Genomic DNA, 71690 nt, shown 5'->3' on the forward strand with positions numbered 1-71690 from the left:
TAATAAACGACATCGACAACCTTGAAGTGAGAAACAATGAGCAATATCAATTATTAAATTTTCGACGATCTTAAATCCGGAAACAACGAACAATATCAATTTCAAAATTTTCGACTATCTTGAAGCCGAAAACAATGAACAATACCAAATTTAAAATTTTAGATGACCTTAAAGTCGGAAACAACAGAGAATTTTGAACTTTACGATTATCTTGAAGTCGGAAACAATGGACAATACCCATTTTACGACGACCTTGAAGTCGGAAATAATGGACAATATCGATTTTGAAATTTCCGACGACCTTGAAGTTGAAAATAATGAACAATACCCATTTTAAAATTTTTGACGAACTTGAAGTCGGAACCAATCAATTTTGTGCTTGGAGATGAGGAAGATAATAAATTAATCTTGGATGTCATTGATGAATGAGTTCTTGAAGTTTTTTGTTTGGGAGAAAGAAGAAGAAGAAAGAAAGAAAAAAAGAATAATTAAAAATGAATACAGAAAATAAAGAAATATTAAAAATAATTTTTTAATAAATAATTATGGTTTCACTCTCTTTTAAGAGAGTGAAACACACACACTCGCCGTGTTAACTTTCGGGGGTAATAATTTTACTTTAAAATAGTTCAAGGGGTTATAAGACCCCCGCAAAATATAGGTGTATAGTTGAAATTTGAGGTAAAAGTTAGAGGAGCATTTGATCATTTTCTCTATAATTAGTTGTTTCGTGCCTCATTATCATTGGCCGTAAGATAAAATTGGACGTTCCCTATGCTAAGTTTTCTCTCCTGTACGTGCATCGATAATTCAAATTGACTTCAATTTTAATTTGGAGCAACAACTATATATTCTAGAGAATTCTTCTCTTCATAAAAATCAGACATATATCTTATGGAATAATATTTTCATTCATCCATATTTGGAAAACAAACTCCACTATAGAAATTGAATAACACTTGTTAACATTCCCTGTGTAATAATTACACACCACAAAGTAACACAAGATATAAGAGACAAATATATAGAGATCACTCGTATATTACTCAATTTTAATTAGAACTGATATATCAATGAATTAAATTGACTTTCTATTTAAATAAAAAGAAGAGTTGTTGCAAGGAAGCAGTTTCAAGTTTTTTTAGAAGTTGCTTGCAGTATGTCTGCTTGAGCTACTTGCAACTTGTTGCAACTATCTGTTCGGTTGCAAGCCTTAGAAAGTTGTTGTATAACTTTTCAGAAGTTGCTTATGAGTTGCATGCTTGAACTATGTGCAACCTGTTTACTAATTAGAGCTTCTTGCAAGCTGTTGCTTCAAGGTTTTTCGATCACATGTCTGCTTAATTTCAAGCTTACCTAAAAAACTGTATAATGAATATTGACAATATGATGTATCCCTATGTCAAGTACAATCTTTTTCCCCTATTTCCTTTCTCTAAAATTAAAGAAAAAGATATATAGAGAAACTGCAGTGAACAGAAACCACATATATGCATTAGATATACAATCAATTTTCTTGAAGATAACATGAGAGGATAAGGATCTTCCTTATTAGTTAGGCTCATCATCATATCATTTTCCATTCTACTTTACCAACATTACTTTACTTTAGTTTACCCTCAACCACTACATACCACTAATCATCACCTTCTGTTTTTACTTTGGTGTCACTATTTTTGCTTTGACACCATTAATTTTATCTTTTAATTTGTTCCTTGCCTTTAATAATTACTTCCTGAGATTAGTACGTAATTGATTGAAGATTGAACCTTATAAGCTTTGCTTGGAATTAATTACTTTATTGCCGTTTAGTTTAGCCACTAATTAGAAAATGGTTTTATGTGTAAAAATAAAAAACAATAAAACGTTACTAAAAAGAATGTGCAATTAATGATGTACTAAATCAATTCTCCCACTTTGGGTCATCTCTCAAAACCACTTTGTATTTTTAGCTTTTTGATTTTATGGATAAGCATGCCATACAGTGGATCTATTGAGCTTTTTGGCGTCAAATTAAGCCAACAAAAGGAAAGAACGACATAACATGTACATTAGGCCAGCAAAAAGTAGGAATGGCCCATGTAAAATGGTGTGAAAATGAATAATTGTGAAAAAAAAAAAAAAAAGTGTTACATGCAATGGCTTTATTCATGTATTAGGAAAAGACAAGAGTAGAATATTTAAATTATGTGCTAGACTAAATAGAAGAAGATTCTTAATAGTATAAAAGTTGGCTATATATGAAACTAAAGAAAAAATACTTTCCTTCACTTATTAATTTCAAAAGAGAAAATGGTTGGTTGAATGTTGAAAATGCACATCGATCGATGTTAGCAGAGAGAATTTGAAGTGAAACAAAACATACACAAGAAAAACACGCATTATTAGTCCAAGCAAAAAAGTAGGAATATATACAGCGTCAGAATAAATTTCATTCCAAATTAAATATTTATGCAATGTATCAATATTCATTTACGTATAAGAGATTGGTCCTGGGAATTATATATATTCCCTTTTATTTATATGAGATGTCTTTTCCTCCGTCTTAATTAAACTTATGTTGTTCAGAAAACAAACCAACTGAAAAAAGATGCATGCAATTCTTCTATACGTTGGATTTACAACATTCATATATATCTATATATTGTGGTTAATCTTAAATATAATTAATATGATGTACACATAATGATTCAAATCTTAAAGGATTAATTTAAAAACAGATCAGAACTCAGAAGGGAAAGACATAGTACAAAACAAGCTGGGAGGTATCACGAGAGGAAACAAAGTTGCTACATGAACAAAAAAACCAAAAACTCCAATGCAGAGAGAAAATAATGATAGGAAAAAAACAAAGTCCAAGTGGACTATTTAGCGACAAATTTAAGTAGGGTGACACTACTGATCGACGTGTGATGAAGTCAGAAATTTTAATATGAATATGCAATGATACTTTGAAGGTTTTATATAAAATATAATCGTTCATCTATATACAATATAATTCGCCGAAGGAGGTCTCAGTAGGGAGGGAACTGTACATGTGTATGTGTTGAACCAACTAGAGAGACTACACATATCTGATGAACAAGACTAATTTAATTCAAAAATGGTCTTTCTTGACCAACCTCATATCAAATCATATATACATATGGATGAGAACAATTGCATTTCAATATATTTATAGGGTCCTGCCAAAATGTATGAAAATATTTTTCAATAATTGCAGAACATCAGGAATCTGTGCCCAATGCCCATGTGATTGATCAACTCTCTATTTATCTTTTCTGATCAATTAATTAGCTTATTCCCTTCCCATTTGCGTGACTTATTCTCTAATTACTACTTCCAAATTTGGACACCTAACTTTGCTTTTCTCTAATTAAATGTACTGCATCTTCCATAGTTAAAAACAAAATAATATTCTCCTCCCTCTCATTTTAATTATAACTTTTATCTTTTTTTTACGTTCATTAAGAATACAAAAATTTTTTAGTATCAAGAATATAATAGAAATAATTTTCACTTTTAGTCTTGAATTTTTAAAGTAACAATTATTTTAAAGTAAATTTCTTAAACGAAAATGACAATTAAGTTAGGACGGAGAGAATATCAATTAGTATTATATTGAAAACAAAGTATAGAGAATGTGCCTATTTGGTGTATAATTAGTTACTTATATCTTATATTTAAAATGATGCGTCTCTGTTTCCTAACTCGTGACTAATCAAACAAGGTACTATAATTAATATCTTATTCGAGCCTATAATTAGCTTTAATCTACTTATCTTTGACCTATGACTTCTATAATGTGAAATAACTTTAACTCCCAAAAGTTGGTTAGGAATTAGGATATTTGCGTTTTATTTTTGTAATGAAGGTGGTGTTTGGAATAATTTGCTATTATTATTTTAATTATTTTATGGGATACATGTCATTTGTTATCAGTATATAACTACATATGCATAATTTTGTTTATCAAAATTTGAACATACGTGGACAAATTACTTGATATTTTTGCCTGTGTTTATTTGAACCTAAAATTAAGTAAGGCCGATAAAATGAATAAAAAATCAAACATTTGTCCAATTAATCCATTTTTAAAATATTAATTTTTAATTAAAATCATGTCCATATAGTCCTCATATGGATCGGATAGTAGCCCGTCAAATCTCATTCGGGCAAAACTCTCGCTACTTATGATGTATTTTATTGGTCTCGATAATATGAAATATTGTTTGATGCTTTGCGTTTGTAATCTTTGAATTTTTATAATTCAATCGACTAAAAGACTTTATTACCACTATAAGTAAAATCATAATTCAAACGAGTCAAAGAAGTTGAATATGAATTTATAAATTTTCTTGAAATATCAGAAGAGAATGAATCATTAAATTGATGGAAAATATGTCATATGAAATAGTATTTTATTCGTTTATTTTTACTTGCCACATTTTAATTTAAAATATTCATTCAACTATTTTATTAATTGATGTTTAGTATTAATACATCATAAAAATAATTTAAAAAATCAATAATATTATTAAAAATAAAAAAGATTATCTTGCTTAATATATCAAAAATAATAAATAAAAATTCATTTTAGCAACTTATGAGTGAGAGGTTTTTTGCCGCCATACCGACCTTCCTCTCACTGACTTACTCTTATAAATTTCATAACCTTCTTAGAGAAGTGTACCCTTGAATTTAATGATACCATCATATTTACATTTCCCCATTCCAACACATTTAATTTACTCTTGTCTACACGTACCTTTCACTAAATCTCTTTCTCCATCTTAATTTTGCACAAATACACTTATCATCATCACCTTCCATACAAATTTCCTAGTCAGTCAGTCTTCAACAATAATCTGTGGACTAGCTATCTAGTAGTAGTAGTAGTAGTACTAGTTTGTTTGGTAGCTGTCTTCTTGAGGAACTATTTAATGGAGGAGAATGGAGTTGTTATAGACATAACAAGAAGAGCAGGTATGGAGGTGCAACAAGTTGTTCCTCCACCCCAAAGAAGCACTTTGTTGAAACTCAAAAACAGGCTTAAAGAAACTTTCTTCCCTGATGACCCTTTGCGCCAATTCAAAGGACAACCACTTAAACAGAAGCTTATTCTTGGTGTTCAGTATGTTTTTCCCATACTTGAATGGGGTCCTAATTACAACTTCAACTTGTTCAAATCTGATGTTGTATCTGGCCTCACCATTGCAAGTCTTGCAATTCCTCAGGTTTGTTTGTACGTATATAGTTTCGCTCAACTTGGTCGTATTTAGTTGACTCTCTTGTTTTGTTGCAGGGCATTAGCTATGCAAAACTGGCTAGCTTACCTCCAATTGTTGGTCTTTGTGAGTGTTACGTTGTTTTCATCATGCAATTTCTTTCATTAGTGTGTATGTTAGTATATAATTAAGTTTACTCATCAAGTGTAGTATATATTAATTTTAGATTCAAGCTTTGTACCACCTCTTGTGTATGCTGTTCTTGGAAGTTCAAGGGATCTTGCAGTAGGTCCAGTTTCAATTGCATCACTTGTTTTAGGATCCATGCTGAGAGAAGTGGTTTCCCCCAATAAAGATCCTATCTTGTTCCTTCAACTTGCTTTCTCTTCTACTTTCTTTGCTGGCCTTTTCCAAGCTTCTTTAGGCTTTTTAAGGTACTCTTCTACCTAGGTGTATTATGTATACATGTACACTACTAGCTAGTAGCTACTACTTTTAATTAATTAAAGTCATACTTAACTCCTTTTTATGAAATTGCAGACTTGGGTTTATTATTGATTTTCTTTCAAAAGCAACACTGATTGGGTTCATGGCTGGAGCTGCAATTATAGTGTCACTGCAGCAGCTAAAGGGTCTTCTTGGCATCACTCATTTTACCAAGCAAATGGCAATAGTCCCTGTACTAAGTTCTGTTTTCCACACAACTAATGAGGTTACTACTCTACACTAATAATAAGTACTACTTTCGTCTTTCTTGGGATTATACAAAACTATATTTGTGTTTAGTCTTCAGCTTTTTGGCACAATTTTTTAGAGAATTGTACTTGTGTGTGTCTTTTTCTTCATTTGGTCTTTAAGAATATTCACATGCTGGCTTGCTTTCAATGCAATCATGTGAAATCAACATTCTAAACTCAAGAAGCTTAATGTCTTCCCATTTGTTCAACAAAATTGTGCATAAGTACACGCCCTCCCGTTTAAGTGTTGTTAATTTGACTGGACATAAAATTTAAGAAATAAAGAAAAAAATTTAAATATTATGATTTTAAATAAAAAATATATGTATAGTTATTTGAATTTTGTGGTCTTAAACTTGTTATGTGGGACGTTGAAATTAATAAACTAACTATAAAAAAAAAAAATACTCTCTTTTTTTAAAATTAAATTAACTACTAATTGTGATGAAGGAAATAGTTTTTTCGTGAATATAAAATTACTATTTAATTACAAATTTGAAAATAATCAATTGAAGAAAAACAAGTAATAACAATCTTAAAAGATGGTACTAAACTAGAAAAAAAAGTTACACATGCTTATAGATCAACTATGATGTTATAAACTACTCCATGCTATAGAACTATGAAAAGCTTCTTTCCAAAACAACATATTCTTTATTAATCATTGAAATTTTATGAAAGACATGCCCCCCAAATACACACCATCTATTATTTAATTTGAGTTGACTGATTTTCAAGTCTAAGGGGGGGGGGGGGGGGGGGTTGACTCATGAGTCCAAAAAGGTTTTATAAAAAGGAAAAGATAGAAATTAAAGATAGTAGGTGCTTCACTTCACTTACATATTTATTTCTCCCTCAATTTCATTTTAGTTATACTCTTTTTAAAATTATTTATTTTAATTTAATTGTCTTATTTGTGAAATTATCTTGAGTCGGGGTCTATCAGAAATAGTCTCTCTACTTCTTCGGAGGTAGTGGTATGGAGTGCGTCATACATTTTACCCTCCCCAGACCCCACTTGGTGGGAATTCACTAGGTATGTTGTTGTTGTTGTTATTGTATTTATAAATTAAGAGAATTTTATTAGTATGTTCTTTTAATATTATCTCAATCATTAAATAAACCTTTAATAAATATTTAATAAGATTAATTTAGTAAAATAAACCTTTAATAAATATTTTCTATATAAGTGCCAACTATTTTGAATTGGAGATAGTAGTATGAGACTGATGCAATATTCTATATATGTGCAGTGGTCTTGGCAAACTATATTAATGGGATTTTGCTTCTTGGTGTTCCTCTTATTCACCAGACACATTGTAAGTTTTTTCTGTTCCAGCTTTATTTTTCCCTTCCATCCCTTTCACTTTTCAAATGAAGGAAAATAAATATATTCAAATTCCCCTCGACTGTCATTTCAAAGTTCTATTAATTACATATAATAGATAAATTTGAATTAGATGATGTCCAGTACTATACTACGGTGCCAAAAAAAAGTGTATCTTTTAAAGTTAATACCGCAAATAAATCATCAATAATATAGAAAAAAAAATTATAATTATTATTTGGAAAAGATGACTAACACAAAAAGTGATAATTATTATTCCACTTCTTTTTTTTTAATTTGTTTTTTTGGATGTACATATTGGGATGCTAAAACTTTTGGAAATAGGGGATGAGAAAGCCGAAGTTATTTTGGGTGTCAGCAGGAGCCCCTCTTCTTTCTGTCATTATCTCTACCCTTGTTGTCTTTGCAATCAAAGGTCAGAATCATGGCATCAGCATTGTAAGCTTCTCTAACACACAAACAAATTTATTGGTAATTTGATTAACTATACTATCTATATTTAATTAATCATATTCATTTATTGGTAGATTGGAAAATTACAAGAAGGATTAAACCCTCCATCATGGAACATGTTACATTTTAGTGGAAGCTACTTGGGACTTGTAATCAAAACTGGAATTGTCACTGGCATCCTTTCACTCACTGTAAGTTGAATGAATAATCATTCACATTATATGTCCCCAGAATAGAAAAGTGATAAACTTGATGTGTTTGTTAAAAACAAATAGGAAGGAATAGCAGTGGGGAGGACTTTTGCTGCTTTAAAGAACTACCAAGTCGACGGAAACAAAGAGATGATTGCTATTGGGCTCATGAACATTGTTGGTTCTTCCACTTCCTGTTATGTCACAACTGGTACATAACTGGCCTTTTTCATCAATTTGTAGTTAACGTTTTAATATAATTATGTATATCGTAACAAACAAACAAACTTGTGATCAGGTGCATTCTCGCGGTCAGCAGTGAATCACAATGCAGGAAGCAAAACAGCAGTGTCTAACATAGTAATGGCAGTAACTGTGATGGTGACACTCCTTTTCCTCATGCCCCTCTTCCAATACACTCCCAATGTTGTGCTCGGGGCCATCATCGTTACGGCTGTTATTGGCCTTATTGACATCCCTGCTGCTTTACAAATCTGGAAGATTGATAAGTTTGATTTCCTAGTCTTGCTATGTGCATTCTTCGGTGTCATCTTCATTTCTGTTCAAGATGGTCTTGCCATTGCAGTAAGTACTCTCTTTTTTTCTTTCATTACTTCTTTTAATATAAGTGTTTTCCTTATTATATTTTTTCCCTTTCAGATTGGAATATCAATTTTAAAGGTGTTATTGCAAATTACAAGGCCAAAGACAGTGATGTTAGGGAATATACCTGGTACTGGAATTTATAGAAATCTTGATCACTATAAGGAGGCTATGAGTGTGGATGGTTGTCTCATTTTAAGTATTGAAGCTCCAATCAACTTTGCCAATGCTACTTATCTTAAAGAAAGGTTAGTACAAGCTGCTGCAATATTGCATTTTTTCTTCCTTCCTTTTGTATTTATCGAGTTCATTTGTCAATAAAAGGATTTCAAGATGGATACAAGACTACGAGGCAGAGGGAGCCATGAAACAATCTGCGCTTAGATTTGTGGTCCTCGATTTGTCTGGTAAATTAAGTCCATCCATTCTTCTTTCGTAATACCAAGAAACTTTCTTCTTACAAGAAAACCTATCTGGCAGCTGTGAGTGCCATTGATACAAGTGGAGTCTCATTGTTCAAGGATTTGAGTATGGCACTGGAAAAGAAAGGCCTCGAGGCAAGTACACCAAATTTACCTTTTCACTTACCACATAAAATCAAAGTACTCTTTAACATCTTTCTTATTATATTCATTTGCAGTTTGTATTGGTGAATCCATTAGGAGAAGTACTGGAAAAACTACAGAGGGCAGATGAAACCAAAGATATGATGAGACCAGATTCCCTTTTCTTAACAGTTGAAGAAGCAGTAGCTTCACTTTCCTCAACAATAAAGTACCAGATACCAAACCATGTTTGATATAATATAATACTCTCTAAACATAAATTTTGTCCTAGCTTTGTAATTCTATTTGGTTGAGATCAACAACTCAATCAAAAACCAACTCTTAGATTCACTACAATCCTCGAATTGTACAAGCTAAACATTAGCTAAGAAAGAATTATCCACATCAATTATAGATTCATGTCATTTCCAATATAAATAATTTGTCGGCTTGGATAAATGATCGAGTGAAGTGATAGGCTGACATGTTAAACTAGTCAATTTATCATGTCTGTGGAATCGACATGATCCCAAGAATCTTAAAACATGTAGTAATATTTTTACATGGCTATGAGCACAAAAGCTTATTACTAAGTTAACATCCAAATGTGTCGTTTAAAAAATAGTTTTTTTTAATTTTAATGTATCCAAATCATACTGAAAAACGAAAGTTTAGTTCACAGATGGGACATTGATTAGATTTATCATCTTCATCAAATCCTTTTTCAACCTAATCTGAATAATGATATATAATCGTTACACATATTATTGCCGATACACTTCATATTTCACATTCCATCCTTGTCCACAGCCAATTTTTTGCAGTTATGTTTACATTTACTTGCAACAACATACCTAATGAAGTGGAACTACGAGAGAACTACATGGATGCGTCGAAAGAAAAATAAAAGTTCGGAAACTGCTATTCAACTGAGAAAAGTAACTTTACCCCTCAAAAGCTCTCCTATTTTTCTTTCTCTGAACAACCCAACAACCCAGCTTTTAAAATTACAAGAGTTAGCTGGAATCTACACCAAAACACATAAAAATATTTACTTTTGATTAGAAGACTTTTGCAAGGATGATTATTACTCTACGTATGACTTGAATTTGTTGAGCAGTTGCAGATTAATATTTACAGAGGTAGAGCCACAAATCATTACATTTAAAGGGTATTAAATCGGAACTCAGTTAGAAGTAGATCAGTCACGCAATAAAATGTGACGATCACAAAAAACTATTGTTCTTTTGTCAATGCCTATGGTTAATTTTCAAATGATCATGTCAGTGATGGTCAAGCATTAGCTTTGCTGAATCAAACTTTATAACATTTACTATTGCCTCTTCCTCTGGTAGAGAATTACTATTGTCTTTTCCTCTGGTAGAGAGAATAACCAACAAAAGCAGACATAAAAAATGTCCATATAACCTGTGAATGATATAATTTGAGTCAGAACTAAAAGTTTTACGGAAAACGAGGGAGTCAAATTTTAATAAGAGGTCTTAAAAATATGGCACATAACAAAAATATTATCAATAATGTAGAGTTATTTTTTTTATCCAGTCAAGTACGGCAGGGCCTCCCAATCCAAGAACCCAATCAGGAATTTTCGTTCCTCTTTTATGATAATGAATAGAACTGTTGTCCCGCGTAAGCCTTTGGAAGCAAACAATCGTAAAAAGGAATAAAGAAGTAGTCTAAGTAGAGCTAAGACAATCCCGTGTGTTTGATCTAGTGCTCTCACTTGCCCCCAAAAGAAGCATGATGGATCATTGCGACTGTGCATCAACTATCGCGCACTAAACAAGATAACTATGACGAAGAAATACCATATTCCCTTATCGTCGAGTTGTTCGATAGATTGGGGAAGGCCTAAGTTCTTCACGAAGGTAAATTTGCGCAAAGGATATTACCAAAAGCGCATAGCCGAGGGAGATGAGCCCAACACCATTCCAGAGGCACCATCGGATCTGAAAAAAAAATTACATGGTCGAGGCGCTACAGCAGCTTGGAATTGACGCCGGGCCCTTAATGAGGTTGTCGCCTAGGAAACCAAACCCTGACTGGATCGACCAAGTTCATCAGTTTCCAAAGGGGTATAAGGTGCCTGAGTTTGTTCTCTGGGACTCACACGACACAGCCTAAACTCAAGTTACGAGTGATAATTTAGTGACCGGTGCCAAATCTTTCCATGGATTGCTTCTTTCGCCTCTTTCTCCGTCGAAGTGCCTATGATACCAGTTCATATTTGGTTACTCGAAGCTAATGTAGAGGCAGCTACGGCAGGATCCGTCATCTTGGCATGAATTGCTTTAAAATTAGGAACCTACGGGTTTTTAAGATTTTCAATACCCATATTTTTTGTGATCGGAAATGATGACTTGAAGATTCATTCGACAGAGAAGGGTGTCTTGGTTGCCGATACCGAGGTTGAATGAATCATTCCACCTGGCAACGACAAAAGTGGAGTTTGGCACAGGTCAAAAGGGAAAACAAGGAGGAATTCTACTTTGGAAAGGAAAAGGGTAGTTCCAAACGAAGGACCGAAGTTGGCCTTAGGTGTAATAAGACTCCCAGTTACTGCGCGCGATCATATACTGAGGTGCTCCCGCTGGTTGTTGGAACGACACGAGCCGGTCGGGTCTCGATTCAAAAAGATGAAGGGCCCAAAAGTCTAAATAGGGGACAGATCGAAAGATGATCCGTCCTTTCTCCCCCTTTCGTCATAAGGCATGGTTCGACTCCGAGAAAGGAATTACCTGTGTTTAGGTCCCTACTAAGCTAAGTAGAATTCATGAACTATACAAAGGCTCTTTGAATACGTTTTCCAAAGTTTTTAGCAAAAACAATTCTCAACGCCCTTACGAGGTAGTGATGAGTCAAACTACTCGTGTTGGCATGGAAGTCAGCCCGGTAAACTGATTCCATTTTGCTACTAGGTTTCCAAACCTTCCCCTGAGTTCTAGAATCTATAAATACCTTTTCAACTCAAGAAATACTAAAACTATTTAGAGTTGGTATTTCTAACTAAGTTGGAAGGAGGGCTTTGGGCAAAGAGCAACTCGAAAGTACTTTACTTCAGTTCCAGTACTGAAAGACGTGACTTCAGGAGTGGATTTCGGAAGGAAAGACTTCGTTTACTTCCTTCAAATTGCTTATGTAAGAACTAGAACTTGTTGCAGGGGACAAAACTGTGGATGGCAAGGTTCTTTATCAATGATGCGGCATTACCGCAGTTGTATGTACTTGCATTTTTTTTCTGTTGTTAGCATGCTTTGATGGCATAGAATCAATAGTTGGCACGCACAAAACAGAATAGAAAGAAGGGCTCTTTGAACACTCTGCGTGTGTATGTGTGTGTGTGCGCAGTCAAGAAAACAAGGGAAAAAGAAATACCGTATTAATCATTTGCCATCGTTCAAGCCTTTTAATTCTGGACTGCATGTCTTCAATTACACCATCCAATGGGGAAATCTCTCTACTGGGTGAGGACTCCGAAGATGAACTGCTTCCCTGTTTGCAATATACAAAAACACTAATCAATAAGAGACTGACTGAACATTACACTTGATTTCCTGCAGTAAGCTCAACCTAGATGTTTTAACTGCATCGAAACATACCACAACCTCAAAGTAGTATGTGAGTGAGCTCAATCTACATACTATAACACTGTAGAAGCATCCATAATGTCAAACTAGTTAATGAGGGAAATACGTGGCGTATCACAAGAAGGCATATATGATTCACGAATTAATTGGAAGCACGTGAAAGAGCTTCTTTACTGGAATTGTCAGGCTGCATCATGTGGCTTTAGTTATTAAAACTTGGTACTCCTTCAGCAATTGTCTTAGGTGTTTTGTATGATGGAAAATTTGAAAATGACTTATTTTCTGGAAAATGTTTTTGGCTGTTCGGTTGGACAGCTGAAAACATTTCCAAAGAAAATTTTAGTGAAGAAAACAATAGATTTAGCAAATTGGATAATGTCTGGATGGAAACTTAGACCATTAAAGATTGATAATTATTGGTAGGAGCAGTGATACGAAATTAGAGGTTGGTATAGTTGTGAAGGAAAACGGCTTCTGCCCAAAGTGAGGAAGTCAATTTTCCATTTGTTGGAATGTTTTTCCGTCATACAGAACATAATTTTAAAATTCCCTTTATCTTTTTGGCAAGGTTTTTCTTTTCCCATGGTGAACAGGGGGAAAAGGGAAAAGACCAAAAGGAATATCGAATCTGACAAGGTGTATAAGTTTATACTTCTACTCAAACTGCATAATGCATTGAATTTTTGAAACACTATCATATGCTTTATCATGGACAACTCCGTGAATATACCTCAAGTGCAAAAAGGAAGCTATCAAATTTGCATTAGCTTATAAACTAAGAGAAAATTTTGGAAGTCAAAGTAAGTTTCATATACCTTCTGATATATTATCCGACCCAAACTACTTCGGGATTAAAGCATAGTTAATTGATTTTTGATTAAATGATAAATTTCTTATTTTAACCCTCATATATCTATAACAATAGATGATAAATTTAATTTAACCTGGTTGACAGTTCTGTGCAGTTTTCCTTCATTAACTACTACCTTTATCTGCTTCAGCCTTTACCTCTCATATCAAGTTAATCATCATTGATGCTAGAAAGTGCTAATTTGCATACTAAAAGAAGTGCACTAAGATAAAGTCCTTTTCCTTCATTTTTGTCCAGCTTTAAACTAAGGAAACATTTCCTAAATTTCAAAATGAAAATGAGAGTTTTGGTCACTCAAGGACCATACATTCTTTTGTGCTTTTGGACCTTGATTACTGTTTCAGTGTTTCTTGCAGTAATAGACAACAGCAACCGCAAGCTATGCCTCAGTCCCAAACAAGTTAAAAATTGATTATATGAGTTCCTCGCTGCCAAATATTATTAAAATTAAAAAAAAAATACTAAAAATTCTTTATATTTCTACTGGAATATTAAATCTCTGAAATGCTAAACTCCTAGAAAAGCATGACATAAAATAAAGAGAGATCTCCTACAAAAATCGTTTTTATAGAACAGGTAAACGTATTTTCATTCATAAACGTGGCCAAAAAGTTAGCTGTATACAAGGGTTATAACAAAAAGTAAAGAATCTACAATACTAAATGATTCTCTACAAATTCCACACAATCTCCTCCACAACTTGGAATTCTATGGGTGCACCAAAAGAAAATAAGGGACCAAAGGTTACTCCTCAATTGAGAAAAGGTTGATTTTACCCCCTCAAAAGCTCTCCTATTTCTCTCTCTCCATACCACCCACATCAACGCGAGTGGAACCATATTACATGCTCTGCGTCTTCTCCTCCTCCCGCTCTTCCAACTAAACATGTTCCTTCACCGTTCTTGGCATTGCCCATGAAGTACCAACCTACCTAAGAATATTCCACAATAACCTCAAGGAAAAATCACAATGAAGAAGAAAATGATCTGATATAAAGATCTTGTTCTTCCATTATACCTTACCTTTCGCTAAATTTGTGTGGATCCCAAGAATTCGAGTCAAACTTCATTTGAAATGATTTACCCCTACCTTGTCCACATTTAATACCCCTTCCCTTACCATGATCTTACATCTACATATCGGTGCATTTGGCGGTCATGCAAGCCATGACCATACCATCTCAAGCGACCTTTCATTTTATCCTTGATATGTACTACTCAAACCTCTCTCACAAATGTAACCATTTCTAATCTTGTATGACCGTACATCCATCTTAGCATCCACATCTCTAAGACACTCATCTTGTGGATATATTGGACTTTAGCCATCCAACACTCATCATATAACATTGTTGGTAGACATCTTTCAATATCAAACACCCCATGGTAGTGCTCAAGATTTACAACAGCATACCTAGTATATTCCCACAAAGTGGGATTTGGGAAGGTAGAATGTACGTAATCCATATCACTACCTCAAAGGTGAGGTAGAGAGGACAAAGCTCAAGATTTAAAGCATAAAAAACCTCATGGTCGAAGGCCAAAAATGTTAATTTCCATATTAAAAGAAAAAGTTAACCAAGAAGGAGTTTTATATAGTTTGAAGGAAAAGAGAAATAATAAAACACAACAAAACAAGCTTGGAGGAAGACAGAACTATTAGCAGGATTTCTAGTGCAAACCAATTTCAGCAACCATTATTTAACTGAGAAAACCAATTCCAACAACCATGTCCAGACTATTGTCAAAGTCAACCAGTGGGCCTACCATTATTAATCCAATAGCCCAATCAAGTTTTCAGGTTAACAGTTAAGTCATATCTTGCAAGATGTTGACAAAATCCTATATCTGTATCAAATACTAACTTGAGCCGATTTCCATTATATGTTGTAAGAGTGGAAAATAACACTAACAGCATAGTTGAAGACAAAAAATTCTCAGTAATGCATGAACAATGAGAAACACAGAAACAAGTAATCGAAGTAAATATTAGCCTCAACCACTTCCAAGTTATTAAACCATGAAAGGGAAGAGCATAGATTATCATGTATATAAGCCTCAGTACTTCTGAAGCTCCCTTCTACATTCATCTCACATCAATATATCAATCAAGAGAAACCACAAAATTTGAGGTATGCCAGCCCACCAAATAAGATTACCTGAGATTGAATGTATTCCACAAGTTCTTGCAACCTTGCAGCCTGCTGGGAATGGACACCGCTTGAACTTCCCTCAAATGCAGGCAACCTTTCTAGAACTAGTTGAAGATAACTCTGTGAAGAAATTTAGAAAAGTAAGTTATCAGTTTGGACTATTTCTGGCGTTAGAACGTCCATCAGATAGTAATAGCAATGTCAGGTAAGGAAAAGAAAAGAAGTCGGAAGTCAAAACCTTTGTGGTATATGAACCATCTAGTTTAAGTGCTGAGCCAGCGGCTGCCACCACCTCTTTATTAATCCCTTTAATTTGTATGTAAGGACTAGGCACATCTTGAAGATGATCAACCTCTACAAGAATCTGAAAAGAAGAACCTTTTACTTCACAGAAACCGAATCGCTGAAAAAGTGTAGCTTAATACTGTTGGTTTTATAAAAGATGGTGGAGCAGCAAAAATATTAAAAGAAATTGAAATTGTCCCTCAATATATTTCTTAAGCATCGGAGGGTTTTAAACAGCCAATTTGCAACAAAAACATATGCATAATTCAATATTGGAACAAACTAAAATATCTCGACAAACTAATCTATCCAATAGAAATTTAAAATTCAAATTCACCCTAAACTAGCAACTTATTACTAAAAATTAAGTGCAGCAACTAAAAAGAAATTTCAACACTCCTTTGTTTTAGCTACTGCAATTTCTTCTAAAAAAAATTGCTTTTCAATTTCTACTTTGGAGGTTGATGCTGAAACTTTTGACTGTTTTTGAACTTGCACATTTTTTAGATATTGATCTTCCTCTTCATCTTTCTTTTCCTTCTCTTGGTTTTATGCTTAAAAAATACGCTCAATAACCTTGTCTTGTCTGAAAGCTTTTCTGAAAATGCTTTACTATGTACAATGATGGGATTTGCAGGGAGTGTTTGTGAGATCGTTCTTCTCATTCTCACCGCCAAATTTGACAGTTCTCGTCGGTAAAATTTGTGGGGTATTGACATTGAGATTGTTGCTTTGCATGGTTGAAATTATTGATAGAAATGTTCCTCACATGTGGAACAATACGATATTTTGGAAGGAGGTTGGACGACAAAAATTACCACTGTGCCCTACGGATGCAGTTTGTGGAGAAAGGGATGGGAAGAGTTAACTGCTAATGTGATGATTCGAGTTGGGGATGGAAGGAGAGAGGTTTTTCTGGGAGGCGCAGGTGGTGCAGGGATAAGACTTTGAGCATTACATTTCCAAGCATTTACAGTATCTCATGCCAAAAGGAGTTGACAATCCAACAAATTCGAAGACTACAAGATGGAGAAGTATTTTGGAATCTGATATTTAGGAATAGGAGAACCTTTCGAGATTGGGAGGTGGCGGAATTTCAAAGATTGATTATTTACTCCATAACCAAGTATACCACGAGATAGTTGATTTATTTACTGCACAACCAAAGTATACCACAAGATAGTCAAGATGTATGGAATTGAGGGATGAGAAGTAATGCAGGGTCTTCTGTTAAGTCCTATTATGAAAAGGTTTTGAATAGAGAAGACTAAAGAGGTTGCCTTTCCTTATAGTTCGATTTGGATCACGAAAGTACCAATTGTGTTTTTTCACATGGCTAGCAGCTAAAGGGGTCATCTTGATGGTAAATCTAAGGAAGAGGAGAGTCGCTTATGTTAGCTGATGCGTCATATGCAAGTGTTTGGGTGAAGATGTTGACCACCTACTTATTCATTTTCCACTTGCATCAACACTATGGTAGAAAATTCTTAGATGGTTTGGTATAATTATGGATGATGCCAGGTACGGTGAAAGAGCTAATGTTCAGTTGGAGCTTTGGTAGAAGGAGAAGATGCAGAACTTGAAAGTTTGCATCATTATCACTCTTGTGGGTCATTTGGAGGGCAAAAAATAAGAGAGCAGTTAGGGAGTAGAGAATGTTATTCAGTTATTAGTAGTATTCTATCCCTTATATATTTTTGGTGTACCCATAAGGTTCCTTTATAAATATAGCAGATTGGACGGTGTTTGTAGAAAACCATCTCTTTCTATAGGTTTTCAACTTTTGGTATACTTCTTGTTTAGGGCATGTATTTAGTCCATCCATAAATAACATCTGTTACTTTACTGGGAAAAAAAATGTTTGAGTTAGCTTTAAGTGTTCTCAGTGGGTTTTTCGCCCGTTTAAGATATAAATTGTACCTCACACAAAGAGATACGCGTCTTGTATTCCATAATCATTCAAGTCATCAATGCATCTTCATTTTCTCTTATTTCTCATAGAAACAATAGACAAGTCTTCAGTGCGTTTCAGTTTGATAAAAAAGTATCCAAGAAACAGAGAGTACCTTTCCATCTTGGTAGATATAAGCTGAAGCCTCAATATATGCGACTGCTTGATACCTGAAATCAGAAGTTGTGAAGCATAAGAATTTGATTCAAGACACACCGACTGGGAAATAACCTGCAAAAAGGTATAACTGCGGATTAAGAGCCAATCTATATTTGGATTAGTGTTAAGCTTACTAATAGCCCGTTTGGCCATGAGAAATTTCACTTTCCGGAAAAAAAATTCACTTTATGCCAAATACAACTCCAAGTTGATGTTTGACCATGAGAATTCCAAATACAACTTGGAGTTGTATTTGGAAAAGTGAAAAACAATCATTCTCTCACAAAAATTCAAAAACAACTCCAATTATTTTCATGGACAAACACAACTCCAACTCCAACTTCACTCCAACTCTAACTTCAAAAATTTTAGTTTTCATGGCCAAATGCCCACTAATATTAAGAATGTGGCCCCTTTTCAATACCAACATGTCCATCAAAGTTTGAGATGGTTTGAAGAAAAACTTCTGGAATGAACAATGGATAGGAGACAATAAGCTGAGAATTTCTTCCCAGATCAATACATCATAAGCTACAAAAAGATGCCACTATTCTCTCAGATGTGGAGCCAAGGATAGAACCTAATTTCCAGAAGGCCTTAAATGATTGGGAGGCTGATAGAGTAGCAAGTTTGCTTCAGGTACTGGACAATGAATAACGTCCATGGAAGTGAATTTGGAAAGTCAAAATTCCTCACAATGTCTCCTGTTTTACATAACCCATGAAGTGCTACAAAGAAGAGCTGTAGTGTGGCCAAGAGGCAGAGGTCAATGGTCATTTATTCTTGCACTGCAAAACAGTTGTAAATCTGTGCTATGTTGCTTGGACTCACCAAAAATGTTGCCGTACCCGTGTCAAATCCTCCAACATTTTTGAAGAGTCCGGGCAACATAGAATCTATGGAACGTGTTCCTCTGTATACTAGCGATAAGGTGGTAATGCCCAAGACTACTGGAAAGGAATTGGAAGAAGAGTGGCTAAGGAAGATGGGTGGAAGTTTGTCCCAGCATGCATTTGGTGGACATTATGGAAGAAAGGAAATGCAAAATGTTTGAAGGAAAGAGCAGTAGCATTCAGAAGATCAAGATAGATGGCTTAGACTACTTCATTTTTGGTGTAAACAAGATATGGTGGGGGAAGTAGAAGCGTTAGTTTATTTCAGGCAACTGTGAAGTTTTAATTTTTTTGAAGATACCCACTGTGGGTTGTAAGATCCCGCCTCATCAGTTTGAATGAGGAGTTCTGCGAGTAAATATACAGTTACCTTTAATTCACAAAAAAAAAAGGAAGTGTTAAATAGGAAAAACGGATAGAAGCAGAATATTGCAGAGACATTTAGTATTTCCTAGGGTCATTTTGAGAAAAGTGAGGCTGGGTTTGTTATCCTTTCGGCAATCTGTATTTTGTTCCTTTTTTCTTGCTTTCTCCATGCAATTTGAGGGCATATCTAGTAAATAGGTTGCACTCAGATTGCATCCGATTTCTGAAAAGAGGTATTTTATTTACTCATCATCATAAGAGGAAAAAAAAGTGCGATAAAGCTAGGCCCAACTATTAGTGAGAAAAAGATGCATTAATGCCCTGAATTATTGATTCAACAAAAGTGTACACATTATCAACCAAAAGCAAACGAAATTATGTAACATGGAAATGAGGGTATGCATGAACAATAAATGGCATGATAAAAACTAGCTTCCGTTGTCAAATATTCCACATACCCAAGATTAAGGAGCCCTGCAACAGTACTTATGCTGATATCGAAGTCCACTTTCGGCTGAATAATATAATTTCCTTCTCTTATAGGCTTCATATGTAGCAGTAGAAACATAAGCCAGTATGGTCAAGCATTTGCACATAATTTTCAGAAAAGGGAACTGTACAGCATGTCCTTTGATAAATACATTTGTATACATTTCAAACCACACACCTCGCGTATTAGCAATGCGAACCTTCCTTCACATATTCTGACTCTTATAGAATCACTTTCTGTTAACTGACCATTGGCTGGTATTCCAGGAAGCCGCAAGTATATATCAATAAAATTCTGGACGGAACTACATATCTTGGTAGGATCAAGAATTCTCAAAATGTCTTGATATGCCACCTGTAAACAGTCTGCTAGTTAAAGCAACAAACAGAAATTATTCTGGTCCTTCAGAGTAGCAGAAAGGAAGCAACTGACCTGTTTATTGCTTTTCAGCACGAACAAGGAACTTTCAGGGGACAGCACAGGATCAAAATCATTTCTGATTTTTAGCTGCAGAATGGTAAAGGAAAAGCACCATGAATATTGCGAGCAATTTACTAAATACCAGATATCGGATTTCTGGTGCCACTTTATGTCAAAAGGCGTTTTAATTTATAGTATAACACTTGTCTCATGCACTGTTATTACAAAGTATAAAGCCATTTGCACCATGAAGTAATTATATAGTACACCAAAAAAAAAATGAAGTAACTACATTCACATTGTAGCCATGCAAAATTGACATTATTAAGAGTTGATGACAAAAGAACAATTACTCAAATTTCTAGTAGCAAGTTCTGCTTGATTCAAAGGAAAAATTGCTCAAATTTCTAGTAGCAAATTCTGCTTGATTTAGATGATCTTTAAGTTCCAAAGCCCAATTTATTGCAAAATTTAAACTATCTAGTAAAAACTATGTCAGAAATGTGCAAAGCAAAACATATTTCCAGAATAAACTAACATGTGCATGGACAAGATGTGGTTCAATGTACTGTTGAAACATTGGAAATACTGTTGTCATGATTTCATTTTGGGACATAAAGCAGCCAACTCTACTTTTATCTCTTTGAACTCGTGAAAGAAGATGTGAATGAACACCTCCAACCTGTTCCAAAATAGGCAATAAGATAATTGGTGATGAATTTCTTAGCTGAATACTTTCATGAAAAAGTGAAGCAAATTTGATATTATCATGTATAACATCATCATACTTACAACAGCAATCCACAAATCCAGTGATTTTCTGATGTCAGGGTGCAAAGCATAAACACCTTCAAAGATGACCTAGCCAAATCAAGCAAACCTTACTCAGCTCGCCTAATTGGTATAGAAGGTTAAACAGCAAAAGCCAATAGCAAAATCAACAATAAACTTCACAATGTATAGAAGGAAACCAATTGTACCTTCATTTCTACCTGATTCGACCTATATCCTCTATTTTCTTATTTAGATCGTACAACGACTTACTCGGTAGAAGAAAAATCAGAACATACCACTCCACATTCTTCAGAAACTTCAAGCTCCTTGAAACCACTACGAGCACCTGTTTCAAGGTCAAAGATGGGTATTTTTGTTCTTCGGCAATTTCTGATGTCACTGATATTCTACAAATCGCAAAAACAAATTCAGGAACTGAGAAGAATGACCAGGGAAGGAACAGCATATAGGACTAACACAAGTTATGCCAACTACAGGTAGTCCAAAATTATTACCCAAAAGAAAGACTTCCAAAATAGTTCACTCGGTTTTTTTGTAGAAAGTATTAAGTGCTCAGCCTTTTGACTAAGATCATATATAGTATCTGCTCTGATCATTTCTTTTCTTAAGTAATACATCATTTTAGCAATGTAAGTAGAACCTGCAATGGATACTATAAAATGAACAACAAATTACAAGCTTCCTGAACCAAAAGGAACTCAGTGCAGAAGAGAGTAGGTCTTTCCGCTCTGCTATACATGGACTACAATGCCAGATGAGAAACTAATTTGGCCTTAGGTATTGCATCTATCGCAAAGACAAAAACAAAATTCTTGATTTTGAAGAACTTCTCTACCAAATAAAAGTGTTCATAAACTGGAGAAGGTTTGTACTAAGACAACTAATGAAGCCCAATACCCAAACAAATCCCCTTAAAAGCATATAGGATCTACTCAGTGACATATGCAAAAGAGGAACAGACATGTTATATAAGTGATAAACCGCAACAAGAAATGTAGGAATCAGTAAGAAAGTTGAAGTTCCCAACCCAATGATCACCAATAAGAAGCCAAGTGTAGCACTGTAAACCTTTACTACCAATATAGAGATCAACTTAATGGCACATGAAAGCATTGGTTTTTTGTTTCACTTCTATATCAAGATTAAATAAAATTTATTGAGTAGTCATAAAAATCCTTGAAGGGGAGCCTTGGAGTAACTAGTAAAGTTGCAGCCATGTGACCTGGAGGTCATGGGTTCAAGCCTTGGAAACAGCCTCTGGCAGAAATGCAAGGTAAGGCTGCGTACGATACACCCTTGTGGTGGGGGCCTTCCCCGGACACCGCGCATAGCGGTAGCTTTAATGCATTGGGCCGCCCTTTTAGTCATGAAAAATCCCCTAATCCGATCTAGGTTGATCCATATGTTGCTTATCCTCCAACTTGGAGATTACTATTTTGAGTCTTTCAGTCAGAACCTTCTAAATTATCTTATAAACAGAACTAATAAGGCTAATATGCCTGAAATCTCTCAACTCTCTGCCCATTTCTCTTTCGAATAAGAGCTATATAGGATGCCAAGACCTCTTCTTCTTCAACGGATCTTTGTAATCATTGCTTCTCTTCCTCATTTATGCAGGGACATTCCACAAAGTTAAAGTCTGGCCCACATCCACATGACATTTCCCAAAGCAAAACCCTAAGACTTGAATTCATTAATAACGCATATGAATCTATTTGAAGGACTTTGATAGGGAGAAAAAAAAAAAAGAAAAAAAGGACTCTGTTCTTAACCTTACTCACCTTCCCTCTTCACTCAAAAGTAAAAAAGCAGCTGCAATTTCAAGAAAAGATTACAGCAGAAGAGAAGGAAAGACGGTGTTGTACCTTTGACAGAAAACCGAGATCAAGCGAGCCAAAATCATCATACTTAAAGTCCTTTACATGTTCAGACTTGTAATAGCTTTCAAGGGAAACAACTTCACAGCCAACAATATTTGCCATCTTACGAGCCAAACTCGTTTTCCCAGATCCGCTCGGACCTCCTACAATGGCAACAAAAGGCGGGGAAAAGGGGAAGATAAATAAGATGCTACTCAATATAAAATATCTTGATTTTTTAATTCAAGATACCTAATGAGAATTTTGATTGAAGATCACTTCTCAACATCTCCTAACCAAAGGATCCATTAGTAGTATGGCAAAAACTATATATACTAGGAACCAAATTACCATCAGACACAAATTCATTGTTTAATAACTATATTTTTCATGATCAAACTAAAAGACTGACATTTTTTAATTACAGAAAATAAGCATGATATCCCATTTGGTTTCTAAAATTAGCATATTGCCTCCTTTTGGTATTGAAATTGGCTACCAGAAACCTTCTGATATTGAAACCATCTGTTGCCTCGCCCTCTTACATGTAAACACTGAACACATTTTAATGCAAAAACTAAGATAAAGGCCCTAATACCCACCAAAAGTAATTCTCTACTATTTGAGAATGCAGAATAGCTTTATTTTGTCCAATTTATATTATTCAATCTTGTAAAGATTTAGACAGTTTGATGATGTTTTATGGAAATAGAATGTGCAATTGCGGTTTAGGTATGATACAGAGAGGACAAAGGGAAGCTCCCAAAGCCGTATGGCGGTAATGACACTTTTTCCCCTCTTTAAGTATAGCTAACAAGTACTATCGAACAACATACATCCTTAGTACTTGAAGTAAACTTTAGCAGTGCAAAAGATCTGGATAATTAGAAATCACGGTTGCTTCAGTAAGATGAATTTCAGCATATGTTGGGGAAAGGGGCAGGAGAGAGAACTTTGTTGTTCATTGTACCAATTCCAACTATAACTGGAAGACCCTTGTTCTCCAGCAAAGCCTGCAAAAGAAACCAGTATAAATTCCTGTTCGTGAAAAGAATGAGTAGATATTCTCAGATATCGATGAAAATGTTAACTATAGCTAATCACACAATATGAACCTGGATTGCTTGAACAGAAAGAAGTAATCCTCTGTCTAAATCATATGAATCAGGCATGGGCGCAAGCTGCACGGCACCCCTGGAAGAAGTAGGATCTGTTGCTGTTTTATGAGCGGAATCGAAAAAATGGACAAATGATGACATGTAGGTTACTTCTTGCTGCTAGTAAGACAAACATACCAATAACAGAGCCATGAGCAACTGCTGGATCCAGCGAGATAAAATGCCATGTTGCTAACACAGGTTCCATTTTGGACTTCGTGGGGGAACGCGTCCAAGGCTGGGATAAATCTTCTAGCCGGTTAACCATGTTTGGACTAACACGAAGTGGCTTTGGAGCTGCGATCAGCCTCTCTTGGTTGCTAGCAAACACAGCATTTGGTGCATTAGACAAAGGTGGTGTATTCAGACGTGGTACCCCTGCGAGTGCAAAATAATTTATCATAAAGCCAATATCTGATTGTTGAAGTCACATCACCAATTATGAACAAGAGTCTCACAGCCATCCTAAAGTTAGTGAATAACCAATTAAGGTAAACTTTTGCCATGTTTAAGTTTGTGGATCCCAGGAATCATAATTAGGCAACATGCATTAACACTATCCCATGATATTCTAGCCTGTGATGATATCAGGAACGATAACTTTTTAGGATTTGCTTATACTATCCAATTGTTGCAATGAATTTTCCTTTTTCACCATTATCCTTGTGAGAACTATAAATCTTCTAAGGCTCGATAGACCCCTACGTGCCAAGGGCATAGTAGAGAATGCATGTCATCACCCCCTTCTTCCACAGAAGAATCATGTCATTCACATACTCTGGTTGCAAAACGTAGGGATTTAAAAGAAATTCTGTGTATAAAGTCAATATCAAAGAGCTCTTGATGCCACCATAAGCAAGCAACGGTCAAAATATTAGAAGGTAGCATTCCCTCAACCATTAATTTCCTAAGAAAATCCCTAAAAAAATGCATAACGCTGCTTGACAATTTGTCATTACAACTAAAAGTTACGCCAAAACCCAAAACAAAGGAAGTCCTATCTGTAACATAATGTTTGAAAAGATAAAACCCAACATAATCCAACTCCAAAATCTTTTATAGATTCACAAGCACTCTGGATTCAGTAGAAAAGCCAGATTCATTACTATAACCGACCAAGAGTTTAAATGATTAAATTTTGAACTGACAAATCAATTGGCTACTCTTAAAACTAGATATGATTTAGTAATCCAAGAGACGACCTTTCCTCTCCAGAACCATCTCTAGATATGATTTAGTAATCCAAGGTCCATTAATACCCATCCTTGATGCTTCAGCTCCAACCATCTAAAAAGGACAGTATGAAAACAAAGAAGAAGAATACAATGGGTTAGCCATCCTATAAGCAGGCACTTCAGAGAAGAAAATAAAATGATACATAAATAAGCAGGCTCTTCAGAGAAGAAAATAAAATGATACATACTTTCCGATTTACTCCCCTTAAAACCAGATATGTCTCGCCTAGCGTATCGATGGTTTCCAGTGAAAGTGAGAAGTTGCCCTCAACAACCGATGTTGATGCCCTTTTGTAACTTACTACTACATTGTATCCCAAAGTCAGTAATCCACCCAGAGTCATCCGTCCAACCTACAAAAATTTCAATATAGTAAGAGTAGAAACAATGCTTTTAAGCAATAAACAGAAAGGATTTTGCTACGAAACACTAAGGATTTTGCTACGAAACACTGACGTGAAATATTAAGGCGACTAATGAACCTAGATCATCCGATAGAGAATGGTAATGACAGACAATTCATGTTGAAAGAGATGTATAATTGAGTTCATTAAAATTCATTAGGATCACTCTTATGCAATAAGAAACTAAAACTACATCCTTTACCACAGTCCGGTCAACAACATATCCATGGAACAGACAGTTCTGATGACCTTTACTTTTCATGAAAGCTTTGCTGCAGTTGAATAAGTCTAATATATGATCAGTCCTTAGTTGCATTTAATTGCAATTGGTGACTACACTTTCCTTAGGTCACAAGTTAGAAAAGGTTCCTCCTCGAGCTATTACAAATATTTAAAAGCCACATAAAAGGAAAATGGTTGTGTAACCAATTGAAAGTCAACAAATTAACCAATACACTCCTGCAAGCATACTCATGTTCTAATCTGTTCTTTTTTTAATTTGTATCAAGTAAAAAGTATATTCATTTATACTGGGGAAAAAACTCGTATACAAAAAAAAAAGAGAGAACCTACAAAACTAAATGGTTCTCTACAAAAGACATCCATCAATACAAAAAGCACCTCATGGGTGCACCAAAAGAAATTAAGGATGAAAGGTTATTCTTAAAATGTACAAACATAATTCATTTCCATCAAAAGTTCTCATATTTCTCTCCAAAACACTCACATAAGAGATAAAGGAGAAATATCCCACGCCATCTATCTTCTTTTCTGCCTTCTAAAGGCTCAACTGAATAAAGCATCCTTCAACATTCCCAGCGTGGTCCACAATAATCCAAACCATCTCAAGATCCCCCACAAAGATTGTGTGTTACATGGCAATTTACAAGAAGGTGATCTACATCCTTTTCGCGACTTTCTGCACATAAAGCACCAACAGATATAGGCAATCCTACTCTTGCTTAAGCTTTGGACTGTCAAGATTGCTCCTCTAGCCATCCACCACGAGAAGAAACATACTTCTCTTGGCATCCTAGGAATCGAAGAAAATAAGTGTGTGCAAAGAACCTAATCTCCAGCTAGCGTCTTAACATAAAAAGACTCAATCAAGAACCGGCCGCCAATTGAGACAGTGGAGTCTGGAAGGGGGTCTTTGTTGAGAAAGGTTAATACTCTTTGAACTATAGTTTTGGATCAGTTCAAAAGTCTTCCAATTGGTGTCTCACTAGTGTGTATGCCCCTCATACACAAAAATGAGAAGAAAGAATGTTGGGAAGAAATTGCTGCAATGAGAAGAATCTGGGATGGTCCTTGGGTCAGTTAAGGGGATTTTAACACAAACAGATACACGGCTGAGAGAAGGGGTGCCACTAATATCATGTCTCATTTTTCTGAAAGGATAGAAGAAATAATTGCATGATCCACCTTTAAAAGGGGGGAGATTACATGGTTCGGGGGTATTAATCATAAAAGTGCAGCTAGATTGGATAGATTCTTCTATTCAATGGAATGGGAAGAAACTTCGAAAGATATAAGGCAGAGAACTCTACCCAGAGTAGCATCTGATCATACACCAATTATTCTGGAGTGTGGCAATTAGGATCATAAGAGGTCCTATTTTACATTTGAGAATGGCGATTGGGAGTAGAAGATTTTCTGGATTTGATACAAACCTGGCGGAGTGAATGTGTAGTGGAAGATTGTCCTGACTACAAGCTTAGTGTTAAACTTCAGTTGCTGAAAAAAAACTCCATATACAACGGTCAATAGGTGTGTGATATTATGATGATTGACCGCACTGAATATTGAAGAAGTAAACCTAAAATCATACGGGGAGTCGTTGCTAGGGTTTCAATGTAAGATCAGTGTGTAATACGTGGGCTAGCCGCACAGCGAAGTGCGAACCCTGCGGCAGACAAAAGTCAGGTGTTTAAGCGAATAATGGTATAGAAGCTGGCCCATTATCCTCTCGAGTTTTGAATTCACTTATCTCAGGGGTTTCTCGATTATTAAAAAGACCATGTAGAGAGTCTGAAAAGGCCTAAAATCTCTCAAAATCAATGTGGACTAAGCACAGATAATACCAACCATTTTGATTAAGACTTGTTTTATTTACACTTACAATAGGTCTGGTGTTTGCATAAGTCTCTTTATCCAAAATAAGGACCTTTTAATTGTAAATAGGCTTGTATATTTGTGTAAGCATAAGTGTGAGATTTAGAGAACCTCTTACTTAGAGAAAATTCATGTTTTCTTAAAAAACAAATTGTTTGGTATAGGAATAAAATGGATCTAGATAGAATATAACACATACAGATGATTTGTATGACTAATCTTAACTAGTTTAAAATTGAGAAATAGATCATTAATTGAATACCAGAATAAACCACTTACCTCAAACTCAGCTTTGGGCCGAATGATGAAATTTTTGTCAACTATCCGTTGATCACCCAGAGAGAGATAGTATCTGATACCCGATTGTCGTACCTTAATCCAATCATTAATGCGTGCTTCTTCATTGGCAGAGGGAGGTCTTAGGTACATCTCAATAAAACTACGAACAAAGCCCCAGAAAGTCAGATGTGACTATCATTTACAAAGAAAAGTACAAGCACATTGGAGGAAATAGTTCCTATAATTTGTTGTGCCAATAATGCCGCAGTGCTAGGAAGAACCTAAAGTGTAGAACTCACTTGTCAGCTTGTGCTTCCTTTCCATGAAATACATGAGATGCATGCTCACCTTCGATTTGCTGCACTAGGGGAATTTAATTAGAGCCAGATTGATGTTTCTTCTACAAAAGACGCAGGCAGTACATAAAGGTAGAGTACTCTAAGGAACTATGAAAAGTTCAAACGACTTAAACAGGATCTTTCTTGGATGACACCATCAAACAAGGACACGCATCTTCATATTAAACATACGGCTCGCAACATGAATAATCCTAAGCAGCATAACCTTTATTTTGGAGAAAGTAGTCTCCTAAACTGGAGTTCTATTATACAAAAAAAAACACTGCCTCCTGAATTATCAGATTAATCCCCTAAGTTGGATAGGTTGTGCATTTAACGAGTGACTAACTGGTGTCAATAAAGGGCAGTCTGATGCACTAAAGCTCCCGCTATGCGCAGGGCCCCACCACAAGGGTGCATTGTATGCAACCTTAGCTTGCATTTCTGCCAGGGGTTGTTTCCAAGGCTTGAACCCGTGACACCAGTTCATATCCAATATAAAAGGCACGAAGCAGCTACGGAAAAAGTTTTATCATTGGAGAGGGGGTAAACTACGATCAACAAATGCTGGGCACCAATGTAAATGATCATGTCAATGTGCCTTTACATATTGAGGTGGTGTGTACTAGACAATCTCTCTCGTGAAAGTAGGAGCTCGTACCATTAATCCATAGAGTAACATTTAGAAATTAGAAGTGAACCTTACACACCTCACTTTTGCATTTGAGCTTGTAGATTGGCTCTCTAAATGATGACACAAAACTGTTGTTAATTCTAATCTGCATAAATACATAGAGATCAAGAATAAGATTTTGTAAGAAAACAAATTACCACAGGAGACTTCAAATTTACCTGAGCATGATGAAGGTCTGGTTCAATATGCTTCCGGAACAGAGGGAAAATACTGTCGATTAGGGAATCCAGCGAGCAAGATTCTCCTATATCGTACTGAACTTTAGAAAGAAGACTGAAGTGAACACCGCCAACCTAGTGACAGATACACAGTAAACTATATTTGCATGAGTCATATAGAAGTAGTTGCTCCATCGTTATACAGAATGCTACAAGAAAAGATATTAGATTTTACCACAGCAACTCGTATATCTAGCAAAGACCGTAGTTTAGCATGCAAAGCATAAGCACCATCAACTACTACCTATAGAAACAGTGATCATCAAAACACAGATATAAAAAGGACTGGTAAACAAATAGTAAGCATCCTCACCACTCCTGATGAGCTACTTTTTATTGCTTTGGTACCAATACGTTTTCTCCCTTGGAAATCAAACACTGGGATAAACGTATCACGGCCATTTATCAAGTCCTAACCAAAAAGGAAACAAACTTTAAAGTGATCAGATAAAGGACCACGACACAATTTTAAGGAGATCAAACTGTTCTAAAATATCAGGTCAATTGAGCAATTGGTTAAGGATATCGATATATTCCAAGGCCGTTGGCACTGAAATGTACAGACAACTGAACTTTCACAAAAAAAAAAAATCATATCATCCTTAACCAGGAAAAAAAAGAAAAAAATGAGCTAATTTTGGGCCTCAAATCAGAGAGCTTTTATGCATTTAACCCAACATCATCCTCTAAACAGAGGGGAAAAAAGAAAAGTAAACTATTTTGGGGCTCAAAGCAAAGAGCTTTTATACATATAACCCATTTTTGGGGCTCAAAGCAAAGAGCTTTTGTACATATAACCCAACATCATCCTAACCAGGGGAAAAAAAAGAAAAGTAAACTATTTTTAGGGCTCAAAGCAAAGAGCTTTTATAAATTTAACCCAACATCAGCTGTATTCACCTTTTGTTAGATAAAAATGGAAACTTGGAAGAAGAGGAAAAAAGAGTATACCTCAAGATTGTTGACAAGAAGATCAAAGTCAATTAAATCGATATCATTGCCATCATCGACTCCAGTACGATAATTTTCCATAGATACAACAATACAACCAAGGACAGATGCCACTTTCTCCGCTAAGCTTCAGAAATGATCGAATTTCACATGATTATGACAAGCAAAGCAGCTAATTAGTACTCATTAATAAAAGTAGAATGATTAGGTTACCTGGTTTTGCCAGAGCCACTAGGGCCACCAATGCCAACAGTAACAAGAGCATTTTTCTTAGAACGAAGCTCTTGAATAGATTTGACCAACAAGTAATAGCCATGATCAAAGGACTGCAACATAACATATATTGAGTAGACACAAAACTACAAAGCAAGTATAGTGAGTGAGTGAATGAATGAATGAACTGAAAGGGGCACGCAGCATACGAGGTGAAGAGGAAGGGATTGGAGAATGGAAGGCTGTTGCTGTTGCTGTTGGCGGCCACCTTCTTCAAATACTCGCTGCACAACATCATCATCCATATTAATCTCCAACAATAACAAGGCAAAGGATTCTACTTTTGGGGCAAAATTGAAGGGAGAATTGGAAAAGGGGATGGAGAAGATTGATTGCTTACTTTGGTGGGTTAGCTTTGTACTTGTAAAGTAGTTAAGTACAAAGTAGTAGAAAAATGAACAGATGAACATTCAAGTATGCGTGTAAATTTGAGACAAGTCCCTTTTTTTTTTTTTTTTTTTTTGGGGTCAAAGGGAAGGTATTGCTGGTTAATTATCCTTCTCAAATTATTTGCTAATAGTAGTAGTATTTTCAAAGCTGAAAATAGGATTTATTGGAGTTTAACTTTTAACAGAAGACATACCCAAGAAGGGGAAGGGAAGGAAAAAACAGAACAATTTGATTAGAGAAATGAGAGTGCAAATATTATAGCAAGGAGTAATAAATTAGAAATTCTAAATTTAAACAATTTGCTTGCAATTTAAGCCTTGAGAGATAAAAAATGACGAGTTTTGAAAAATGTAATGATCAAACTAGGAGGTAAATTAATTGAACAATCGTTAAGCTTTGATATTATCACACTTATTTGGTATGCCTGAATTAAGCGAGTTAATATTAGAAAATAAACTATACTTTTATGAGCAAGTTATTTTCTTATTTTGGTTATATATGGACTCAACACAAATTGAACAACTTCTCATTATAATCATACACAACTGAGTAAACATTCCACCAGATATATAAATGATATTTCAACTCCGCTAGATAATAAAGAAAACAAGAAGTCCATAAGGTAATACTATAAACTAGTTATTCGAAAATCATAGATATCACCAAAACACCACGAACAAGAGACTGCAAGAACCCACATGCACAAATACGAAAAAGAACTCTTCCCTACTATTACAAACGTACTCCTACTTACTAACCATCTGCCCTAATTCGTGTTTTCCACACCTTCCTAAGAAGAGTCATGCCCTCTATAAGCTATAACTATTTCAATGTCATGCCCAATCACCTCCCTCTAATATTTCTTCGACCTACCACTACCCCACCTAAAACAATCCATAGTCAGCCTCTCACGCATTCGTGCCCCTCCTCATCACTTGTTCAAACCATCACAACCTTATTTCCCGCATCTTGTCCTCCACTGAGTCACTTCCACCTTCTCCCGAACAATATATTTCATTTTTAACTCTATCCTTCCTGGTAAATCCACACATCTATTGCAACATCATCGTCTTTGTCACCTTCAACTTTTGAATGTGGAAGTTCTTAACTGGTCAACACTTTATTTCATATAACATAGCTGGTAGGACTTCCACTCTGTAGAATTTACATTTAAGTTTAGGAGACACCTTCTTATCACACAAGACTCCTGAAGCGAGTTTCCATTTCAATTACCCTGCATCAATACGATTCCAGACATCCTCGTCAATCTCACTATTCTTCTGAATCATAGACTCAATATACTTGAAGTTCTCCCTCTTTTGAATGACATGAGAATCCAACTTTACTATCATGTGAGGCTTCGACATAAATTGTCATATTTTTAAACATGAATTTTTAATTTATATACATTGCAATGAAATCTTGCTAATATCCTTTTTCATTCAGGGGGAGGAGTTATTCCTGTTACTTTCTTACAAATCTTATTTAGTGGTCCTAGTTTTGTTTGTTATGGAAAAGAGAGCAGTTAAAAAGCTTTGAGTCACTAATCAAGTTTGCCCAAAATATTGAATTTTCATTTTTAAGTGGACTTGTGAGGTATCCACATTCTATGCACGGCCCAATACAGTGGCTATGAATTTTCTTTAATGCAACTTATACAAGTACAACAGGAGTATGTATAACTATTTCTTTTTCTGTTGAACCTAAATTTTAAATGTGAAAAAGCAAAGATAAGTCTCTCTGTTATGTTTTTTGTGCTTGGACTATCTCACATATCGTTTAAAACTATTCAAAGCTAATTTTTTTAATTTCTTTATTTAAAATGGAACATCAACTTTTACAATCTTAAAAAAGTCAGTTAACAAACAGAAACCTAAGTTTGATATTTAAACATTCAATTGGCTCAATTCAGTCTATGCAAAGTGTTTTGCATGGTATCAATGTGTAACTGACGTGGCTTTTATTACACGTGGTGAACCTTACATCATGAAAGCGGTATTATACTTCACAAGGTGGTATTAAATTCATTCCGAACCAGAATAATTAAGGGGTTAATATATACGCTGCTCTCGTAAAATTAAAGTTGACTTATCTAAACAACGTAACTTTAGGGAGCAATCTGTATGTCTTTTCCAAAATTATCTTCTAAAACACATGCATGTATTACAAAAGAAGAGGGCTAGTAATGAAACATGAAAAAGTAGTACAAAATCTTCATATAATCCAATTTAGACACACAAAAGTTTAAATTAAAAGTTAGAATAATTTTTTAAATAAAGCTAAATAAAATTATGATAAATTTAAAGAGCTACTTATTTATTCAGTCTTTATTATTACACCAACTTTTTTTTCAACATCGTAAGATCATCTACTAAAAAAGGACGATCAAATTTATGATAAAAGAGTAATTTAAATTGACTTTTACATAATATGAAAGAGTTAGGGGGAAAAGTGATTATATAAGTGGACTTTTACCCCTCTAATTATGCATTGAATTAAGTTACTACTCATCCCATATGCTATTTATATTTGATTATAAAAATGACAAGTTGCTTTTTAATTGATTCCTTACCTAATGTCAAAACTAAAAAGTAGGGTGTGGATATTAAGGTTATATTCTTTTCTCTATTTATGAAAAAGAAAATATAATAATGACAAATCCACCTGAAGATGATGCCATTCCCATTATTAGATTCTTTTTTCCACTTAATTCCCAAAAAAGTCAACCCTCCCTTTTCCCCTCCACTAATTATTTTTTTTGTTTGTACTCTTTTTTGTCCCTTTCCTTTTGTTATGAGGACACTTTTTTTCCAAGAAATAAAAAATAAAAAAAATTACTTTTGTTTTTTTCAACTCCTCTTTTTTCAATTATAATCAACGTGAACAGTAACTCATTGACATTCATCTCTGACATATAAATGAAACAATTACAATTAAAAGGATGAATTGTCAATGAAACGTTGCATGCGTTGATTACGATTGATTGAAAAGGGGTTTAGAGACAAGAAAAGAAAAACAATTCTAATTTCTAATAGTTAGGAAAAAATATAAAACAGCTTAATCACTCCGAAATCATCTTTATGTATACGCTATTCAAATTATAAAAATTTACGTATAAAATTTGACAAGAAAAGATAAAAAGAAAAAAAGTAGTATACCAACCTAACCCTATTGGACAAATGCAAGGTCTACAAATTTTTGTACTATCATTTTTTCTTTATGATTATACACGTGGTGTCAACTTTAAATATAATATATATTTATCGATTTGAGATAAAAATTGTTGGAATAATTTTTATTTTGAAGAACTTATACACACTTCAATAAATAGGAACTCTTATGTTATTAGTTCCCACTCTACTTTTAAATTCCTTTATTCCAGCAGAGATAACATGGGGTTGGGTCCATACCCCGTGGGACATATTAAAAATATATCATTGATACGAGCTAAGTAATTTAAACTCATAAAAAAAAAAAAGGAAAATAATTTACACAGCAGTAAAATAAATAGTATATTGATTATGAAATATAAGGACAAGAAATTTAAGTACACAAGGAGTCGAAATAACAACAACAAACAAAACAGACTATTTTTGAGATTTTTCATATTTATTTTATATCACATTATTTCTTTACTACATTCAAAATGATTGACACTTTTGTATAGTAGAAAACTTTAACTTTCACTAATATTTTTGTTTTGTTCTCAACCCCTTTTCTTTTTTCATTTCTATCTGAACAACACTATTGCTACTATACTAATGAAATGCCAAAATCAATTTATTTTTCTTATCGATGTTTAATATTTATATTAGATGAACTAATTATATGGTATAATGAATGAGATTGTTATGTTTTTAACTAAAAATATGCTGATGTAGAGTTTGGATATAAAAATTTTGATGAAAAGAAAGCTAAATTAGTCGAATTTTCATGAAAAAAAAGAAAAAAAGAAAGGAAGTCCGTCATGATCACCTCATTCCTTCCACTAAATGCATAAACACTTTATTAAAAATAGGAGTTGTACAGATTTTGACTTTTTATCATAACAACATTGCAGCTCTTTCTGATAGTGATCTTCTTTTTCTTTTTTCTCTCTCTCTCAAACTTCTCAGTTCTGACTTTGTTGAAGAAACATTACACAAGAATGGAGAATCTTCCTTGTGGTTATCGTCCCAACGTAGGAATTTGTCTCATCAATTATGATAATTTGGTATGTACTAATAATTCAATTCTTTTACTACTACAAATAATATATATAGCCTAAACCTGCAAGTACTTCACAACTTTTCTTTTCTTTTTTTTTTTGTGTGTGTTTGATGTTGAGTCTTGACTATATAGCTTTCTCATCAATTAGCGGGTTGTGTGTTTTAAAGTCTTTTTGTTCTTTTGTCATGTGATGGTTTTTCTGCAGCTTGGATCTGAGCAACAGTTATGGAGTTTCTAAAATTAATATTTGATGTTTACAAGTTTATTATATAATCATATATGTGACTGTTGCTAGTACTAAAAAATGCATCAAAAGGGTAATAAATTGAGATTCCTTAGTTAGTTGGGTTATTGGAGATATTTATGTTTGTTTAATGAATAAAAACAGTGACTATCCTTTGAGTTAATCTCTATCTATCTCCAATTTCTGAAAAACAAAAAGACTTCTTTTTTAAGAGATGCTAAATATGAGGATTTTTTACTTGAATTTTAGTATATGGTAGATTTACCCTTCTAATTTGTCAAATAGGAGAAACTTTAGCCCTTCAGCTGACAGAGTGATAACCCTTGAGTTAGAAACAAAGGACTAAAACTAGAACAAATCCAAAACATACAGGAGGAAGAAAATTGTGTGGCCTCGTGGTCAATGAACTGGGTTGAGAACCACGAGGCTTCATGTTTAAATCCAAGCAAAGTCAAATAATATTATGTGATTTCTTCCGTTTTGACCTAGTCTTGGTGGACAGAGGTCACGGTTATTTGATACTTGTTGCTGGTGGGAGGTGAAACATATCGGGGAAGAGCGGATGGAAAGAGAAGGCCTTTGTCCTATCTGCTTCTTCCTCTTCCCAGGAATGAAGAATTTTCATTAAAAAAATGATTTTTGTTTATAGATTTACCATGGAATAGTTGAAGGCTCGGACACCACGGTTATAAGAAAAAATAAAGGAACACACACATCACAGTATGTTAAGTTGAGCTAGAACGTTTTTAGACTGAAGTCGATTGTGGTTTAAATCTTGTTTGTAATCTGGAATGAGAAAAGATGGGGAACGGAGCAGCTCAATTGAAGGAATCAATAATGAGGAGCAGAAAAAAAAAATAAAAAAATCCTCCGATTGTCATTGTGTTGTTGTTCCATAAAACAAAGTTAATTCCAAATAGCAGAAAAACAGTATATCTCAGGCTATAAAGTAGTTAAGTTTTAAAGGGAATGACTTTGCAACTATAGAGTGTATATGTTACATTTTCACCTCATACAGTTCCCAACTAATGACATTTTCAAAATTTTGATGTACTTATGATTTTCTCTCCTTAAGACAGTTCCGTGTTGGTTAATTTTTCAAGTATCGGATGAATTTTGTTTTCACTTGATCAGATATTTCATGTTATAGCTTCCTTCTTTTCCGTCTCCATTTACATCCAATACACGTAATCATAAATTAGATAATTACTTTCACTTATATTTTGAACAATGAATAATGTTAAATGGTATCTTTAATAAATGTAAGTATGTAACAACTGCGCTCTTACCTGGTTTTGATGCAATTGCAGGTCTTTGTGGCTTCCAGATTGAATGTACCCGGAGCATGGCAAATGCCACAGGTAACATTATTATTTAATGTATTTTCTACTTTTAACACCTGATTGATTTATTCACTGTAGAAAGTGGCTCGCCACCGTCTTTTCTACCAATAGAGTTATATTCTAGCCTTGATTAGATATACAAGGATACGGTGTATTAAATTTTGAAAGCCGGAGGTTCAGGATACGGAGTGTACCAATAGAGTTATATCAATTGCGTGTATTTGTTAAAACTAAGTTGTGGCACCAAGTTGCCAAGTATTTTAGAAATCTAACAAACTGATATCTTGTGGTAATTAATTTGATTTTTGCTGGATTAGGGGGGCATTGAAGACGGAGAAGACCCTAAATCTGCTGCCATCAGGGAATTGCGGGAGGAAACTGGAATAACATCAGCTGAAATAATTGCAGAGGTCCGTTTACTGTGAAAAGTTTTCATTGATTAGATATATATGTCTAGATTTTATCACGTTAAATATTAATCACCCTCTAGTCCCAAAGCATTTATCCAGCAAGAAACATGAAACCTTGGCGTTCAAAAGCTCAAAAGATCAAATCATTTATTTATAATGGCTGTTTCGTATTGTCAGGTTCCACAATGGTTGACCTATGACTTCCCACCAGCCGTAAAGGCCAAAGTAAACCGTCTTTGGGGAGGAGAATGGCATGGACAGGCACAGAAATGGTAGGTATCCTATGATTTTCTTGATATAATTGTGCTTTATTCTTTTAAAGCAAAATATATCTCCAAAAAGAAGTGTGTTTCTCCATTAAAAAGTTTTTCTGGAACTTCTAATTCCAAAAATAGAGCTCAGTGGCACATTTTGTCCATAAAAAACCGCCTTTTTCTGTGAGGAACGTCCTTGTATGCGTGCATCATCAATTATTTCGCCTATGAAACAATGTTTCAAGTTGCTGCCCCAAGTCCTCTTCCATGTATCGGTTAAGCCTTATAAAAGTAGATAACATAGGTGGATCAGAAAATATATTGAGTTAAACTCATTATTCGTCACCAAAATTAAAATGTCCATCTAATCCTACTCTTTTCACTCTCTTTATTTGCTTATTCACATGCATTTGTGTAGATATTTATACTCATCCTCTTCCTTCACTGGAAAAAGATAGCGTTCTTCTGTTTTCCCTTAAGCTGTGGGCATTAGAAATATGAAATGATGACAACATATCTCATGTTGGGAGAAGTGGTCTTTTTTGGAATTCACCTACATCCGATGCGTCATTCTGTATTAATCATGCACCAAGATGGTATTAGGAAAATTTATCTTTTAAATTTACATCTTAGTCTATCCTCTATTGAATTATGTCAACCCAACTAATGAAGACTCATGGAGGGTGAGAGCAGTATATAGAACTTGAACCCACTTGCTTGGAGACTTATGTGGAGACTTGCTTGGAGCTTATGTGGGCAGTGGCTTGAGTCCAATACTTCCCGACTCCTCTATTCCCAGGAGCTAACTATGTTGCATCTACCCGGAAACGGGTACTTGTATTTGATAACAGTGTAGATATCCCATACGGGTACTTGCAGTCGAAGTACCCATACCCATGTCAGAACTCATTCGACACAAGTATGTCAAGTGGAGGGTCTTTGCAGCATAGGGAGCTAACAGTGTAATTACTTGTAGGTGTTAGTTATGGTAAATCAGAAACCTGCAATTAGTTCTACATTTCCCCTTCTGCTTTTGTGAAACGGAGACTCTGCATCAATTTCTTTCACACCATACCAACTACTCGAACTAATCAGCACGGATGCTGCTTTTTACTTGGTTATGTTTTGATTTATCCATCATTTGTACAATTGCAGTCGATAAGCTTTGTCTAGTGTTCAACCAAAATGACACATTTCTATTCTTGTGAATGCATAGTAGCTTTTCCGGAAACATTGAAGTTAACTATGATATACTTGTTTATAACATATAAAAAGGAGTTTTTTTTTTTTTTTTTTGTGGCTGGCAGGTTTCTTATGAGATTTAACAACGGGGAAAGTGAAATCAACTTAGCAACAGGTGAAGCAGAAGCAGAGTTCTCAGAGTGGAAGTGGGCAAGACCAGAAGAAGTAATTGAGCAGGTATTTCCTGGAGTGGCTAGCCAGTTTTAAACTTGATACATATTTATGTACGTCAAAGCACTAACTTGGTCCTAAACAATGACAGGCTGTAGACTACAAGAGGCCAACATATGAGGAAGTTGTTAGGAGTTTCCAGTCTTACCTCAATGATGGTAGCAAAGCTGCTAAATGTCAATCAACGAAATGGTGAATCTTGTGCTTGTTGTTTGCATATAAACCGACCTCATTCCTTACACAAGTTACTTGTTATTGGGATTCAGAACTTCTTTAGGCTCCTTGTACATGAACTTGTCTGCTAAGATATGCAAATATAGGTTGGTCATTTGATTGTAATAAGAAGCTTCCAAAATGTTAATTGATTTTCTAAAAAAGTAGATATCTAGTAGCCAAACTACAATTCTTACAGCTACAAGACCAATGTCTAGCAACCAAGCTAAGTTCCTTTGTGCAATGATCGAGTTGAGCAAAGAAGTTAATTTTGTCGTTCATGACCAGTTCGTTTTAACTCTAGTTGGGTGGTTGGATGTCTGGACTTTAGTCACCATAACTTTTACAAATCTTTCCAAGGCTTACTAGCTGGCACAAGCACCCAACATTTAACCCATGTAGACACTACCATATAAAGCACAACCAAAGCCTAGTGCAACAACAACAACATACCCAGTATATTCCCATCAAGTGGGAGTAAGGGGAGGGTAAATGTACAGAGTCCATACCACTACATGAGAGATAGAGAGGTTGTTTTCGATAGACCCCGACTCAAAATAAAACAATTTGGACAAGGAACAGCAAAAGAAATAGATACAATAGAAATCAACAATATCCAATAATACCGTAAGCAAGATACACCAAGTAAAATCTAGAAATCAGCAAAAATACTTTCATGGTCATACACCGCAGATAAGTGGATCTTGTATGCCCAAGGCACACAATCTAATAGTCCAAGAATAAATGAAGTTCCCAAACAAAATTGATCATTCTCAAACAAATCATGTATCTATTGATAGCTTAATCTTCATCCTCAATGACCTTGGTGCCAAGCCCCTTCAATCCCTCTGGTGGGATCTCTGTTACAGTAACCAATGAGTAGAGCTCCTCCTTTGCATCTTCGTCATCATTCCTTTTGCGAGCAACACGAACTCTGACCCTCCTTGGGACACTTCGGATTCCCCTGCTCCAGATGTGCTTGTTCAACTTCACGTCCACTCTGACATCCTTTGTGCCCATTGCTTTCATAGCAAACTTCCGGATCTCCTTGATGGCTGTGGGAGCCTTCTTCTTGAATGTGCTGTTACCAAAGCATTGCATTCTAACGTTAGACCACTACTCAGCATGGAGCAGCATACATGCTAAAATGGAATGTCTCTGTTAACAGTACCACCAAGCCAAAAGGAAATCTCAACAAACCTCCCCCACCAAAAGATAAAGCTAATAATCCTGGTCTAGGATACCGAAATGTTTAGTTGTACTCAAATAGGTCATAATTTCACATAAGAGCATCGAGCGATTCATTTGAAAAAAAAAACAGCACACATCATATTAATAATGAGGACGCCAAAAACATTATGAAAATAATGATAGTTTGATCAATTAGCAACACAAAAATCAGTTACAACACACAACAACTGAAATTATTAAAAGCATAGCAAGAACATGAAATATCTGAACGGTCTCTATTCCACAAATTCCAGTCGGCCAAAATATTAAAGTGATAAATTAAGCTTGGCCTAAGTGATTTTGGTGAAATATAGTTATGAAGCATGCCAACATTCTTTTCCTTAACCTAACAGCACCTTGAATAAAATGGGTATTTCTTTACTTACTATTCCGCTTTTCTTTTTACACTAGTTCACAATTTCGCCACTGTCCACACATTTTTAGCAAACTTCACTCATGCACAAACTAACCTGTTATCATAGTTGTCGAGCATGGAACTTAAATGACGTGAAAAAAGACGAAGTTGATCAAAATAATAAATTTTTTTATGACTTCCATTGATGGACCAGGCCTTAACGGCCATTAAAGTCAGTGGAGCAATATATCGCACTAATTCAGTTAAAAGAATTGTTTACATTAGGAAATTAATTCAGTTACCTACAACAAAAACAACATGTCCAGTGTATTCCCACAAGGTGGGGAATTAATTCAGTTAACTAATAACCAAATAGCACACTAAATATTAAGTGCACTATATTGAATGTGGAACCGCTGAAAAAGAAGACGGTGATGGACTTTTTAGGAGTTATAATGCTTTAACGGCCGTTAAGGCCCGTTCCGTCAATGGAAGTCACATCCGTCGATGGAAGTCATAAAGAGCACTAAATTAGTAGTGCTATAGGCAGTTTTCATAAACTTTTTTTGTCCATTATTTTGGTCAACTTGGTCTTTTTTTACATCATTTAGGTTCAGCGCTCATATTTGTCGAATGAGCAAAAGGAAGCAGCTAGTCATATCCTAGAAATCCAAAAGCAGCCATACTATCAAGCACTTACATAACAAGCATAAAAGATAAGCAAGCAGCAGATAACTGATTGTAAATGAACGAAATAGCGAGGACCAAATTTTCTTCAGATAGTCACAAAATTGATAAAAGTAATTAGTTCTATTGAATATATACTCCAACCCGACTCTTTTCAAACAAAAGATATGTTTTTTGGTACAATACAATACTGTTACCAAAGCATTGCATTCTGCAAATATACTAAGACGGAGTATCTCTGTTAACAGTTCCACCAAGCCAAAAGGAAATATCGACAGACTAACCTTACCCACCAAAAACTAAAGCTAATAATCCCGGTCTAGGATACCGAAATGTATAGTTGTACTCAAAAAAGGTCATAACTTCACGGAAGAGAACAACGAGGGATACATCAACAAAACTACAAAGGACACATCACAGTAACAATGAGAACACCAAAAACACTACGAAAATAACAATAGTTCGATCAATTAGCTACAAAAAATCACTCACAACACATGACAAATGAAATTATTATAACCTAAGTTGAGTGAACTCTTCACTTACGATGCCGCACCTGTGTCGAATTGTCCAAAAATACATTGTTTTTGGGGAATCCGACACGCACCCGGCACACGACATAGATTATAACCATAGCAATAATATGAAACATCTGAACAGACTTCATTCCAGAAATTCCAATTGGCCAAAATATTAAAGTGATAAATTAAGGTTGTAGAATAGTAATGAAGCATTTCAACATTCTTTTCCTAACAGCACCTTGAATAAAATGCCACTGTTGAGCAAAATCTCAGTCAGTCATGCTAGTTTGCAAATGCCCTAAAGGAAACAGTTAACCAAGCAGCAGGTAACTAAAGTTCCACTTCAGATAGTAGTCATAAAATTGACAAAAGTAATCAGCTTTATTGAACTAAAAAAATGGTAGTGTTAAGGAGAAAATAGATAGCTAGATATAGATATACCATCCATGCAAGCGCTTGTGGAGATTGATGGTGTACTCCCTGGTAACCACTTCCTCTTTTCTTCCTTTCCTTTTTTCCGACATTTTGCTACTTTTACACTTTGCTGCAACACAAACAATACAATTCCTCAACTACTATTTGAACGGAAGGAAGGAAGGAAGAAAGAAAGGGAGAGCAGTAAAGGCAACTTACTAGGGTTTCTTCAGGAGGAGGATGAGACCGGCCCACAATGCAACGCAAGCTTCTTCTATTTTGTAGGGAGGCTCTACACTCTAGCTGGGCCGGCCTACTTTAGCTCCTCATATGATTTGGGCTTTCTCGGCCCACACACACAATGATCCATATGGCTTCGCTATCTCTCCATATTAAACTTTGATACAAGACTATATTATTCCCTACGTCTGTTTTTACCTGTCCAGTATTCACGCGAAACGCTACTTAAGGAACGATAATAGATGAAGTTATGAGGTGACTTAAAGTTAATAATATGGGTAAAATAGAAATTTCAACAATAACATACAATGTAAAATCCCACAAGTGAGGTCTGGAGAGGGTGAAATATATGCAGACCTTACCACTACCTCAAAGAGGTAAAGAGGTTGTTTTCGGAAGACCATCGATTTAAGTGTAGCAAATCCAGGATAAAGAAGAGGAAAACAGTGAAGAAAATATGACAACTAATCAGCCACAAAATAGTGCGATAATGAAGCATAATGGACAACAATAATGATAGATATCTACAGCTAAACCCTAAGCGACCAGATTGTGGCGCACGATGATACTCCTACCTGACTAACCTTCTACTCTAATATGCATCCTTATATCCCCTATTTAAGGTCATGTCCTCCGTAACCTAAATATACGTCATGTCCTATCGAATCGATCACCTTACCTCAATACTTTTTCGGCCTACCTCTACCCCTCTTCGTACCTACTATATTCAACCTCTTTCACCTCCTCACTGGGGCGTCTGAACCTCGCCTCATCACATGTCCAAACCATCTCAATCTCGCTTCCCCCATTTTATCCACTTTGGAGGCCAATCCCACCTTATCTTGACTAACCTCATTCCTAATTCAGTCACACCTAGTATGTCTACGCATCCACTATCTCAACATCCCCATCTCTATGACATACACTCTAGATACTCCATTTTGGCCCTGCTCAACATAAACCCTTTTAACTTTCAAAGTTTGTCTCCACACCTCTAACCTATCATTCATACCGCTACGCATCTCATTAATCAATACTATGTCATCTGCAAATAGCATACACTAAGATACCTCATCTTGAATGCTCCACATCAATACATCTATCACCACAACAAAGAGGAAAGAACTAAGAGTTGATTCCTGGTGCAACCCATCTCCACAAGGAAATTCTCTGCGTCTCATCCTATCGTCCTAACTCTCATCTTAGTTTCATCATACATGCCCTTTATCGCCCTAATGTAAGTCATCGGTACACCTCTAACCATCAGACATCTTCAAAGGACTTCCCTCGAAACTTTCTCGCAGGCCCTCTCAAAGTCAATGCACACGTACGTACTAAGTGTAACTCCCACTTCTTTTTTCGATATTGCTCCACCAATTTTCTCACCAAATAGATGACTTTTGTACGTAGTAGATCGCCCCGACATGAATCCAAGTGATAAATTTGATTTTGATTTTTTAAAGAAAGTATTTCTAAAAGTCTATTAATAAGGAGTTACTATTTTTGTGCGAGCTAATGACTTTTCACGTTGTTTCAACCTTTAGTAGATGCTTACCTACTCTAGAACAAGTTGTGTTGGTACTCACTAAACCAAAAACAAAAAAAATGTAATAATTAAAAGAAGCAAAATACGTTTTACCCTTTTGTTCAAATAAGATTTGTGTTTCCATTATGGACCTTTTTGTGAACTGGGAAATACATGAAAATATAATTATTTTTTTAATTTTGTGAATTATGAGACAAGGCACACTTTAAGCTTCAACTAATGCAAAAGTACTTCATCATGTCTCTGGTTGCAATTTGCCAAGTAATATTACATTCTTTTTTGTTTTTGAACATTTCAGAAACTAATTTTAGCTTTACGATTAGTATGACCACATATTTTTATATCTTTTTGCAAGAAAAATTATTTTCTCTGTTAAACTAATCTTATTACTAGTAATATCTTCATTTTGCTACTTCACTCCATCAATATCAATAAGGAGAGACTACTAATGTTCTTTGGAAATTGGAAGAGACAAACTATTCAATTTGAACTCCTAAATTCCCATTTATTTGGCTCAAGTGTATCTGTTTTGACTTTGCAATTTGTTAATTCAATTTTATTAATTGATTTTATCAAGAGACAAAATACTAGATCCACCCTGTTTAATATATTTTAAAATGTGTATCTTGAAACATTATTTAATTGTCGTGACAAACAAAAGGAGTATAAAATAACCATTTTACTTAACTATTTAATGAGGAGAATTAGGGGATGCATCTAATTTATCTAAGTTCAAAGTCCACCTTTATTACATTAATTAATCAAATTAAGAGTCTTCCAATAAAATGTCCACATCAACTGGACAAATCTAAAGGTATAGCTGTCAAAAGAATCAAAGAGAAAATCCAAATACTGGAGGTTTAATTTCTCCACATCTCATAACCAGAAAAAATAAAAAATAGAAGTGAATTAAAGGAAAAAAAAATTGTCATTTTCACTTATTATATTTCCATGGCTGTCATCACTTTGCCATTTTCTGGACTAGTTCTCCACAGTCCATGGAGCTGAAAGAAGCCAAACCCAGACAAATTTATGGCTGTAACACAATTAAGACATGTTTAAAATTCTCTACAATTTTTACAACTTGATTAAAGTGTTGGTGTATATATTAATAAAATATTTGACAACTTGGTATTGCCAATATTTGAAGCCAAAAAATAAAAAAGGGTATACCAATAATACACCATAGGTTAGCCAATAAGGTCAAAATCAACAAGTCAATGTCAATGTAAATGTGGCTGTCAAAAGCATTGAATAATATCCTCTCACGTTTATATAAAGTCATAAAAAAGAATGCAAGTATATTATGTAATGTATATTTATATCATTTCCAAACCCATAAAAAGGAAATAGTAGTTATAAATTCCTCTTATATATTTCCATTTCTCTTTCTTTTTGTAACATAAAGTATATTATTCATCAACAAAGCAAAGGAATAACAATTATTCCAAGTGACTTCAATTGATTCACGTAATAATATATATATTTGGTAAAGCTTTCACAACCTCTTTATTTAAATTATTAAAATATAATGAGATATCGTTGACTCATATAAGAATAAAATTCCTTACTTATTACAACATTTTTCAAAAATTTAACTTAGCTCAAAACTGAAGTATTGCAATATTACTCAACCAAAAAAGCTTTAATAGTCTAGTAGTTCATTGATCCTCTACATAATATGTGTAGGTTCGACTTTCATTATTACCCCTATTATCTTTAATATAATTAACAAAACCTAGGAATAGTCTAGTAGTTTATTGATCCTCTACATAATATGTGTAGGTTCGACTTTCATTATTACCCCTATTATCTTTAATATAATTAACAAAACCTAGGTCAGCTTATCCTAATTATACTTCAAATCTGGCTATTCATGATGCCATACATATATGTATTGTGCTATGTTGGTTAACTGCGTTAGCAAGACGAAGAAATATAAGAAAAACAAATCGAAAAATATTCTTTCTCTGAGGACCTTTCTCTAGTACGAGAGGACCGAAAAAAATATTTTAGTGTACCATAGTGTATATGATAAATACTGGATAATCAAGTACAAAAAAATGACTCATGGAAAATATAATGGAGTACATGAAATTAATAATTTTGCAAGATAATTTATAAGTTAACAGTGCAAAGACTATTTTCTTGTTAGAGTTTTAAGGTCAACCCTTTGTAACTTATTGAACCTAAATCATATGGTATAACACGTTATTTGTGGTTGGCTCAACATATAACCACCAGTTGTTAGATAATACAACTAATTAAATCATGTTCAGTTATTTGATATATCATCTGCGTTATCATAAATATTTTCAAAGTTCAAATCAAACAAGTTAATCCATTATCTGGTAATTAAAATGTTACATTTTAAAATTATCAAATAATAATTTGTAAGCTTGGAATGACGTGTTTCCACATAAGTCCGCAATTTGAACGTCTTTATCATCATATAGATTATTTTTATTATGAAAATCTCAAACAGAATATTATATAATTGGCTTGTAAAATTTATATAGTAAAATTCAACGCGATGAAAGTTGTAGAATTAAACAAGTGGCAATTTTCAACTGAAAATGTTGTCCTTAGCCGTACCAAAAATTAAGTAAATGTGCGTAGGGCTTTGGTATATAAATTAAATGTACATCTTATGATGATGTATATTATTCATTTATATAAACAAATCTAGTTACTCTTTATCAATAAATTCAATTTTGACTAATTTCAAAAGTCAAATTCAATTTAAATCTAAAGCATTTATAAAACTACGCTTTAAGTTAATGCATGTTTGATTGGCTGTTTCCTTATACCCAAAAAATAAAAAAGAATGAAAATAGTATATTTTAGAACGAAGGGAGTAACTTTTGAGAAATGTGAAAGAATGATTAGAATTCGTTAAAACTTTAATTAGAGATTTTGAATCTTATAACCTTGAGGAGGTGTACAAGGATTTTTTATATGAATATATGTTTTTTAATGATATGATTATCAATACTTCTTAATTACAACATGCATATCTAAAAGCTACAAAAAAAAAAAAATGAAGATAGGATAGGATGAATAAACCAGAAATAATGGAACAGATAAAATAAGATCCTGAAGAATAGGTAAATGTAGTTCACTTGGTTTTTATCAATTTTCACATATGATTAGCTAAATTTCACTCCAGAAATTATTCTCACAAGTAACCTCAGCTTGAAAAGGTCTGCTCTTTTCAATTCTCTCTCTCTTTTTTTTTTTCTTTCCGAATTAGCTTTCGCGCACCTCATTAGTAACAAGAATTCATCTGTTTGCTTACTGCATTTTATTCATTCTGCTTTATTTGTTTATTGTTATTATCTGGTAATGCATGCTCATTTATGTTTGTGGAAAATTGTGATATGTACAAAAGCTGACATATTGATCTAGTTTTATATCTCTTGTTTTGTTAATTTAAATTTTGAGAGTATTTTAATATTTACTGATAAAAATATAACAGCTTTCAACTGGGGTTGCTTTTACCTGGTCATTTCTGTAGACGTGTGCTGCCTTTCATGGAAGTCATATTATTATCTCTAAGAGCTCCACTTTTCCCTAACCATTTCAGAGGTATATTTTCATTCATCATCTTTTTATTTTTCGCTTTCCTTTTTGTTACAAGCCTTCGTTTATATTATTGCACTATGAGCAGTGGTGGAGTCACGATTTTCACTACGTTGTGTTCGATTGAGTGTTCAAAGTTGGATAATGGCATTTGGTTGTTAAAAAGATGATAGAGATTTATGTTCCTTTATATAATAATGTTGTGGATTTTGATGCCTTTTCAGCAGTAAGTAGGAGTATATGTTTTGTTTCTAACCTTTTGACACATTGTAGGTCTTGGATGTGATTAAAACAGCTGCATCTTAAATAGTACTACTAAAAAAGATGGTAAATTTACTCTTCTTTTCATTTTTTGCTTTTTGAGATACTTGAAAATAGTAGTTGGAAGATTGTTTTTCAATCTGCAATTCTCATCATTAAGATAGTGTTTGATGGAGATTTTGGTACTTAATCAAATGTTCTGGTGATTTGGAAGAAAAAATTTTCACTCCTTAATTATGTATATGTATAACATGGTATACAAACAGTTGTAATAGTGTCTCTTTATATATCAGACTATGGCAATCAAGGAATTCTTCACTGAATATGGTGAAGCAAATCAATATGAAATCCAAGAGGTCGTCGGCAGAGGGAGCTATGGTGTTGTTGCAGCAGCAGTTGATACTCATACAGGAAAGAAGGTAGCGATAAAGAAGATCAACAATGTATTTGAGCATGTCTCAGAATCCACGCGCATCCTTAGAGAAATAAAGCTCCTCCGTTTGCTTAGACATCCAGATATTGTACAAGTAAAGCAAATTCTATTACCTCCATGTCGGAGAGAATTCAAGGATATATATGTTGTTTTCGAGTTGATGGAGTGTGACCTTCAGCATGTAATTAAGGCCAATGACCGTCTCACGCCTGAACATTATCAGTTCTTTTTATATCAGCTTCTTCGAGGTTTAAAGTATATGCACACAGGTTGCTATTCCTCATTTTTTCTTTCTGGTAGTTTAGTTAGATTTCTATTTTACATATTTTATGACTCAAATATCGGTTCAACAGCAAATGTGTTCCATCGAGATTTGAAGCCAAAGAACATTCTAGCAAATGCAGATTGTAAGCTAAAAATTTGTGATTTTGGACTTGCTCGGGCAGCATTTGGTGATACTGGCGATACCCCGTCTGCTATTTTCTGGACTGTATGAAGCATATCTCTACTTAAAATTCTCTCAATATATCTTAACCATACATCCAGCCAAAAGGTCTCATTGCTGTCATGAAAATGTCAAGTTATTACACCTGTGATGACAAAGACCCCGATTCTTTTACACTTTCAAGCTATGTTACTCGGACTCTTCAAAAATGTTGATGGGTACACGTCAGATCCTCCAAAAGTAGTGCATTTTTGGAGGATCCGACACATGTGCAGCATTTTTTAGAGGATCCGACGCATGTGCTGCAATATTTTTGGAGAACCCGAGCAACATAGCTTTCAGTAGCCTCATACTTCTCTTTGTTTCATAGTCTATCCCTTCTTTTTCTAGAAATATATCTAAACACTATTTCTGATTGATTCCAACTAAGATTGTTAACTTCTTTGCTCTGTATAGGACTATGTAGCAACTCGTTGGTACCGTGCTCCTGAACTTTGTGGCTCTTTTTACTCCAAAGTAAGTATGACATTTATAGGTTACTTAAATGCTTATATACGTACTGTCTTTTATCCGGTAATATTTCTCAGTTTTTTTTCATGTTCGTAGTAGATACCAGTCTTCATGTGGTGAAACTCTGTACTTAGCATGCGGAACTTGTCCTACCAATATTCTACATAAGACCCCTTTCATGGCCTTGGTTGACATTTTTCACAAATTTTACAAACAGAACTCTTATTTCCAGTGTGCTCTTTCCTTACCTGAATTTGCAATCTTCATTACTGAGTGGTGTTCATATTTTTCCTGAAAGATTTGTCAACTATATAGGGTAGTAAGTGTTGCATGTAGCGTTGTGGGGAGCTGGGGACAATGGTCGAGCTTATAGATTATCATTCCTTAGTTATCTCTTATGAGCTCACTTTATATTTACTTTATTATGCTGTGATCTATCTCTTATGAGCTCACTTTATATTTACTTTATCATGCTGTGATCTTTCAGAATTTTTAATCGATTCTAAATCGAACAACGTATTGCAGTACACCCCAGCAGTTGATATATGGAGTATAGGATGTATATTTGCAGAAATGCTTACGAAGAAGCCATTATTTCCGGGGAGGGATGTCATCGACCAATTGGATCTGATCACTGATTTGCTTGGTTCTCCATCCACCGAAGTTATTTCAAGGGTTTGTCCATCTATTTTCTCAGTCAAAGTCATTAAGTACCAAATAAATCTGATCCATTTTCCCGTGCAGATCAAAAATGACAAAGCAAGGAGATTTTTAAGCAGCATGATGGAGAAAGCCCCTACTCCTTTCTCTCAAAAATTCCCAAGTATAGACCCATTAGCTCTAAGCTTACTTGAGCGTTTGATTGCTTTTGACCCCAAAGATCGCCCTTCTGCTGAAGAGGTAGGACTTAGAAAACATAGTAGATTGTTGTACTCATCGAAGCCTGTGATGCAAGTCCTCCTAATATTGGCTGATTGTTAATAGGCACTAGCGCATCCGTACTTCCATGGTTTAGCAAACAAGGAGAATGAGCCTTCTGCTCGGCCTATTTCAAAATTTGAATTCGACTTTGAAAGAAGAAAACTGGGAAAAGAGGATATTAGAGAACTCATTGTCAGGGAGGTATGAGTTGGCAACCATTCTTATCTTTCTTGGACTTCTTTTATATGATGCCTCCACTGTACTACAAAATTGATTTTTCCCTGGACAGATTTTGGAGTACCACCCTCAGATGCTGCAGGAGTATCTTCACGGCACTGAGCATACTACTAGCTTTATGTACCCAAGGTACTGCCAATAGTTCTCCCTATTCATCCAGAGTTGTTGGTGGCCATAGCTGAAAACTAGTTCTTTCTAACAATTTAACTAATTGGTATCATGTCTTTCTTTTTTACTTGGTATGTTGTTGTTGTTGTTGTTGGTATATGTCTTCTTTATCTTCACTTGCTAACAAAAAATTTATCCTTTTGTTTTAGTGCATATTTTTTAGTTAGAATGCTTAATAAATAACGTTTTGATCCATGTAGTGCAATTGAAATTAGTATCCAACTGAATCTCATAAAGGAGATAGGAGATGTATGCCTGCTGAATTAACCGTAAGTATGTTATGCGGAAAGCAGTAAATATTAGACCTTTATCATGGTAGCCTTCTAGGGATGTTGAGTGGTATCTCACTGATGGCTCCATCATCTGGTTGTAATAGGTCAAAATCAGCTTCGAGGATATATTTTCAAATTCTGTCACTCGATTTGACACATATAATAGATAAGCGTCTTCCCTCAGGAGTTTGTACATTCAGTTTCCTTGCTTAGCTATGATCATTATCAAGTGGAATCTACATTAAGTTGTATGTCCTAGCTTTTCATTCTGATAATAATGTCGTTGAAGTGGTTACTTGCTAGTCTGGAACAGTGAAGTTACCCAAAGGCAAGACTATGGACGCGTTTAGTTTTAAAATGCAATACTAACATAAATTTTCATCTGCATTTAGTGCGGTTGATTGCTTTAAGGAACAATTTGACCAACTTGAGGGAGACTGTGGCAGAGGTGGAAGAAATGCTCTCTATCCAAGGCGACCTGCCTCTTTGCCTAGGTTAGTTGACCCTGATATTTATTATCACTTACATATAAGAGTAGTCTCTGATAAAGTATTTAACTTTGCTTTTCTACAGAGAGCGGATTTGTGTTCCAAGAGACGAGGAAGCTGATCAGCATGGTGATTTTGAAAGGCATGTTGAAGCAGCTGTTGCACAAAAATGCCTTCCAAGCCCCAGAAAATCACCTGAGGCCAACAAAACTGATTCTAGTAATGAAAATATATGTCATAGGCTTAGTCCGACAAGCAACACTGCACGCAGCATAATAAAAAGTGCTAGCATTATTAGCTTTTCCAAGTGCATTGGGGCAGTTTGGGACGACTGTGAGGTAAGTTCTCATACGTAGCATTTTAGTTTTCCGGAACAACATACAGACATATTAAAGAAGCATTTTTCTAGATATGGTTTGAAGAAACTCAGTTTAGCACACTTACGGTTCGTATGTCATTGTAGATATGAATCATCATTCTCAAACACTGCATGATAAAACACTCGATCTTTAAGTCTAACTCTGCCCATTTCACTCCGGTTTTATCCTTATTAACAACCTGCATTTCTCCTGATCAGGATACAACTTGCAAACGATATGATAATGGAATTAGTAGATCGTCCAAGGAGCCAGCAACTCTGTATGCTTGACTTCATCTTCTGGCGGGATGAGCTAGTGATGGATTTCTGTTTGCACTTGATAGAATGTAACCGTAGGTGTTCCATATCATTGGATATAAATATAAAAAACAATTGAAAGTTTGTCTAACAAGAGGTCCATGACCAGCTCATTTCGTATGTAACACCTTCTAGGTTATTTTTACATGTTTCGACAGCTTCATCGAATCCAATAATGTAAGAGTGTCAACTGAGCAACTATATTCATGTATATAATTATATTGTTTTTTATCAATTGTCATCTCTTTTATTTTGGTAGAGAGGGGTGAAGCTGTGTAAGTCTTGCAAAATCTGTCAGCAGAATAAGTTCAAGATCTTACTTATTGAAGAGTTTACATGAGGATTTAAACAGGAGCAAGTGTTTTTTTTTTTCTTATTTGAGATTGATAAATATTCTGCTAGCTCCTTCACTACCCGTATAGAAATTGCTACTGTAAATGAAGGAACCTTAAAACATCTCAGGAATATTCTAACAATTTAAAACTTGGTTTAACCTTCTGCGGTATCCAGTATTTGGATTCAATGGTTTGTGTAACGATCTCGAATTATCAACTCAACAATCATACACAAACTGAACGAAACTAATTAACTTTGATTAATACGGGAAGAAGAAATTACAATATGAAGAAGAAGAAGAATAGTAGACGGGGATAAGAAGATTAGAGAGAATTGGGGATGAGAAGCGTAGCTTTGCCTAAGCAATTATTACAATTTTCATAACCTGTTTTGCTCCCACAAGTGCTATTTATCAACGGATCTCACACATAGCCACTTAATATGCTCTTGGGCTGTTTTGCCAATACGGGTCTAGGCCCATTCATAACAATACCTCCGGCCCCAATAAGAACCTTGTCCTCAAGGTTCGAGTTGTAAAGCCTTTCGAGTTGTAAAGCCTTACGCCAACAACAGCATTAGCCCATGGCTGAACATAAACAAAGAGCTTCCTCACATGTCTGGAATTCTTGATAGACCTTGCAGCACTACTTTGGTGTCCAAAAAATCTTCTTAGCAATGTCCTACAAAACAATCTCATAAAAAGAGTCTTGTAGCCTGCCACAACTACAACATTGGCTCTAATAGCCTCATAAAGAGTTGAAGCGATTTGCATAATCTTGACATTCTCCGGATGGACACATTGTAATATTCCCATATGAGAAGGCAAAACATTTGACTCTATATGGCTATGTTCCCTTACTGCCCGGTCATATACACCATCACGAATGTGCTCATGGATACTACTAGGGACGTGACTTGATATTGATAAACTGGGAAGCATTTTACACACCAAACTTGTGCATAGAAACTCAAAGGAGCAGCGGAAAAGTAAGTCGAACCCTTGCATACAACTAATCAATGTTTTGCAAGGTACAACCTGATCACAATGTTTGTCGGCCAACTGCTTTGTTTGTTGCTTACGTCTTCCCAGATCAGCTGTGTGGGTACCAGAAGAACTCTTGAAGTGCCTCCTTGCAGCAACCAAACCAAATAACTGAAACCAAGTGCCATAGAACAAGATAATTTCCCACACGCTATACGAAGAACCAACTAGCACGTGCTCACTGAAGGCAGCATCTTTTGCAAGATAACTTTCCACCTCCTCCTTAGGATGACCAAGGAACAAGATCTTAATTACTTTTGTAGCTAGCCATGTAACCATATTGTCGGTCGCAAGGAGTACAATAGCACAAGGGGTGAGAGTCGAGGAAGAGGTCTGGTTATTAAGAGAAACCATCAGAAGAAACTGGCCGATATAGAACATAGCAGAACCACCACAATTGAAATTCATACCAATGAATGGACTAGCATAGCAACTGAAAACTCCATCACAATTTTCTGCTCGTTCATAAGCTTCGATCCATTCAATCCAACAAACAACACATCTTTGGGGTATTTTATCAAAAATCATGAGACATTCAACAGTCTTTTGATACCTCACAATCGGAGTAAATAAAAAAGTCTCAAAAAGAATATCTGCACTCGAGGTAAGGCTAGCAAGGTTTGAAGAGACATCACAAATATCTACACCAATAGTTTGATGCTCAATTATTCCACTAATGTAGGAATTCACAGTCCAAAACTGTCCAGGATCCCACACTTTAGTCATAGGGTAAGAATATGCAATTGTGCCACATATGTTAGCACGTCCAAGTATTTAGCATGCCTTTTGCACGACAGGAAATAAAAGGAAGTACCTGAGACAAGTCCGTGCACTGAGAGAAGACAGCTTCATGACAACAAACTCAAAGCACCACATGTATTTCCTATGGGCATCTCCAGAAAGTAAGGTTGCATCACGGCCGATAATCATGACACCACCATCTTGAGCATCAAAAGCAGCAAGATGATCACCGATATTTCTAAATTCCAGCACATACAAAAGACCACCACATTTGATATGCCGAACACAAAGGGAATGAGAAGGGATAAATGTTGTCCGGTATCGAACCAATAGAAAGTGGGTAAGCCATCTTTCATGATCTCATATTTTGCTAGATCACCAAAATCGGCCAAAGATGATTGGGTGGTTATGGAAGGAAAAAACTCGGCAATCAAAGCATCATCGACATGAGGGATAAGAGAGGCCTCTCCCTCAACTCTTGTTGGACCATTAAAATTATAAGGCAAATTCATATGGAAAATAGATTTTTCAGTCATAATAATATTTAGATGTGCAAATTGGCATTGTAGGTGGAACTCATTTCGCTGGAGACTTCCATCGAACACTATGCTCGTATTAGGGTCGAGACATTCATCTTCCTCGCTAATTGATTTCCTAGAGTGTGTATCATCAGAACAATCAATTTCAGGTTCACCACACCAAGTAGGTTTGCTTATCACCTGAGTTACCTGCAAAGGTATTTGCAACCCGTCTGAAATATTCGGTACTAAGTCAAAATCAGTGCCAAATTCATGGACTGAGTCTATCTGGTGAGAACTTTCATCGAACACCTGGTCCACATGACCTGAATGTGCATTTTCTAATGGAACCTCTTGAATTATTGTTGGTGACAAGCTCGTGTGATTGGGTGTACCAGGAGTTGAGATATGGATTTTGTCTAGGTTGTCCTGTACCTTCTGTAACAAGGTTAGAATATTGGTAAGTTGTTAGTGTACCGCATGAGATTTTGGAGAGGTTCGTGCTTGAAAACGCAAAGCTAACTTCTCTTTGAAATGCTTCCAATTCAAAAATTGTTTGTTGTGATACATCCAACGGAACCAATCGAGTGCCTCACCATCAAGGTAGAGGGAAGGAAGGGGTAGCCAATCCTTCTCGGGGAAGCCAAGGTAAGTAAAGTATTGCTCAGCCTGAAAAATTCAGTCCTCTGGATTACCACCACTGAATCGATTTAGTACCAATGCTGACATGGGAGTACAAGCAATGAAGGCACCAATGTAACGATCTCTAATTATTAACTCAACAATCAATACACAAACTAAACGAAATTAATTAACTTTGATTAATATGGGAAGAAAAATTATAATATGAAGAAGAATAATAATAGTAGACGGGCATGAGAAAATTAGAGGAAATTGGGGATGAAAAGCATAATTTTGCCTAAGCAATTATCACAATTTTCATAATCTATTTAGCTCCCAAGTGCTATTTATCAAAGGATCCCACACATAGCCAATTAATATGCTCTTGGACTTTTTTACCAATACGAGTCTAGGCCTATTCATAACAGTTTGATTAATGGATTCACTTTTCACAGGACTCATATGAAATAACATATGTTAGAAAATAGTGAGTGGTTCGTTCGTGCAATTGAAACAACCCCAAACTTTTCCGCAAGTGCTAACATTATTATTAAATATGTGGGAGTAGTTCTTTTGAGTTTTGAAAAATCGCCATCACATGGAGTATTACCAACAATACTGTATTTGCGAATAAGTTTACTATTTCCAAAAAAAAATATCGAAATTTTATGGTAACTTGAGTCGCCAATATCTAAATTGATTTTGAAACGGCTAAACTTGCAACATGTTATAATAGTACTATGGTGACTATGGCTTAAAGAGACCCCCTAAAATGGGCTAACCATGCATGCAGTTAACCCAAATTCCAACCCACGTAACCAACCATAAAAGCCCAGCCCAACAATATTCTCTCTATAAAAACAAAGCACCAGTAGGGTTTTGTACTTGCAGATGCAATCTGACACCATTCAGTTCTCTTCTTTTGTACCCTTTTTTTTCACTTGTTAGATTTTATGTTGTGTCTCTAGCCATGTCTATCGGAAACAACCTCCTCTCATGTATTTGAGGTAGGTAGTGGTATGGACAGTGTACGTCTTACCCGAATACACTGGCTGTGTTGTTGTTGTTGTATCGAAAATAATCTTTCTACCTTATGTATTCACGGTAGTGGTATGGAATGGGTACGCTTACCCGAATACACTAGCTATGTTGTTGTTGTAGATTTTATGTTGTGAAAGTCTATCGAAAACAGTCTTCTTATCTCATATATTAGAGGTAGTGGTATGTACCGCATACATACATTGGTTATGTTGTTGTTGTAGATTTTATGTTGTGGAATTAAGGGGCTTTGGATTGTTAATAGGGGAGAGCTTGTGAACAATAATAGCTCTGAAATACTCGCAGGTTTTCTGTGAGGTGCCCTACTAATCCAAAGCCTAAATAAAACATGCAGATGGCATCATAGTACGGATTTGTTGTTGTTCTAAGTGGCCTTTTTTTGCTAATTTAGGAAAGTCAAATTTGTTTTTGTTTTTCAGAAGCTATCTAAGAGCCACTTAAGACTCTTTTCTTCACAAATTCGCCTCCAAACGCCATTACATTCTTCTTGATTTCTGCTTTTAAGAATTAGTACTTACAAGTTGGCTTGAGCAAAATTGATTCATAAAATCAGAAGCGGAGCCAGGGAAAATTTAGGATTTCAACTAAGGGTTCATAACCTTAGTCGAATGGGGTTCAACACCTATTATAACCACATAAAAAATAATTTTAATTATGTATAAATAGTATATTTTTTTGTCGAAGGAGTTTAGCCAACCCCGAATGGAAGGTTGGCTCTGCCCCTGCATAAAATGAGAACCGAAACCGCAACTACCTTGTGGGAAATTTTTTTGACAGAAACTATTTGGCTATACAATTTGTATCTTTTGGTAAAAAATCTCTAGATCCCAAAAACTAAAACAACAACAACATAGCTAGTGTGTAGATCCCCGACTATATGTGGGGAGATTGTATGCAGATCATACCGCTTTCTCATGTGAATAGAGCCTGACTTAGGCTCGATAACATGTAGTATAACAAATACAAAACATAAATGCATATAAATTAATACAAAATATAAATTAGTACAGTATGTAAAAAATATAAATTAGTATAGTATGCAAAATAAATTAATACGGCTAACCTCAAGATAATAGTACAACCATAAGATAATAAACTAATACTGCTAATCTCAAGATAATATTACAACCATGAGTTAATACTAAGTCTATTCAGCATAGACATCATTAACACCACAAATAAGAAACTTAGACATAAATAAAGAATGCTTTCTGCCACACTTTTCTATCAAGAGCCTTATCCACGGTAAGCTATAAGTCTCAAAAACTAGAAGAAAAAAAAATATTTGGACCAAAAATCTAATTTTTTGGATATATTTGAAAATTTTAAAACTTACATGTGTGATCTATGTTAGATAGATCAAGTCAGTTTTCTAGTCACGACATATAAGTTATATGGATCACGTCAGTTTTTTAAATCATGAAACATAGTTAACATAGAATATGTTCATTATAAAATGATAAATACTCAAGCTATCTTCTCTTCAAACGTAATACTTGTGTTAAAACTCTGTATTACAGTATATCTTGCTCTTTATCTGCATTTTATTCCTGTGAATATGAATATTTGTTGTTGGAGAATCTAAAAGTAAGGTTTGTATTCAGGTAATTCCTGCCTATAAGCATGAAACTCAGTAGAATCTCACTCAAGCTGTGAGTCGAATTCATTAGCAGAATAATTAATGTGCCTTTTTTTTTTCTTGCTAATTTTTCTGTATTAAATTAATTTGGATCTATTTCGGATGTGCAAAAATGAAAATCTCTTATCAATAAAAAACTCGATTCAAAAGTGCACTGTGTTATTTGTGTTCTATGCAAGATTTTCTTAATCACAAAGTATCAACTATCAGTAGTATCTGCCAACAAATATTCAATACTCAAAGCACTTGGCTTCTGACTAGCGATTTCAAATTCAATCAGTAAAATGCAGGCACAAAGGAGGAGTACGTTTGCATCGTTTACAGTTTCATTGTTCCAAATGTATCAGCATTAATTCTGTTTGTGTTGCTCAATTTTGAAGATGGTGAGTGTACGACTGACAAAGTTAATTTCTCCAAAGCGAGCATCGCACAGTATCTCTTGGCTTTATATACCACAGTACCCCATGAACAATGTCAGCACAATGGTTACCGATCACAAGAAATATTCATCAAGTCAGTCATATTATTCATTCATTTGACACATGGGGAAACAAGTTGAATGTTGTTCTTCCAGCACTAAATTTCTTGTACCCAACTCCTCACATGTCAAAAGTAATCATCTTAATGCCAAAAGGGAAGAATGAGTTGCAATAGCTTCTCACAAACTCCCTGTTGGCAGTGACTTACTAATTATACCATAACATGCATGACACCCCATTGCTAGAGAGAGGCTCAAGTGTTGTCCTCCCTGCCCTGAGGTCTTATAAGGTGCTGTTGACATACAATGACGGGATGGATATAAACTGATGAACACACATAAGAAATCGTGTTTACTTGAAAAACTGATAGAGAAGCAAATGGCATATTTGGACATTCATTGAATGTGAGACACCAAAGATACTATTATAACGAGTTTACCTTTCCTTGCCAATCAAAAATCAACAAAGTTGCAAAAATGTTCCAGTAGTTTGATTTGATCTCCTTGTTTGATCTGTCTACTTGAGTAATTTGTTATAAGTCTTAAATGATGGGATATCAGCCGATAGATCACATATGTAGAAATCTCAACATGAGAGTGCAGTTGACAAACAATGACAGTATCACATGAGAGTGCAGTTGACAGACAGTGATAGTATATAAACTGATAGAACACATACAAGAAATCGTGTTTACAGGAAAAAATGATAGAGAAGCAAATGGCAAATTTGGACTATCAAAGAATGTGATACTTCACAGATACTATAACGAGTTTACCTTTCCCTGCCACCCAAAATCAACAAAGTTGCAGAAACGCCCCAATAGTTTGACTTGATCTCCTCTTTTGATCTGTCAACATGACTAGTCCATCTTTTGATCTGTCAACATGAGTAGTCCATTATGTGATGACAGGAAAAGTCTTAAATGACGCGATATAAACTGATAGAACACGTGTAGAAATCTCAACATGAGGGTGCAATTGATAGACAATGACGGTAGGGTGCAGTTGATAGACAATGACGGTATATAAACTGATAGAACACATACAGGAAATCGTGTTTACAGTAAAAACTAATGGAGAAGCAAATGGCATGTTTGGACTTTCAAAGCATGTGAGACTTCACTGATACTATATCGAATTTACCTTCCCCTGCCACTCAAAATCAACAAAGTTGCAGAAACGTTCCAGTAGTTTCACTTGATCTCCTTGTTTGATCTGTCAACATGAGCAGTTCATTATGTGATGACAGGAAAAGCATTAAATGACGGGATATAAACTGATAAGATCACATATAGGAAATCGTGTTTACTTGAAAAAAAATGATAGAGAAGCAAATGACATAGTTAGACCATCATTGAATGTGGGACACACGGATACTATAACGAGTTTACCTTTCCTTGCCACTCAAAATCAACAAAGTTGCAAAAACGTTCCAGTAGTTTGATTTGATCTCCTTGTGTGATCTGTCAGCATGAGTAGTTCATTATGTGATGACAGGAAAAGTCTTAAATGACGCGATATAAAATGATGGAACACACATGTAGAAATCTCAACGTGAGGGTATAGTTGACAGACAATGACGGCATATAAACTGATAGAATAACTGATAGAACACATATAAGAAATCGTGTTTACAAAATGATAGAACACATAAGAAATCGTGTTTACAGGAAAAACCTGATAGAAAAGCAAATGGCATATTTGGACTATCATTGAATGTGAGACACACAGATACTATGACGAGTTTACCTTTCCTTGCCACTCAAAATCAACAAAGTTGCAAAAAGGCTCCCATAGTTTGACTTGATCTCCTTGTTTGATCTGTCAACATGAGTTAGTTCATTATGTGATGACAGGAAAAGTCTTCAATGACAGGATATAAACTGATAGAACACATATAAGAAATATCAACATGAGGGGGAATTTGACAGACAATGACGGGATATAAACTGGTAGAACATATATAAGAACTCGTTTTTACAGGAAAAAACTGATAGAGAAGTAAATGGCATATTTGGACTATCATTGAATGTGAGATACACAGATACTATAACAATTTTACCTTTCCTTGCCACTCAAAATCAACACAGTTGCAAAAAGGCTCCCATAGTTTGACTTGATCTCCTTGTTTGATCTGTCAACATGAGTTAGTTCATAATGTGATGATGACATGAGAAGATGACTGTTAAATGATTAAAGCAACTGAATTTCAGCAAATCACTCTATGGTGAGGCTTGAGCTGAAGTAATAAATAGAGGCATGACTCATAATTCCTATGTAAGTTTTTTTGTTTCTTTCCGTCCATGTTTCTTTTTATCCTTTCACAATCAACTTTTTATAGAGTATGCACTTTCCTAGATAATAATTGAGTGCGACTGATAGATGCCACAATCATATCTTGAATGAGATGATTGTCATTAGAGACGTATATATACACAAAGACTGTAACGCCCGCATTTTGGGTTAGAATAAAAACCATGATTTCGATGCGTTGCTAATCCCAAAGCCATAAAATCCTATGCCAATACGGCATGTTAATTATTGTGTAGCATGTGAATCCGCTCAAGCTTGAATTTAGACCATAGAGGTCCTTCAACTCAAGGACGAGTTGAAACTATTTCAATCGACTAAGTTTTAGTGGACGTTGTAAAGTGTGTCAGCTTCTATCGACCATAATTCTCTGTATATGTCGAATTAGGAAGCCTACTATGTGTCAAATGATAGGTATTCGAGTTAGCTTTCCAACGATACCAATTTGGCTAAAATCCAACACCCGAGCAAGAAGTTATGACCTTTCAAAGTGATAAGCGATGCCTAACCAATCGCCCATGGCCACTGGAAAGTATAGGCGATAGCCTAGGCGGCGCCTATGTGAACATAGGCGATAGCCTAGGCGGTGCCTATGTAAACATTGGTTATAGCCTAGGTGGCGCCTATGTGAAGATAGGCGATGGGATGGGCGGCGCCTATGTAAGGAATTCTGGAAATTTAAACACTCCGTGTTGAGGACAAAGTGGTCCTTTTCCACCCTTACTTAGCCCTAAAACACGAGATTTACTTCCAAGGACCCCAAAATACATATTCTTTCATCAAAAGTGCTCAAGATTCTCCTTAGGGTTTCAAAATAAAAACCCAAATAGTTCAAGATTTGACCGTAGGTTTTCAAAGATAATTACATATTTGGAATCACCAATTCGCAAGCTTCAAGAAACATCTATTATCTTTGGAAATAGAGGTACGTGGGGTTATCCAAAAATCTCATGGGTGTAGTCTTTATGAACATGCATGCTTTTAAATGGGGGTTTTCAATCAAATGCTAATATCTTGCTTTCAATATGATTTCTAAGTCATTTTCTTTATGTCATGGGAATTGTTTGCCTATATACTTCAATGGTTGAAACCATGCATATGTGATTTGAGATTTTCCATGGAAGTTGATAAATATGAATGATAAATTGTTTCAAATTCCCATGATAATGTTTTAATACTCCATACTATATTGTGATCAACAAAAGAGAGCATGAATTTGAAATAAATATTGTTCACCACTCGTAAATGATGAAGCACCTTGGTTTTTACATGATTATGCATATGTGGATGTGATATTGATGACTTGCAAGTCGGGTATGACGATACCCTACAGAATACGATATGCGATTGAATAAGATGAAATTTGAATGCATTGATTTTACATGAGAAAGGTGGATGCCCGAAGAAGGCGTTTGAGACAAAAGCGGCTCATCGCTGGAAGAACGTGTTTGCCGACACAGAATATCGGTACCATGCTTTGTGGTCTTGCGTACCTGATATTATACTATCCCAAATTGGGATTATGGTTAAGATCCATGCTTTGTGGTCTTGTGCACTACCATATTTGATTTGGGTCGAGACACCATGCTTTGTGGTCTTGTGTGTCTCTCCCTCACTTATACTCTAATCTCGGCGGCAACCGAGGTTTGACAGTTGGTGTAAATTATGTAGGGTATTCCACCTAGCTCAGTTGCATTTCATTATTGTTGAGAAAAAACTATTGCATTACATCCATGTGTTTTCAAATGATTTGTTACGAAATTGCTTTATAATGGCTCTCAACTATATTTTGTGAAAATATTATGTTTTTCTTTGATATCTCTGCGTGTTGGTACTTTTGTGCTGACCCCCTCCGTTCTCCAACCTCTCAGGTTCAGAGGCCCAGTCTAGAGGTCAAGAGAATCAGTAGAACTTTCAGACAGAGCTGTAGAGACAAGTGGTGAGCCTTTTATATTTCAGAAGGTCTTATGTCCTGCAGTCCTTTTATTTTTATATTCAGTTTTTGGGTCTGCTGGGGGCCTTGTCCCAGTTTTCAGATAGACATTGTTTCAGTCATGTAGTAGAGATTTTACAGACGATTTTAGAGATGTTGATTTAGATTTGTGGGAAACTATTCCCCATTGTCGTTTTCATATGATTCTTGACCATGTTTCCGTTATATTGTGTTTCTTCCACATTACTTTGATCATATGAATTATGTGCATGATTATTATACAAATAGGGGTGTTTCGGGCCTCCATGATTTGAAATGCTCGTCACGGCCAGTCCCTGGTTTGGGTCGTGACAAACTTGGTATCAAAGCAAGGTTCATGGTCCCAGGGTGTCTGCAAAATCGCGTCAGGTAGAGTTTTGTTTATGGGTGTGTAGCGCGCCACACTTATAAGCAGGAGGCTGCTTGGCGTTTAGGAAATGTTTCCCTTCTTTGTGATTTAGTTCGTGCTTCAGAGTTTGAACTGTCCCCTAATCAATGATCACTTGTATTTCAGAAACATAGTTATGCCTCTACGTCGTATCATCGATCAGAATGCTCAGGCAGATGAGGTCCGTCCTACCCATGGGATGCGGACCCATAACAGGGCTCACACTCCAGAATTTGTCCCTTCTTTGGGAGTCCCTCCATTCCCGACCAGTCCACCTCAGGCTCTGCGAACTAATGCCAACCGTCCCCCAATTGCTCAGGGAGATATTTCAAATGCAGAATTCAGACGGTTTATTCATATGCTGACAAAGTTGGTAGCTAACCAGGCTCAACAATCGGAAGATATTGGGTCTGCATCTGCTACATCTGAGGCTACTAGAGTCGAACATTTCATGAAGATAAACCCACCTAAGTTTACTGGCACCAAGGTGGAGGAAGAGCCACAGGAGTTCATGGATGAGATGGAAAAGATCTTTAAGGTGATGCATGTGGATAGGTTGAAGGGGTGGATCTAGCAACCTATCAGCTCAAGGACGTTGCGAATCAGTGGTATGCCGAATGGGAAGATGAAAAAGGTGAAAGTGCTGAGCCCACAGTTTGGGGTAAATTTGTGGAAGCTTTCCTTGATCGATTCTTTCCTATGGAGTTGAGGGAGGCCAAAGGGGAAGAGTTTATGAATCTGAAGCAGGGCAGTATGAGTGTCCAGGAGTACACTTTGAAGTTTAATAAACTAGCCCGCTATGCACCAGAGTTGACTAGTAATATGAAGGCCCGGATGAGGAAATTTGCGTCTGGCCTTACTGATGACCTAGTACTTGAGTGCCGGGGGGCTATGTTGAATAAGGAGTTAGACTTTGCTCGACTGACCGTTCATATGCATCAAGTGGAAGAGAAGAAGAAAAAGATTGCTGAATCTAAAGAGAAAGACAGACAGGCTAAAAGAGCTAAATCTGCGAATCAGCACCAGAGTCAGCCGTAGAGTGGTAACTGGGGTAATAAGTGGTCGAAGAAGAAGAAGTTTTGGAATAATGCACAGTCAGCAGCCAGCGCCCCAGCACCCGGACCACCGACAGATAGACAAACTTAGAGTTTTCAGACTCCTCATGGGTCCGAAGCTCTAGGTACACAGTCTCAGGGCAGTGTGGCCTAACAGCGGCGTACTTGTCCGCAGTGTGAGGTTTGCGGAAGGAATCATCTAGGGGAGTGCTGGTTTGTGGGGAGAAACTGCTATACTTGTGGCAAAATGGGTCACCTTCAGAGAGATTATCCATTTGCTGGAGTAAATGCGAGGGGGGCTAAGTCCCAAGACGCCTCTACAGCTCCTTTTCCTAAGGGTGCCCCTTCAGCTGCCGGAAGCGGTCGCAACCGGTTATATTTTTTGACTAACTACCAGGAGGCGGAGGCTTCACCATATGTTGTCACCGGTATGTTACGAATCTTTTCTCGTGATGTTTATGTATTGCTTGATCCCGGGTTTACTTTATCCTATGTGAACCCTTATGTGGTTGTTGGTTTCGGGTTTGAGCCCGAAGTTATTGTAGAACCCTTCTCTGTTTCTACTCCTGTAGGTGATTCTGTTGTTGCTAGAATGGTATATAGAAATTGTGTCATGTCTGTTCATAGTAGGAAAACTGTGGCAGACCTTATAAAACTGGATATGATAGATTTTGATTCCATCCTTGGGATGGACTGGCTCCATTCGTGTTATGCCACCCTTGATTGCAGAACCCGAAAGGTCACTTTTTCTTTCCCGAATGAGACACCAGTTATATGGGCAGGGAGTTCTATGGAACCTAGAGGTCACTTTATCTCTTATCTTAGAGCCCAAAAGCTTATCTCCAAAGGGTGTATGTATCATCTAATCCGAGTAAAAGATTCAAAAGTTGGAAACCTTCCTCTGCAGTCAGTCCCTGTAGTGAATGAATTCCCAAAAGTCTTTCCCGAAGATCTCCCAGGGATACCCCCTGATAGGGAGATAGATTTTGGTATTGATGTGTTGCCAGACACTCATCCCATTTCTATTCCGCCATATAGAATGGCTTCTGCGGAACTAAAGGAGTTAAAGGAACAGCTTGCAGACCTTCCAGACAAAGGATTTATTCGTCCTAGTGTTTCCCCATGGGGTGCACCCGTGCTCTTCGTGCGAAAGAAGGATGGGGCCCTTCGGATGTGCATAGACTACCGTCAGTTGAATAAGGTCACAATTAAAAATAAATATCCTCTTCCTAGGATTGACGACCTTTTTGACTAGCTTCAGGGTGCCAAGTGCTTTTTAAATATAGACATTCGTTCGGGTTATCATCAGTTGAAAGTTAGGGAGTCAGACATACCCAAGACAGCCTTCCGAACCCGATATGGTCACTACAAATTTCTAGTCATGTCCTTCGGGTTGACTAACGCCCCTACAACCCTCATGGATCTTATGAATAGAGTGTTCCATCAGTTTCTTGACTTGTTCGTCATTGTATTTATTGATGATATTTTGATCTATTCTAAGAGTAAAGAGGATCACGCCAATCACCTCCGAATTATCCTTCAGATCCTTAAGGATCATCAGCGGTATGCCAAATTTTCTAAGTGTGAATTCTGGTTAGACGCTATTGCCTTCCTGGGGCATATTGTGTCCAGTGACGGGATACGAGTGGATCCCTAGAAAGTTGAAGCAGTGAGAAAATGGCCCAGACCCACGACTCTAACCGATATTCGGAGCTTCTTGGGTTTGGCGGGGTATTACAGAAGGTTCATAGAGAGTTTTTCTTCCATAGCTGCTCCCTAACTAAACTAACTCAGAAAAAGATGAAGTTTGTGTGGTCTGACTTGTGTGAAAACAGTTTTGATAAATTGAAGGACAAGCTGACTACTGCTCCCGTTTTGACCCTTCCCGAGGGTGTAGATGATTTTATGGTTTATTGTGATGCGTCCCGTGTGGGACTTGGTTGTGTATTGATGCAGCGTGGTAAGGTGATAGCTTATGCATCTAGGCAGTTAAAGGTGCATGAGCGCAATTACCCCACTCATGACTTGGAGTTAGCAGCCGTGGTGTTTGCACTTAGAATCTAGAGGTACTATCTCTATGGAGTGCATGTTGATATTTATATTGACCATAAGAGTTTACAGTATATTTTCTCACAGAAAGAATTGAACCTCAGGCAGAGGCGTTGGATGGAGCTTTTGAAAGACTATGATATGAGTCTGCATTACGATCCAGGCAAGACAAATGTTGTAGCCGATGCCCTCAGCAGGTTGTCTATGGGCAGCCTTTCTCATGTAGAAGAAGCAAAGAAAGAGATGGTAAAGGATATTCACCGCGTTGCAAATCTGGGAGTGCGACTCTGAGATTCCGAAGATGGAGGGGTGATTGTTCATGAGTTAGCTAAGTCATCTCTTTGTGCTGAAGTTAAGGAGAAGTAGGTTGAAGATCCCATCTTGATGCAAATCAAGAAAGATGTGGGTCAACAAAAGGTTATGTTATTTGAAATTGGTGGCGATGGTATTCTGAGATTTCAGGGTAGGTTGTGCATTCCGAATGTCGATGGGCTACGGGAAAGAATTCTTAATGAGGCGCACACTTCGAGGTATGTCATTCACCCAGGCTCTACTAAGATGTACCATGATCTGAAAACCTTGTATTGGTGGAATAACATGAAACGTGATGTAGCTGATTTTGTGTCCAAGTATTTGAACTGTTAACAGGTGAAGATAGAACACATGAGTTCGGGTGGTACTTCCCAAGAGATAGCCCTGCCTTTATGGAAGTGGGAGATGATAAACATGGACTTTATTACAGGACTTCTGAGATCCCGAAACCAGTATGATTCTATATGGGTGATTATAGATCGGTTGACCAAGTTAGCCCACTTTTTGCCTGTGAGGACTAATTATTCGGGAGAGGTTTATCTAAGATTTACATAGTGGAGATAGTTCGATTGCATGGGGCACCAGTGTCCATTATATCCGATAGAGGTACGCAGTTTTCATCTCAGTTTTGGAGATCCTTTCAGAAGGGTTTAGGTACACAAGTGAATTTGAGCACAACTTTTCACCCTCAGACGAATGGGCAAGCTGAGCGTACCATTCATAACCTCGAAGATATGTTGAGGGCATGTGTCATTGATTTCAAAGATAGTTGGGTAGATCACCTGCCACTGGTTGAATTCACTTACAATAATAGCTACCATGCCAGCATCAAGATGGCTCCTTTTGAGGCTTTGTATGGGAGGAGATGTAGGTCTCCGATAGGATGGTATGAAGTAGGTGAGACTCAGTTGTATGGGCCTGATCTTGTTCATCAGGCGATGGAGAAATAATATGTTCTTTAGCAAATATAATTTAGCTCATGCTCTAGGCAGATTATACGTTTAGCTGCTCATGCTAAACATACAGTCTGCCAACATGGCTCTGATACCAGAAAACGGATCGTAGATAATATTAGAAATTTTTGGAGAGCTTGATCTTAATTCAAAATTCAAAATCTCCACCGAAGAATTTTAAATTGGTCCCTGATTTTCCTTTATCCCACATCGGTGGGAGCACAAAAAGCAACCCCTCCCTTTTCCTATAGAAGGGTAACGGTAGAGCAATTTGAAGCAAGTCTCGGAAGGTGGAAAAAGCCATTCTGAGCAAAAAACTAGTATATTTTTGTTTAAACATAAAATCTTCTTCTTTCTGAGGAAGGTTGGGGTGGCTCGGAGCTTTTCGAGTCGATAACATCAAGTTCCCAGTGGTGATAACTGTGGTGATAGCTCGTCGTCCCATTTTATCGCCTCGAAAGAGGTAAACGCACGCTCGTCCCTTTTAATTTTGTTGTTTCTTGCTTCATCCCCCTTTTCTTCGTAGAAGTAGTTTATCTGTTTGAAATGAATGAGGCTGGGTTGTCTGCTGTAGAGGCCCAAAAAGCCGCAGGATTCTTTTCTCTTTAGAGAAGACAATATTTGGTCGCGTTCGTTATATTTGGATAACCTTTGTTGTGATTGCCTATATGCAATCTTTGTTGATTTCGCCTTAGATTTGAAATTTGTCGCTTATTCTTGCTATTACTGATGAATTTGTTATGCGACTCTACTGCTTGAGATGAATAGTTGGTTCCGTGACAAAGATTCATGCTTTGATTTTGTTTTGGGTTGTTGGTATTTCGTTAAGCTATTTTCATAATCAAATCTCTTGCTTGGAGTCTGTTGAATAATTTTGGTTTGATGGTTGTCATGGTAGCTATCTTTTTGGAGTAAAGCTGAGTGCTTTGAGCAAGTTTAATAGATTCCGGGTTACTAGAGTTTTGTTAAGGATGTTTACACAATAATGATTCAAACTTTGGGTTTGCTTAGTGATTTCGGGCTAACGATATGTCGTTATACCTGGTTTTGGTGTTAAGGTCCCAAGATTTAATCTCAATTGAATAGTTTCAGGTGGTTGTGTGCGATCTAACTGACTCGGTGTCAAAGTTCTGTGGTAAAAGGTCTAAATATGCTTATATTTGCACAGATTGATTTCTTATTTGCAAGTCAAAAGATGTATTTTCAAACATGTTAAGTAACGCGAAGTCTTTGTCTGGCATAACGTGACGCTTTCCCTGATTTAAAATAAGGTGGTTGTGTCGAACTAAGGTCCGGTAGGAAAATGAAGTTTATGATTTATATGTCTAGAAGCTTGCTTTGAGAGTGTTATATGTTGTTAATTGCATCTTGTTTAAATTCATTTAAGTGGAGGTGGTTTGCTTAGCTTGCATTATAATGAGTACGGGTTGGTCATAGTTTGCTTAGTCTGTGATACTAATTCTAACTTATTTGAAGCCATTTACTTAGGCATAGTTTGTGGATTAGAGTCAATGTAAACTGCTAAGAGTATTTCATGTTATTCATGCTTATGAGGTGTACCTGTTTTACTATTGGTAGTCAGTTCAGGGGATTGTTTACAGTAGATCGGACTAGATTTATATTTCATGATGCAAATTATGATTGGGTTGAGTACGCTTATCCTTATTATAATCTGCTCTTGATATCTCTGCTGCTACAATTCCTTAAGTCAGCCTATTCTCTTGTGGGCTGAGGTTCATTAGGAACCGTTCCTCTTCATCCCCCATTTGAGATAGTGGTATGGATCGCGTGCGTTCTGTGCTTGGGATACATCGATTTCTATGCAAGCGTACGTTCGTGGTTATTGTTGTTGGTTTCTATGCACGACGCATGATGAGAAGTTGCCTTTAGTAGACTAGTTTGGCGTTTTTTTATAACGATAATTTAGTTATCATTTAACTGATAACTGTAGAATGTAGATTAATTATTTTGGTTTTTCTTTTGCATGTGGATACGATTGAGTCCTATACGGACTCCCTTGCTATGCATATCTATCACGGGCCACGTGGGCCCTAAAACCCCAAGTTGGTTCCGAAAAAATTTCCAAGTATCCATCGCGTGGTATGCGGGTATAAGGAGGTGGAAGAAGCAGAAGGGATTAAAGTCCCATATTGGAAGCGGCTAAGAGACAAAAGTCTCATTTACTATTTTGTTTTGTTTAATTAGTGTTGTTTTTATTATTTATTGCTTATTTTATTTGTTTATTCATTCATTTGGGCCTCAAAGACAAAGTTGTATTTAATACAGGTGAAGTGAAAACTAAAGGGCCCAAAAACATAGAAATAGGACAGGTGAGAGGAAAATGGGTTGAAAACCCAACTAGATTAGGACAGGTTTAACAGTTTGGGCTTCAAAGCCTAAATCATTACTTCTCCCCCCTTTCCCTTTCTTTTGATTATTTGTTTTGCATGCCTTTTACGAACCTAGTCAAATCCCCTAATGAGTTCCCTAGAAACTAATCTTTGCAAACTTTCAAAATATTTCTAAAATCAATCACTTCTCAACAAATCAAATTTCAGAAGCTAATCAAAGACGTTTCAAACAGTCTGGATAACCGCAAGTTAGCGGACGTTTTAGGTGCCTAACACCTTCCTAAAACGTTAATAGGAACCACTTACTCAGAATCTCTAACTTAAAATGATTTTCCTATTTCAAATCATTTTAAGTAACTCTCTAAAGGTTTCTTAATTCCTTTTCAAAATTAAGTGGCGACTCTCTTTGAAAAAGTCAAAATTTCTCCGCATAAACAGAAATGGCGACTCTGCTGGGGATATAACTGGGTTTAAACCAAATTTTTATTTCGTCTTTGATTAACTGTTTATGTGTTTATGTGTTTCGATTATGTAAAGTTTAATTATCGCGTCTCATAGCATTTCCTTCATCTTATATACTGTTTTGGGGTTTCGTGGATGTCCCAGCCCTTGTTCTTCAATCCAAAATGTGTTGGAAATACGAACAGCTTATCAGCACGTGAGTCGTCTGATGCTGTTCGTATTTTCAAATTCAAGTTGTCCGCTTGAGAACCAGTGTCCAAGCCCACTCTAGACACCGAGGATAGAATGAAACCAAAACTCTATTTTAGGCATATGCCTAGGACGACCCAATATCCGAGCGGGGTATTGGGCCCATTAGAAAACCTGCCCTATGTCTATTTGACCCCGAGTCAATCACAGGCGAACCATGCTTATGTGTTGAAGAAATATATGCTTGTCTAAATTCAATCCATTATCCTTTGGGGTCGGGGAAAGGATTATTTTGTCTTCTTTTATGTAGATATGGCTCAATTGCATTCTCGTGAAAAGTTCAAGATGGTCACCAAACCCGACGATTACCTGAAACTGTGGTGGGATTACATGGATATAGAAGGGAGAAAGATTGTTAGAACACACATTGAGCATCTTCCTTCTTTGATCAAGATGGATGCTTGGCCCGAATGTACTAACAACTTTTTGAATTGACCCCCACCATTGAAGAGGTATTGATTTGCTACGAGAGTACGGAAATGTGTTTTTAGAGAAAGGAGACACCGGATAATAATATTTTAGTCCCGGATGTGTGGGATCGTCCAAAGATCAAGGAAGCATTTTTAACTGATGACGACACCTGGCTAGGAGAACGGGATGGAGCAAATATCACTTTTCGTGAGTTGTACCGTCAGTTCGGAAGATTCAACTCTTTTCACAAATTTGGGCATAAATTGGAGTCGAAAATAAAATGGAAGGAAACGAGAGCTTTTGCATTTGCGGTAGGCCTACTTGGAACCATGGTGTTCCCGCAGGGGGAAAATGGCACAATTCATCCGAGGGTTGTCACAGTGACCCATGCACTCTTCTTTGGAATGGAATACAATTCTAAAAAAGTATTCCACAACTTAGCCCCCATGATTGTCGCCAACATATATCGCGCTTTGGGAAGATGTCAAGTCGAGAATCGTTTCTTTCAAGGCTGCAACCTTAAATTACAATGGTGGATGATGATGCATTTGGTGAAAAATCCTAGAACGGCACAACCTGATCACAAAACAAGGGGAAATCTGCTAGAATCACACGACATGTGGTTATTTTTACACATGTTCAAAAGGGAAGCATCCCACAAATT

General features: G+C 35.9%; 5 protein-coding genes across 14 annotated transcripts; 3 read left to right on the plus strand and 2 right to left on the minus strand.

Moving 5' to 3' along the window:
• Window positions 1-4632: 4632 nt before the first annotated feature.
• On the plus strand, window positions 4633-9543 carry LOC107848118 (probable sulfate transporter 3.3). Its single transcript, XM_016692801.2, has 13 exons — window positions 4633-5237; window positions 5306-5354; window positions 5455-5662; window positions 5769-5940; window positions 7219-7284; window positions 7638-7751; window positions 7841-7957; window positions 8042-8168; window positions 8256-8542; window positions 8618-8808; window positions 8885-8967; window positions 9041-9117; window positions 9201-9543. The coding sequence occupies exons 1-13, from the start codon at window positions 4944-4946 to the stop codon at window positions 9357-9359; spliced, it is 1944 nt and encodes a 647-aa protein (XP_016548287.2). The 5' UTR covers window positions 4633-4943; the 3' UTR covers window positions 9360-9543.
• A 617-nt stretch (window positions 9544-10160) lies between these two features.
• LOC107847820 lies at window positions 10161-31243 on the minus strand. 9 transcript variants are annotated; one of them, XM_047399269.1, is made up of 27 exons: window positions 30959-31237; window positions 30768-30842; window positions 30559-30671; window positions 30346-30467; window positions 29708-29806; window positions 29570-29638; window positions 29335-29469; window positions 29184-29261; window positions 28444-28502; window positions 28145-28304; window positions 25535-25699; window positions 25314-25398; window positions 24250-24489; window positions 24070-24164; window positions 23925-23967; window positions 22961-23118; window positions 21371-21481; window positions 21093-21161; window positions 20839-20982; window positions 20313-20387; window positions 20058-20234; window positions 19849-19934; window positions 18088-18142; window positions 15975-16100; window positions 15743-15856; window positions 12502-12618; window positions 10161-10533 (listed from the first exon to the last, which is right to left on the minus strand). In XM_047399269.1, exons 3-27 carry the CDS (start codon window positions 30659-30661, stop codon window positions 10468-10470), a joined length of 2751 nt encoding a protein of 916 aa, XP_047255225.1. In that variant the 5' UTR covers window positions 30662-30671; window positions 30768-30842; window positions 30959-31237; the 3' UTR covers window positions 10161-10467. The 9 variants fall into 9 exon arrangements, 8 of the variants coding, with proteins under 8 accessions (XP_047255225.1, XP_047255221.1, XP_047255219.1 ...); XM_047399265.1 differs by having other exon boundaries at window positions 30768-31237; XM_047399263.1 differs by having other exon boundaries at window positions 30346-30472; window positions 30768-31237.
• Window positions 31244-34569: 3326 nt separating this feature from the next.
• Window positions 34570-39296, plus strand: LOC107847953 (nudix hydrolase 25). The gene is made up of 6 exons (XM_016692571.2): window positions 34570-35221; window positions 36772-36822; window positions 37122-37214; window positions 37392-37486; window positions 38776-38887; window positions 38973-39296. The coding sequence occupies exons 1-6, from the start codon at window positions 35156-35158 to the stop codon at window positions 39075-39077; spliced, it is 522 nt and encodes a 173-aa protein (XP_016548057.1). The 5' UTR covers window positions 34570-35155; the 3' UTR covers window positions 39078-39296.
• Window positions 39297-39689: 393 nt separating this feature from the next.
• LOC107847954 (60S ribosomal protein L31) lies at window positions 39690-42654 on the minus strand. 2 transcript variants are annotated; one of them, XM_016692572.2, is made up of 3 exons: window positions 42521-42654; window positions 42329-42431; window positions 39690-40175 (listed from the first exon to the last, which is right to left on the minus strand). In XM_016692572.2, the coding sequence occupies exons 2-3, from the start codon at window positions 42409-42411 to the stop codon at window positions 39896-39898; spliced, it is 363 nt and encodes a 120-aa protein (XP_016548058.2). In that variant the 5' UTR covers window positions 42412-42431; window positions 42521-42654; the 3' UTR covers window positions 39690-39895. The 2 variants fall into 2 exon arrangements, with proteins under 2 accessions (XP_016548058.2, XP_047255228.1); XM_047399272.1 differs by lacking the exon at window positions 42521-42654 and having other exon boundaries at window positions 42329-42500.
• Window positions 42655-47129: 4475 nt separating this feature from the next.
• Window positions 47130-52315, plus strand: LOC107848521 (mitogen-activated protein kinase 9). Its single transcript, XM_016693305.2, has 13 exons — window positions 47130-47290; window positions 47566-47675; window positions 47943-47996; window positions 48224-48632; window positions 48717-48853; window positions 49265-49324; window positions 49844-49993; window positions 50063-50218; window positions 50303-50440; window positions 50529-50605; window positions 51309-51410; window positions 51490-51742; window positions 51982-52315. Exons 3-13 carry the CDS (start codon window positions 47994-47996, stop codon window positions 52051-52053), a joined length of 1557 nt encoding a protein of 518 aa, XP_016548791.1. The 5' UTR covers window positions 47130-47290; window positions 47566-47675; window positions 47943-47993; the 3' UTR covers window positions 52054-52315.
• Window positions 52316-71690: the final 19375 nt, after the last annotated feature.

The sequence above is a fragment of the Capsicum annuum genome, chromosome 11 (assembly GCF_002878395.1).
Source record: "Capsicum annuum cultivar UCD-10X-F1 chromosome 11, UCD10Xv1.1, whole genome shotgun sequence".
NCBI classification, from domain to species: Eukaryota; Viridiplantae; Streptophyta; class Magnoliopsida; order Solanales; family Solanaceae; genus Capsicum; species Capsicum annuum.

Excerpts from the sequence above, each read along its gene's own strand:
- LOC107848118 (XM_016692801.2), top strand. The coding sequence starts at position 4,944 with ATGGAGGAGAATGGAGTTGTTATAGACATAACAAGAAGAGCAGGTATG. Across the intron at positions 5,355-5,454 it reads ACCTCCAATTGTTGGTCTTT|ATTCAAGCTTTGTACCACCT; the intron begins GTGAGTGTTACG and ends TATTAATTTTAG. Across the intron at positions 8,809-8,884 it reads GCTACTTATCTTAAAGAAAG|GATTTCAAGATGGATACAAG; the intron begins GTTAGTACAAGC and ends TGTCAATAAAAG.
- LOC107847820 (XM_047399263.1), bottom strand. The coding sequence starts at position 31,028 with ATGTTCATCTGTTCATTTTTCTACTACTTTGTACTTAACTACTTTACA. Across the intron at positions 29,262-29,334 it reads CAGACCTTCATCATGCTCAG|ATTAGAATTAACAACAGTTT; the intron begins GTAAATTTGAAG and ends GTATTTATGCAG. Across the intron at positions 16,101-18,087 it reads ATATCTACCAAGATGGAAAG|ATTCTTGTAGAGGTTGATCA; the intron begins GTACTCTCTGTT and ends TCTTCTTTTCAG.
- LOC107847953 (XM_016692571.2), top strand. The coding sequence starts at position 35,156 with ATGGAGAATCTTCCTTGTGGTTATCGTCCCAACGTAGGAATTTGTCTC. Across the intron at positions 36,823-37,121 it reads GAGCATGGCAAATGCCACAG|GGGGGCATTGAAGACGGAGA; the intron begins GTAACATTATTA and ends TTGCTGGATTAG. Across the intron at positions 37,487-38,775 it reads CATGGACAGGCACAGAAATG|GTTTCTTATGAGATTTAACA; the intron begins GTAGGTATCCTA and ends TGTGGCTGGCAG.
- LOC107847954 (XM_016692572.2), bottom strand. The coding sequence starts at position 42,411 with ATGTCGGAAAAAAGGAAAGGAAGAAAAGAGGAAGTGGTTACCAGGGAG. Across the intron at positions 40,176-42,328 it reads CACAAGCGCTTGCATGGATG|CACATTCAAGAAGAAGGCTC; the intron begins GTATATCTATAT and ends CTTTGGTAACAG.
- LOC107848521 (XM_016693305.2), top strand. Across the intron at positions 51,411-51,489 it reads CGACCTGCCTCTTTGCCTAG|AGAGCGGATTTGTGTTCCAA; the intron begins GTTAGTTGACCC and ends GCTTTTCTACAG. Across the intron at positions 51,743-51,981 it reads CAGTTTGGGACGACTGTGAG|GATACAACTTGCAAACGATA; the intron begins GTAAGTTCTCAT and ends TCTCCTGATCAG.